At 44.5% G+C, this 70,686-nt stretch overlaps 5 protein-coding genes, 3 non-coding genes and 1 pseudogene across 12 annotated transcripts; 7 read left to right on the plus strand and 2 right to left on the minus strand.

Moving 5' to 3' along the window:
- Positions 1-8,077: 8,077 nt before the first annotated feature.
- On the minus strand, positions 8,078-8,159 carry TRNAS-GCU (transfer RNA serine (anticodon GCU)). The gene has a single exon. It is a non-coding gene; the product is annotated as a tRNA-Ser (tRNA).
- Positions 8,160-10,579: 2,420 nt separating this feature from the next.
- LOC109763304 (uncharacterized) lies at positions 10,580-13,573 on the plus strand. Of its 3 annotated transcripts, none has more exons than XM_020322145.4 (5): positions 10,580-10,730; positions 10,890-10,951; positions 11,054-11,131; positions 13,001-13,105; positions 13,203-13,573. In XM_020322145.4, the coding sequence occupies exons 2-5, from the start codon at positions 10,928-10,930 to the stop codon at positions 13,317-13,319; spliced, it is 324 nt and encodes a 107-aa protein (XP_020177734.1). In that variant the 5' UTR covers positions 10,580-10,730; positions 10,890-10,927; the 3' UTR covers positions 13,320-13,573. The 3 variants fall into 3 exon arrangements, with proteins under 3 accessions (XP_020177734.1, XP_020177735.1, XP_020177733.1); XM_020322146.4 differs by having other exon boundaries at positions 10,599-10,730; positions 11,057-11,131; XM_020322144.4 differs by having other exon boundaries at positions 10,599-10,730; positions 10,890-11,131.
- A 565-nt stretch (positions 13,574-14,138) lies between these two features.
- Positions 14,139-14,210, plus strand: TRNAC-GCA (transfer RNA cysteine (anticodon GCA)). The gene has a single exon. It is a non-coding gene; the product is annotated as a tRNA-Cys (tRNA).
- A 3,139-nt stretch (positions 14,211-17,349) lies between these two features.
- On the plus strand, positions 17,350-17,421 carry TRNAC-GCA (transfer RNA cysteine (anticodon GCA)). Its single transcript has one exon. It is a non-coding gene; the product is annotated as a tRNA-Cys (tRNA).
- A 6,030-nt stretch (positions 17,422-23,451) lies between these two features.
- Positions 23,452-25,944, plus strand: LOC109763301 (silicon efflux transporter LSI2). The gene is made up of 2 exons (XM_020322142.4): positions 23,452-24,714; positions 25,239-25,944. The coding sequence occupies exons 1-2, from the start codon at positions 23,559-23,561 to the stop codon at positions 25,505-25,507; spliced, it is 1,425 nt and encodes a 474-aa protein (XP_020177731.1). The 5' UTR covers positions 23,452-23,558; the 3' UTR covers positions 25,508-25,944.
- Positions 25,945-28,500: 2,556 nt separating this feature from the next.
- LOC109763294 (ATPase 9, plasma membrane-type-like) lies at positions 28,501-34,035 on the minus strand (annotated as a pseudogene).
- Positions 34,036-34,210: 175 nt separating this feature from the next.
- LOC109763298 (SKP1-like protein 21) lies at positions 34,211-39,089 on the plus strand. Of its 3 annotated transcripts, none has more exons than XM_020322139.4 (10): positions 34,211-34,446; positions 35,465-35,611; positions 35,694-35,918; positions 36,233-36,424; positions 36,512-36,622; positions 36,753-36,828; positions 37,519-37,616; positions 37,701-37,861; positions 38,295-38,416; positions 38,682-39,089. In XM_020322139.4, the coding sequence occupies exons 2-10, from the start codon at positions 35,576-35,578 to the stop codon at positions 38,696-38,698; spliced, it is 1,038 nt and encodes a 345-aa protein (XP_020177728.1). In that variant the 5' UTR covers positions 34,211-34,446; positions 35,465-35,575; the 3' UTR covers positions 38,699-39,089. The 3 variants fall into 3 exon arrangements, with proteins under 3 accessions (XP_020177728.1, XP_073353294.1, XP_073353293.1); XM_073497193.1 differs by having other exon boundaries at positions 34,213-34,446; positions 38,295-38,389; XM_073497192.1 differs by lacking the exon at positions 38,682-39,089 and having other exon boundaries at positions 34,213-34,446; positions 38,295-38,450.
- Positions 39,090-39,592: 503 nt separating this feature from the next.
- On the plus strand, positions 39,593-40,714 carry LOC109763300 (pollen allergen Phl p 1-like). The gene has a single exon (XM_020322141.4). It carries the CDS (start codon positions 39,657-39,659, stop codon positions 40,464-40,466), a length of 810 nt encoding a protein of 269 aa, XP_020177730.3. The 5' UTR covers positions 39,593-39,656; the 3' UTR covers positions 40,467-40,714.
- Positions 40,715-64,360: 23,646 nt separating this feature from the next.
- On the plus strand, positions 64,361-66,402 carry LOC109763296 (protein FAR1-RELATED SEQUENCE 5-like). The gene is made up of 3 exons (XM_020322137.3): positions 64,361-65,228; positions 65,272-65,278; positions 65,790-66,402. The coding sequence occupies exons 1-3, from the start codon at positions 64,361-64,363 to the stop codon at positions 66,400-66,402; spliced, it is 1,488 nt and encodes a 495-aa protein (XP_020177726.3).
- Positions 66,403-70,686: the final 4,284 nt, after the last annotated feature.

Here is a 70,686-nt window from a genome sequence, read left to right on the forward strand (position 1 = left end):
AAATGCAAAAGGAATCAACTAAAAAGCTTATATAAACCTCTAGTATTTTTGAAACTAAAATTATATAAAATTTATGCAACTTATATTAACAAAGTATTTTTTGTTCAAAACATTAATAGCAAAAAAGAATTTAATAGCAAAAAAAACTAACAAAATCTGGTTTTGATTAAAACAGATAATTAAAACAGATACACTTTAATAAAATATATAAGTAGAAACCAAATAAAAAAATAAAATAAACTTTAATAACATAAAGCAAAAGGAATTATCATAAAGTGAAATAAATAAGTAATTAGAAACAAAATAAAATAAAATAAATAAGATTTTGTTGTAAGTACAAACAAAATAAAATAAATAAAGCAAAAAAACAGGGAAAAATAAAAAATATGCCACCTACTGGGCCACCACTGCCTGAATACGACTAGAAACCAACCCATGGGCCAGGATTCAGGCCAGCAGAAGGCCCAGTAGGCCCATCAGGCATAGAAGTGTCAATTAGGCCCGTAAGCCTGCAATGGAGAGGAGTTCGAGAGGGGAGCGGCAGTGGGGCTTATAAACCACTGCGCGCCCGGCCCTCTCGACTAGCGAGGTGGGACTAAACTTTCGACGCGGGCGCAGCAGGACAAGGCCTTTGGTCCCGGTTGGTGGCACCAACCGGTACTAAAGGGGTGCATTGGTACCGGTTCGTAGCACCAACCGGTACCAATGCCACCCCTTTAGTACCGGTTGGAGCCACCAACCGGGACCAAAGGCCGCCGCTTCCCGCCCTTTGGGCTGCTGAAAAGAGGCCTTTGGTCCTGGTTGGTGGCACCAACCGGGACTAAAGGTCGCATTCGTCCCGGTTTCTCTCACGAACCGGAACCAATGCTTCGTCTATATAACTAGCACTTGTGAAAATTTTCATTCCGTTCGTCTTCCCCGCCCGACGACGCCGCCAGGCTGCCCCTCTGCGCCTCGCCGTCGCCGTCGTCGCCCTGCCTCCGACGCCGTCCCGCGCCGCCCCGCGCCCCTGCCTCCTCGCTGCCCGTCGCCGTGCCCCTCACCGTCGCCGTCGCCGCCCCCTGCCTCCTCATCGCCCGTCGCCGCGCCCCTCACCGTCGCCCCCGTGTCCTGCCTCCTCGTCGATCGCCGCCCCGTTGCGAAGTGAGCTCCATATATGAATTTCCTAATTTAGATGTGTAGTTAATTTAGATGCGTAGTTTAGATGTGTAGTTAATTGAGTTATTGTAATTTGTTCATAAATGAATTATATGCAAAAGTTAGATTTTTTTTCTGTTCATACATTTTTTTGGTGATATTATTGTTGAATATGCAAATGTTTGTGTGTTCATATATATGCAAAGAATATGTCAATTTTTTTCATAGAATTTTTATGATTTTTTCTGTTGTAATTTTGTTCATATAATTTTTATTTTGTTCATAGAATTTTTATGATTTTTCTGTTGTAATTTTGTTCATAGAATAAGAAGAGAAAGTGTTTAATATAATTAGTTACAAAAATAATAGAACTAGTTAAACTAGTTTATTTTTAATTAGTAAGTACTACTTTATTCTATTTATAGTAAGTGCTTAGTAGTTGAACTAGTTGATTTAACAAAACTAGTTTATTTTACTATAGAAGTAGTTTATTTTTAGCAAAGAAATTAATAGAACTAGTTTATTTTTTTAGTTAAAGCAATTATTCCCGCATCAACGTCGACGATGCCTATCCCGCATCCTCGTTGTCGACTCGGCGGAGGAGGCCGGCTTGATCAGAGGGGCCATGTCCGGGACTGGGCTCCGCCGGGCTGGTTTTGGGAGGTGCTACCTTCCGGGGGGCGTAGGTTGGTGAGGAGCCAGCCTGTCGTTGACCCGATCCTTGTTTGGTGGCGGTCGCGTGGGCCAGTGACGGTGCCGAGGCTTCCGGACACCGCGGAGGTGGTACGTCACCGTGTCAGCGAGGAGGACGAGCACGTCTGTCGCTACATGGTTGCGTTGGAGGGCAGGTTCGACAATACCTGGCAGGTTCTTCAGGGATCTCACTGGAGCGATCCTGTGATGGTTCCTTCTCTTTGGGTATCCATCGCCCGCGCCGATACCCGTCGGGCGCTACGGTTCTAGCTGTACTGGCGATGCTATATGTATAATAGTATTCGAGGTGTATTAGTGATAATATTCGACGATGTACGGACGCATGAAGATGATGTAGTTTTGCTTATAATTGAATGCATCCTAATTTGAATACTACTTTATTTTGCGATTTAATTTTGCTTATTGAATGCTCAAATTGGAAAACTACTCCTACTTCGAATGCTAAAATTGGAGAGCACTATGCAAGGCGTATGCATATGATTAGTTGATAGCTTATAGGGTTTTTGTTTTCGCAGAAATCTAGGAGCCCCCGGCCCATCCATCATCCCCGCCGTCGTCCCCGTCACCGACCCCCTCCGACCTCGAGGTGAGACCAGCCAAATCCTCTTTTAGAAAGATAATTAAACGATATTTCGGGTTGACTTTAAGTCTGTCGAGTCTCCACCATATATGAGAGGACGAAGAATCCCGACTGTTGTCGTGGGGGTAGCTTCTACTTCGTTCCCGTGTGCTAGACAATTTGGTGTAATGCACTCGGGAACAAAAGGAGGAGCTAACATCACCGACGGTCGCAAATGTCAGAGAGGAATCAGTGAGGGGGAGTTCCACCATATATATATGAAAGGACGAAGAATCCCGACTGTTGTCGTGGGGGTCGCTTCTCCTTCATTCCCGTGCGCTAGACATTTTGGTGTAATGCACTCGGGGATGAAAGGAGGAGCGACCATCACCAACGGTCGAATGTATACACCACGTGAGCTGAGAGTTTTCAACAAAAGACTCGACAGACCGATAGTCAACCCGTGATGAATAATAATGATCTAACTTAGGTTTTTTAGTACATATATTTAATTGTAGATGTTTAATATTTGAATTATGAACATAGGAAATGTCGTACTCGGACGACGAAAGTCTCTCGGGGGAGTGCGACTGGTTCCATGACGACCGAGGTCAGTGCGACAGGCCTCACCTGGACGAAGATCGGCGCTTCAGCATTAAGCCGGAGGAAACCTTCGATGTTGAAACCGTACGCAACGACGACAAGTGTTATTTTTTCGTAATTAAGCACGACTTCAAATATTTCAACGTGTACTTTTCATCTTTTACAATTCGACTAGCTTATCCCATGACATGCAAGGCGCTATGTCTTGGAGAGGATGGGTTTTGAAACAAAGAAAGTTTCGAAACAAAGAAAATTCACCTAAGGACCCATCATGGTGTGGATTTTGAAGTAAAGTTGTACAATTCTGAGAGCATAACCCATTTTGGTTGCAAAAAATGGGAAGCACTTTGCAAGATGTATGGTTTTGATGAGGGTATGCTTGTCACCATGGATCTTGGTGATCCTGAAATCGAGCAAGACAATATGGACATTTGGGTCCTGAGTTTCTCAAACATAGTTATTAGCTAATTTATATTGTTTATTTCAAAATAGTTGACAGCTTATTTCCATTGACAACTTATTTTGATTGTTCAAACAATGTGCGGAACATGGTAGACAAAACCCACTACACCGATGGCTCCGAATTAACTTATCAGGAGAAAAATCATCTGGTCAGATTTTGTACTGATATTGAGAATTACAATATCTACAATCAAACTCCTCGACATTATGGTCAATACGTGCCACTAGTGCACGTGTTGAACTACGGTAACTACCATGGAGATACCCTGGTAAGATTTTTTACTATTACGACATCCGTGCATCTTTTGCATACTTCTAAAACTAGTACATCATTGCTAACTATGAAGTTATTAATATGTTTTTCAACAGAGAATCCCAGAGGATTGTGTGCCTCATTTGATGTATCAGAATGGCAGCCTTCGTGTTTTGAACATATATCCAGGTCATCCTACGAATCTCAACTGCCCATACCGGATTTCTCAAAGAAGTGGAGGCATGCTAATCCAAAAATGAAAAAAATGTATGGACAGTCGTAAGGAGGTTCTTGGAAGCAAAAGGAAGCGAAGCGCAAGAATTGGAGACAGGATGATCTCCATTCTCCATAATGGAGAGTCAGGGTCTATATTGTTTTATGCTATTTTACCTTAAAGAGGGTATTTAGGTCCTACCTAATACTAATGATCATGTGCTGAGAACAAAGTAGGGTTGGTTCGATGACTATCAGGATGATGATCGTATGACTTGTTATTAATAGCGAGTAGAAGTTGTATGATGATGATTAGTAGGACTTGTTATTATGATGATGCATGATGTGAGCATGAAGAGTTATTATATATCTGTGGGTGAAATGAACATGGATTGGATTGAAGTGAAGGCAACATGCATGTGGTGCATGTCGAAAGTAGTACAATCCAAACTTGATCAAGTTAGGATTAGTATTACTTTCGACATGCACCACATGTTGCCTCACTTCAATCTAAGTCATATTTAGGCATAGCAGTAGCAGTAGCACGGAGATAAGAGAGGACACATCTCTCTATTAGCTACCTATACCAACCTAAATTAACCCCCAAAACCCCTAAACCACCTCCTTTCAAAAAAAACCCAGCTCCTGAAATGCTGACGCGTGGAAGCTTATTGGTCCCGCTTGGTGCTACCAACCGGGACCAAAGGCCCTCGTGCCTGGGCTCGCCGGAGCGGCCACGTGGAGGCCCATCTGTCCCGGTTAGTATAAGAACCGGGACTAAAGGCCTAGGGCACTAGTAACGACCCTTTAGTCCCGGTTCCCCAACCGGGACAGATGGGCCTTATGAACCGGGACAAATGGCCCTTTTTCTACTAGTGCATGGTTGCTTGTAAATTGCTAGGGCTCAAACATCTTCCTTTCATGGAATGTTTTGTGAACTCTTGTCCAAAAAACAAGGCCCTTTTGTTGCGCGCCGGTCCTCGGGTCTTGGCTAATCTCCATCCAAGCTTGGCAAATCAACTTGTCATCATCTTGTGTATATGAACCCGTGCTAATGCTCTTCCTCTTCATGCCACAAGTCACCATGGTCGTAGTCAGCACGGTCGTCAGCCTCTTCTTCATCGGGGACGTACTGGGCGCGTCCATCCTGACTTTGGGTCTCGTCGGGGTTGTAGGCATGGCCCTGCCCACCCTCGAAGATCACGTCCTCCATGTACTGGTTGTAGAAGGGGTCGTCGACCGTTGGCGTTGGTGGTGGCATTCCGTCAAACAAGACGCGGGGGGCTGGCATGGTGCTCGTGAACGGTGCCCGTGCTTGCTTTCTTTGCATCTTGACGGACGGCCGGCCGCCGCTGCTTGACCCAGGCGTGACGTTGAGGTCGATGACGGCCGCGGGGCGCGGTGTGGACGGCGCGAACAAGCCAACGTTCGGCGACCCCGAGAAACGGGTCTGGCCGTCGTGCCTTGGCGGAGGAAAGCCGGGCGACATGGGTGCGGTCCGCGATGTCGGCGACTGGCAGTGCGGAGGCCGGGTGACTGACGAGCCTGTGCTCGCCGGGCCGACGGCCGCTGCAGGGAAACCGGCCGGCCGGACCATGCCAAGCATGAGGAGGGCGTGCGCTTTGTTGACGATGTCCTCCTTCTCGTCGACCGCGGCCTTGCGCCGCGCGGCCTCCATCGCATCGCGCTCGGCGGCGAACTTGGCCGCGGCGGCATTGACCTTGACGGCTGCTCTCCGGCCCCTCCTCTTCACCGATTCCGCATCCAACTTGGCGATCTCCTCCGGCGTGCACTCCGACCACGGCTTCCTTGGCGCCTTAGCCGCCTTCTTCTTCACCTTTCTTGGCGAGTCGTCGGCCAGGCCGCCGGAATTCGGCTGGGCGTCGGCCATGGACGGGGGAGAGAGGGGGCGGCGGGAGGGACGTGGAAGGGTTTGGGGGAAATGGCGCCAAATGGGGCGTGTGGGGGGGGGGGTTGGTTTCTCCCACCGACAGGCGGGCCAGGGGAGGACAAGCGCGCATCCTGCCCGTCCGCATGCTGTCCGTTTCATCCTAAAACCGGCGCAAACATGGGCCGGGGATGGGTCGAAGACAGACACAAAACGGACAAAAGTCCGTTTTCGCCCCCGCGCTGGGCCGTCTGGTTTGTCTGTTTTACCCCAAACAGACGGGGGCGGACAGGATGGGGTCGCGCGGTGGAGTTGGCCTTAGGAGGTTGTCGTTTGTGCTGTGTGTCTGGCTCTACCGTCCACACCACACACCACCACCGCCTGCCGGCGCTTGTTAATTCTCTAATTAGGAGTACAAATTAACAACAACAAAATTAGCATGCGCGAGTAATAACCTCAGCACATACTGCCAAGTGTGGCACCCCTTTTCTCGCTGTCGCGTGATTCTCCTCCATCTCCTCGGTGCGTCGCAGCTGCCCGCTTAGCCTAGTACAGTAGTACTCCTACGTAGTAAGAATAAGAAGTCTCTTCCTTTTCATTTCCTTTCTTCTTTTGTCCCGGCCCCGTCAACATTTTTTTTTTCAGGCTCCTATTCCAGTTTCCACAGCAAAGAACGGCTGTCGTGGCGGATCAAACCGCAGGCGCATGCACGTGTACGAAGCATGCATGCAGCCAAGTGCACGTGTACCTACTCGTTTTCTGTTGTTGGGGGAAAAGACAATGTGTACTGGCACACGGGCGGACCACTGAGTACTTACATACGTACATAAAAGTACGTGCGCATGCTGTAGAAATACCGGTATCTACTACAAAGACGCTTTGCTAATACTTACGTACTTTCTTTATGGTCCATCGGTTGGGTTGGAGCCTTTTGCAAAAGGCTACTAGCTTCTTTATTTCTTTCCTGTACGATGAATGAAATTCTGGGCCTGCCTGCCTGCCTGCCTGCCTCGGTCGCTTTTCATCGCACACAGGAGGCAGGACCGTGTACGTGCAACATATAATTAAGCTAGCTGCTTGCATGGCTTTGATTGATCAGTTAGGTTAGGTGCGTCCCTTCCTTTTGGCGTCAGGTTAATTACTTACTGCATGGTCTTTTGAAGATGAGTGATAATTTGTGAGATGATGATTGTATGATGATCAGGACGATCAGCTGACAAGCAAGTCGTCGTTAGCGGGCGGGCGGGCGAGGTCTATAATGCATGGCTGAGGTGGCGCGCGCGAAGACACGCAAGCAAGTTGTTGAGCGAGGGATGCCCCGTCCGTCCGTCCACATGCGTTTGCCGCTTAGTTTCCTCTTGTGCTGTTGGAGTGTCCCCGTCAGCCAACACAAGCGTGCGCCCGTCAACCGATCAATGATATGTATATGTCCGGATGGAGTTGGTGTGGTTTCGGTATGTATGATCCACGTGCCCGACTCAACGTGCATGCATGCACCCAGCTCGATCCACCGCTTGACACCATCCATCCACTACGATCCATCCAGCAGGAAAGATCGGTCGAGAGTGCAGCGAATTACTTACACAGCTTGAGTTCAGTCGGTCTGTATAAAAACAAATGCATACGTGTAGGTACGTATATGATTGATTAGCTTAGGCATCGCCATCCAAGTTGCCATGATAATGTATACTCCTATTTGTGTCAAGTTGTAGGTGTGTAGCGGCGGGCGAGGCTTGCTTGGCTGGGTTGCCATGTGGCATCGTCAAGTCACAGATTAATAGACAGACAGATTGCGCATGAGGCGTACAGCTGACCCATGCACGATGCGTCGCGTACAATGATAGTGCTAGCTGCCACTCGATTATGGTCATGCAAGTACGCAATACTGTAAACCAAACAGTACGCCAAAAGCAATAACAAAGTGTTGATCCCAGAACAAAGAGGAAAAAATCCCATAAACACACACACACACACACACACACACACACACACACACACAGAGAGCACCCCCGTGCTCAAAAACACCCAAAGGACACCCGTTATGGATCACTTCTTCTGAGAAAGAAATGTTGCTGATTTGCTTTTTAAAATTTTTATTTTGAGGCAAGATTTGCTTTTTTTAGAGAGAGAAAGAAATGTTGCTGCTGATGGTCCAAGACTGTCATTCGGTAGGCCCAAGGGCAACCAGAGAGACACGTTAGTAATTGTGGCCCATCAAGAAAAAAAGGAGGGGAAACGAAAAAAGAAACGACGCCTGAGAGATTCGAACTCTCGCGGGGAAACCCCATGTACTTAGCAGGCACACGCCTTAACCACTCGGCCAAAGCGTCGCTTGGTGACCATTCTTCGAATGGAACACTGTCATACACAGGGGACGACGCAAAGCACTTGAGAGAGACTAATAGTTGGAGGAAGCATGCACCCATGTAAGCATACAAGTTGTCAACATCTGAAACCAAATGTACTCCTTACTTTCCTAACAACCTGTTACCTTTGGGCTTTGGGCAGTACTGTCCCATAAAGGCATGCATAACCAAGTCTCTCTCAGGTCACATGTACAAGGAAATTGCTGTGCGGACGATCTTTCATGCACGATTTTGTGCATAACATGTTTCTGAAGCCACACAATTTTTTCTTCAAAAAAGGCAATCCAATGGTGTATGTGACTTATCATGTGTGGATCGTCCATGAATTCATCGTCTGCCTAGCAGTGCTCCTTGTACAAACCATGGATTCCGAGCACTAGTGCACTTTCCAAGCATCCAAGCATGGATTCCAACCATTGTTAATAAAAATCGAAAAGCTTTTTACTACGCCATCGGTCCATGTTAGCTTTGGTCCATAATCTGAAATATATCTGTCATTGTAACTGTTTGGAAGAGCACAACCATGAGGGAGTCAAATATCTACAAGTACTTTAATCTGTACACTATATTCAAAAGGTCCACATATTTTTTTAGTGTAGTGCAATTAGTGTTGAAGAGGACATAAGAGCATCTCCGATAGCTGGGAAATGCCCTTTGGTTACTGGGTGGATATATACACCCGATATAATTAAAAAGTCGAAGAAGTTCATAAGTTTTTTAAACAAGGCTGACTTTTTTTTGCACTAGTATATAACTTTTTTTGAATAAAAAAATTCCGTGACTTCATGGAAAAAAATAGTAATTTATTGCTATATACAAGCCACTATTCACACTTTTTACCTATTTTTTCTTAAGTCAACGGGCTTTTTTTTTCTTTCGTGGGATATTTTTACGAGTACAATGAAAGGTCAAGTTTATTTCAAAAATATTTTCAGATAATTGACCTTTTTTTCATGTAGGGTGTATATACACCCAAGAACCAAACTTTACTGTCCTCCAATAGCTGCCCTATTTTAGCGCACTTGGAGGCAAAAAAAACCCTCTCCAACAGCAGCCCGACCATAATTTTTTTGGGCAACCCTAAAATGGGCACCAATTGCTGCAAATATACATCACTTAGGCGGCTGTCGCAAACTGACGCGACGCCCAATCGCAGCACTTTCGCTCCCGTGTGTGACCGGTTGCGGCACCTCCGCCCGCCCGCCGGCTACTGAATCCAGCAGTGAAGTTCAACTCAACAAAATTCATGCTTTGATTTTTGTTTCCTTGCAAGATGGCCGTTGCATGTTTGGTTCCGCACGCATCTCAACGAACCTCCTCTCGAGTGAACGTAGTTCTTGTCGGACCTAGCTCGCCAGCCGGTCTAGCTTTGCTTTCATCAAAGCAACCAAGCTGGCCACCTCCCTGCTGTTCCATGTACGCTCGACCATCGTACAAAGTCATGATGGGTTCCCCACATCTCTTCAAAACAAAATGGCTTGTCCTCAACTATCCTCTTGTTTGAAGCTTCAACTTCATTACATAACACAATAGGGCAGTCGTCCTATTTTGCAGCCACCAAGTGACGCAGTGACGCAAAGGGAAACATAGAATTCAAGCTGGCTGTCACCAAAGCCCTGTCAAGTCCAACTTGACAGAATTGTCGTCCACTAAATCTTTTTTGAAAGCTTATTCGAGATCATCGAGTCCACGTAGATCCACCGCCTCCCTAAATCCTACCATCTGAGCCATATCTCTCGAATTAGGTCCCATTTGTTCCTCTCTCCGACACCTCATTGAAATCTCCAACCCAAAGCCACGAAAGTGTAGATTCACCCGGTAGTCAAGCCATCGTGTCCCAAATCTGCTGGCAAGGCTTTTGTTAGCCCCGCCATAGAAGCATGTTAACCTCCATTCTCCCTTCCTACTTCTGACACAACCGCATTAGTATGGTATTTTGAAAAACTCTTGACCCGTAAATTAACTCCATCCCGTCAAAACACACCAATACCATCACTTCTACTCCCACTACCCACAGCAAAACCATCATCAGAACCCAACTTCGTCGTCAAGCCTTCCACTCTCTGTTTTGACAATTGAGCCGGCCCACAAATACTTTTTTTGAGGGGATAGTCCCCAAATAACTAAGAAGCGGCTTTGGACCGTGATCTCGCAGCTGAATTTTTTTCTTGAGGCATGACTCGCAGCTGATTTTATTTTTGAGGGAACGTCGCAGCTAATTAAAAAACGTGCTTCGTTCGGCTTCGGCCTTTTGTTCCCGTGGAAAAACTGTCCAGAGAGCCCAGATAAACAAAAAAGGCCTACTTTTTTCTACCCGTGTCTTCGAAACGCCTTCCGGGCCGCTCGGTTCGCGCTGGCGCCGACAATGGAACGAAGCCCACAGGCCCGCGAGAACCCTAGCAAAGAAGCCCCTCCTCCTCTCTCTATCCGGCCGCACCCTCGCCACCGCGCCTCCCCTCCCCAAAACTTGGCCCCGCCTCCTGCCGCCACCCTCCGTCCTCGCCGCGCCTCCGCCGTTCCGCCCCGGGTTTTCAGGTACGAGGTCCTCTCCACCCATCTCCTAGCCCGGTCCCGCCTCCTCCATCCCGAGGGACGACGCGCCGCCCCTGACGAGCAGCAGCCGCCGAAACCTAGGGTTTACTCGCCGTGCGGATCTCTCACTGCCGCCGCTGATTCGGGTTGTTCCGTGCGCAGGTCGCCGGCCTTCGCCCCGTCAGCCAGCCGTCGCGTCCATGGCGGAGGTAGCGCCCGTCGATGTAAGAATCCAGCAGCTCTCGCAACTTATTAGAGCCACAGGCCTTCCCATGCATCGCAGCTTACTGACACGGTCGTTGGTTCTGTCTTTGTTTTGCTTGCAGCAGGGGAAGAAGGAGGAGGAGGAGTTCAGCACGGGGCCCCTCTCCATTCTCATGCTCAGCGTCAAGAACAACACTCAGGTTGGTTTGGTCTGGTTGACTTCTTGCCTCTGTTGGTTGAGATCCCAGCTTAGCAAGGACCAATTTTCTGTACTACTCCGTATTTACTGTCTGTCTGCATATCTGTTTGTATTGAACACCTGACCTTCTGGAGAGCTGGTGTTCACCGTTGTGCGTGTACTTGCTAAAGAAATCAATCGACTTAGTTGCCTGTGATCCCGTCGTGCAAGCGAACACTAGTTTCCCTTTCCCTCCTAGTGCTACAAAGCTAAGCGCACCATCGCGTAAATGTGTGAGTAATTAACCATTGTGGTGCGGCCTTTTGTCAAATGCCTTTGGTAATAGTGTGGCACTGCAAAGTTAAATGTACCATCATGTACATGAGAATTTAACTACTGCAAAACTAAATTCACAATCGTGTAATAATTAGTAAATACAATGGTTTCTCTGCACCCTTTTGTCAATCAATTGCCCTTTGTAACAGTATTGTCCTCTTTGTACTGCAAAGTTAAACGCAATAACGTGTAATATGTGAGTAATTAACCATCTCGTTGTCACAGATTTTAGCTCGCTTGATGTGACTATGATTGCAAGTAAACTGGTTATTTTCTTCTACTCTGTAACAAATATGGAAAAACTAGATTTCTAGGCGATTGCACTTGCACTGACCTTAGTCTGTTTGCAGACTTCCATCAATTGCCTTTGGTAATAGTGCTGTTCTCTTAGTACTGCAAAGTTCAATGCATCTTCGTGTAATATATGAGTAAATACTATAGTTTCCCTGCACCCTTTCCTCAACCAAACCACCTTTGGTAATAGTGTTCCCTTCTCAGTGCTGCAAAGTTAAATGCATCAACACATATATGATTATTTAGATTTTAGCTTGCCCGATGTGATTATGATGTAAACTGCAAGTGCACTTATTATTTTTTCTACTCGGCAACAAATACGGGAAAAGTAGACCTCTAGGTGACTGCACTTGCACTGACCATAGATGAGTAAGGGAGTGTTTGGATCCAAGGCAAAAGCCAAACTAGCCTTGCTAGGCAAGGCTGGGCATTTGGTATGGGCAACTAAATCTGGCTTTTGATGGCAATTTAGCCCATAACTGCCGCTAAATCCTTGCCTGTGAAGGAGGGCCGATTTGGCTCCCTCACCCGGCAAACGAACAAGCACAGAAAAAACAACGTGAAACGTGTGTGCACCCATAACGTAACTTCCATGTGATGGGTCGTGGTCCACGATGCACCGCTCCCATGGTTCCCTTTCACGATATACTCTCGGACAAGTTGCACGCTGCAACCAAACACCCAGCTTTGCTCCTATGAGCCCTTGCTCAAATCGGCTAGTAAAATCTTACCTAGCTAAGCAAGGCTAGCTAATGAACCAAACATACCCTAATTAACCATAGTTTTGGTGCAGCCTTTCGTGAGATGCCTTTGGTAATGTGTAGCACTGCAAAGTTAAATGCACCATCGTTTATATAAGTAGTTACTAAGTATGAACCGTAGTTTCTGTGCAGCCTCTCATCAGGTGCCCTTGTGATAGTGCTGCTATCTTAATGCTGAGAAGTTGAATTCAGAATTGTGTAATAATGAGTAAATATGATAGTTTCTCTGCTCCTTTTTGTCAGTCAATTGCCCTCTGTAACAGTGCCGTCCTCTTGGTACTGCAACCTTGAATGCATCAAGGTGAAATGTATCTGTAACCAACCATCTTGTTGTCACAGATTTTAGCTTGCTTATGATGTACTCCTTCCGTCTCATAAAGTCATAATATAAGACGTTTTTTGACACTAATAGGTGACTGCACTTGCACTGACTGTAGCCTGCAGGTGATGTTTTCCATGTTATAAGTTGTTCTAATGATGTATCCTCTCTTCTGCCTTAGGTGCTTATCAACTGCAGGAACAACAAGAAGTTGCTTGGTCGCGTGAGGGCATTTGATCGTCATTGCAACATGGTTCTTGAGAACGTCAGGGAGATGTGGACTGAGGTATGTGGTGGCAACAACATCCGACCCGTTAAATGCACCGTTTCCTTGTCTTGTCTTGTATTGCTGCGTCCACTAACATCCATTCCGCTCGTTACAGGTTCCAAAGACTGGTAAAGGCAAGAAGAAGGCTCTCCCGGTGAACAAGGACAGGTTCATAAGCAAGATGTTCCTCCGTGGGGATTCGGTCATCATCGTCCTCAGGAACCCGAAATGAGTTTGACGACTCGGCGTAAACCAGAAGAGCCTCTTTTCTCTATGCTGCTGTTAGTTTGTATGCCGAATGCTCTGGATCTGGGAGTGTGTAAGACAGTTATCAAGCAAGCATTGCCTGTACTGATTAATGGTTTGGTGCTGTAGTCTGGATGTAATGAATTCACGTCTTTTGTAGTATCTAATCTAACAACGTGCACTGGTAGCCTCTGTTCGGATCATCAATATGTCTGCTGGAGAGAGTTTTCAGTTTCAGAATGTTTTGTTTGCGTTCCATTGAGTTTGTGAATCGGTAGTTGCCCATTCTGTCGTATTGTGATATGATATATTGATTGTTCATATCATATTGTAGTGCAATCCATTTGCCTGGTACCTTTTGGATGTCAAATACCGAGGGCTCCTTCGATTCACAGGATTTGTATCCTTGGGGATATTTTCAGTTTAAATCAGGAGTCATTTGCACTATATTTTGGAGAAGCATTTTCATCCACTCAAACCGTGGAGTTCGTTTGCCTTTGTTGTGCTATCAAACACTCTTCTGCACAAATTTCTCTTACAGGTTACATGAGTAATTTTGTGTTTTACCTTTTTCTATGAATCAAAAGAGGCCATAAGACCCTTTTTCCTGTGAATCAATGAGGCCGTATAGTCTAAGGAGGAGGATTTTTTTTCACATTATCAGATATAAGATGTCCATTGTGTCTTTTTTTCAAAAAAGGAAAAGAAATTGAGGCCATAAAGAACGTGGCTAAACAGTGAAGCAAAGAAATCAATGCCTGGAGTTTACTATGTATAGTCGGGATACATGGAATCTCTCATCCAAGGGTCCATAGCTCAGTGGTAGAGCAATTGACTGCAGATCAATAGGTCACCGGTTCGAACCCGGTTGGGCCCTTCTCTTCATTAAATTTTTTCCTTTTTTTTTTGTGAAATTTGCCACGCTATTACACCTTAGTTAGTCTAACATGTAGGCCCCAATTCCCAATGGATATACAGGGGAATAACATGTGGGTCCCAATTCCCAAAGGCAGATGATGAGACTAATGACCATGCACCGATGAGATAATGGCTTCATTCATTCGTTCGTTCATACATCTGATTCAGCAGCTGGCATGAATGATAACCTTAACAGTAGTACTCCCTCCGTCCGGAAATACTTGTCGGAGGAATGGATGTATGTAGACGTATGTATTTCCGGACGGAGGGAGTAGTACACTGTACCAGCAAAAGAAAGAAAGAAGGAACAATGCAGATTAGGTGAGGAACTAGTGATTGATTGACTCCTTGCATCAAGGGAAGGAGGATGTTGGTGCTGACGCTGCAGGATTTGGATTTCACACAAGACATAGCTTAAGATAAGACATGAACGATGGCTCATGTCGGTCGTGTGTAATGATTCTGCAACTGAAACTAATGCACTCGCAAACTCATGGGTGGGTGGTATCACGTGGGTGAGAGTTAGCCATCGAGTAAAACAAACCCGCTTTCAGTCGTGATGGACGAAAACGATCATATTTTTGATAAAAAGGGAGATTTTGTTGACTCTGTTTACGTTGGACCGATCCGAAACAAACATAACGAGTTCATGCCACACATGAGTAAGCAGTAACAACACGTAGATATGTACGAACACAACAATCAAATACCTAGGTCATTTTTGCCAATATAAGAAAGCACTCCCTTTGTTCCAAAATACTTGTCGTGGTTGAACAAAAACCACAACAAGTATTTTCGAACGGAGAGAGTATAAGCTTTTGAAATCTAACCAACCCAAACTTTTCACCTAACTATCTTTCAAAGACGAGGAATCAAATTGGACTCTTGAAAATTTAGCTTCAATGTAGTTAATGATTGCATTTGGTCCCCTCTAATGCATAGTTTTTCAGTATATCCCACACACCCACCTATATTCTTCGGTTGCATTACATTTGCGAGACATATGCATTCACAGAACTTTTGTTTTTCTACATAGCTAATTAAGTACTTTGAGAAGCAAACATATCAAATTACATATGTTCTTCTTTTTAATGTTGTAACAACAATAATAATTGTATTACTATGAGAAATATGGACAATTTTTGACGTGATTATGTCACTTGCAGTGTCAACATATGCATCGAATTACTGCAACATATAATGGTTTCTCTGTGTAAAATATGATTATTTAAAAGGATGCTAAAAAATGCATCAAATTACTGCAACATATAATGGTTTTTGATTGACTCCTTGCATCAAAGGGAGGAGGATGTTGGTGCTGACGCTGCATGATTTCACACAAGACATAGCTTAAGATAAGACATGAACGATGGCTCATGTCGATCGTGTGTAATCATTCTGCAACTGAAACTAATGCACTCACTCATTGGTGGGTGGTATCACGTGGGTGAGAGTAAACCACCGAGTAAAACAAAACCGCTTTCAGTCGTGATTGACGAAAACAATCATGTTTTTGATAAAAGGGGAAGATTTTATTGACGCTGCTAACGTTGAATCGATCTGAAACGAACATAAAGAGTTCATGCCAGTTGCCGGGCATGTGTTCGTAGGAACAACACGTAGGTATGTATGGACACAATATGACAACAATCAAATATCTAGGTCATTTTCTTTGTATACCAACATAGGAAAGCATAAGCTCCTGGAATCCAACCAATGCAAACTTCATTAGAGTTTGCTTCGGTACACCCTTAAAAAGGTTGTTGCCATATTAGCCTGCAGATCAAACATATTTAATAGATTCATTTGGATACACAAGTCTATATTATCCTTTTTGATTGAAGGGGTACCTTCTAATCTTCATCTTTAATCTGTATTGAATTCTGTAAACATTTCTTGGCGTGGGGGGGGGGGGGGGGGGGGGGTTGTACCAAAGCGAAGTTCATTATTCAAATGGTGAGGAATTAAACTGGACTCTTGAAAATTTAGCTTGAAGATATGTAGTTAATGATCGCATTTGGTCCACTCTAATGCACAACTTTTATTCCTTTGGTTGAATTACATTTGTGAGAAATATGCATACACACAACTTTTTTTTTATACGTAGCTAATTAAGTACTTTGAGAAACAAACATATCAAATTACATATGATCCTTTCTTTTAATGTTGTACAATACTAAGAACAATAATAACTGTATTACTATGAAGAAATATGGACAATTTTTTGATGTGATTATGTCATATGCAATGTCGGTTCTATGGATCGAATTATTGGACCATATAATGATTTCTATGTCTGAAATGTGAGTATTCAAAAGGATACTAACAAAATACATGCATTGCATTTTATGTATCTGATTGGAATGAACTTTTGACCCGTGACCATGTAGAACATGGTCACCTGTTTTCATGGTAAGTTGCAGCCGATTTCCCCCTTCCCTTTCCTAGTATCTTTAGGCATGTATGTAGTATGTACAAGAGAAATGAAAAACACATAAAGCCAATAAAAGCCAGTCTCCTAGTATTTAACCCAAGAATTCACAAAAACATCGCTATTATGCAAAAAATGTGCAATTGCACTATTTAAAAAATGACCAACTAGTTAAATATATCGCAATTGCACAATTTTAAAAACGACCAATTGATTATATGCAAAAGAGTGCAGTTACCACCATTTTTGTGTAATTTTTAAAATACCAACTAGTTGTATACATACTAAAAAACAAATACCCCCTCTGTTCCTAAATATAAGTCTTGTTAGAGATTCCACAACAAACTACATACAGATGTATATAGACATACTTTAGAGTGTAGATTCACTCATTTTGCTCCGTATGTAGTCCATAGTGGAATACATAAAAAGACTTATATGTAGGAACGGAGGGATCGAGTATATATTTTGAATATATGTTTTTTTAATATCAAAACCCTTCCAAGAGTAAAATAAAAACACACGTAACATAGAACAACACTCCACTCTTTTCACAAAAGAAGAAGAAGCAAACATGCCACATTTCCGCACTATCAATCGTTGAATTAAGGATCGTTAATTAATCATCACAAAATAAGATAGTCAATTTCGACTAATTCCCGAAAGAGGGTCCATAGCTCAGTGGTAGAGCAATTGACTGCAGATCAATAGGTCACCGGTTCGAACCCGGTTGGGCCCTTACTTTGTACTCTTTTTCGTGTTCCTTCTTTTTGTTAAGTTTGCCACGGCATCAGCCTACCATTTTTATACTACATGGTAAGATAAGAAGAAAATAACATCATTTCACAGAACATGTGGGTCCGAATTCCCAATGGAGTAGGAGATAACGTTCATGGAGCAAGTAGTTTTGCCAACACAAAACAAAAGGAGATAACCGGCCCAGGACACCTGAAATCAATGGAGCTAAGCAAGGGAAATGAGTGAGATAATGACCATGCATCTGATGGATGAGCATGAATGAGAACCTTAACAGTAGACTGTACACCCAGCAAAAGAAAGAAGAGCCAGATTAGGTGAGGAAGTAGTGACTGACTTCTTGTAGGACTTGGGGAGGATGCTGGTGCTGACGCAGGCCCCACAAGTCGCTGGGTGAAGAAGATTTGTAGCTCAAGACATCACTGATGGCCCATCTCGACCATGTGTAAGTGTAATCATTCTGCAACTGAAACTGATGCACTCCCACATGGTTGGGTGGTATCACGTGGGTAAGAGTACAAACGATCGAGTACAACGAAACTGATTTCAGTCGCAATCGACGAAAACGATCAGATTTTCGATAAATGGGAGAGGATATATCGACTCCCTTAACGTCAGATCGCGAGGCGAAACAAACATAAAGAGTTCATACACACTGATGCCTGTTATATATTGGGAAAGAAAACTGCATTCAAATACCCAAGTCATTTTTCTTCCTTTATTTAGTACTAATTGTATTAGTTTCAGGTTTTGATACTGGGAAACGGTGAGACCCTCTTATTGCTTAATATACTTTCCCCGCTACCTGAAAAACTCCGGACTCGATGAACTTATCCATGTGTAGAAACGGCGAAAGGCGATCATCCTCCTACGTACGATCCTTTCTATATCGTCTCTAGCTACTTTTTGTTTTTGTTTCGAGACAGACAATGCAAGCAAGTGCTAAAGACAGACAGGGAGCCAAGCTGCCAACATCTGCATGCATGCAGCCAAATCGATCGGGAGGTGCAAAACTAAAGGCACCGTGAAATCTGACGCTGCGTGCACTTACGGCAATACTACATGTTAAGTCATCGATGGGACAACACTAGCTAGTACACACGAATTTTCAGAACCTAGCATATATAGGTTATCTATATCGATCGATGTAGCCCGTCAGGTTAAAAGCGTGGGTCAGACAGAAATACAGAATGTATACTAGTAGCTAGCTAGGCTTTAATCAGAAATGACTGTAATTAAGAAAGATGGGCACTGAGAATAAGTTTTGTGAATCGATCTCTCTTTCTTGTCTGTCCAAAGGCCATTAGTGTGGATTTGGGCCACGTGTAGACAGTACGTTGGATCGATCGATATACATATATGCTAGCTAGCTAGCTGCTAATCCCCACGGGAGCGATCGGAGGCTGTGATCGTCCGACATGTTCAGTCGCCGGCCGGTCGAGCTTGCATATGCCTAGCACTAGTACCAGACAGATAACTACTGCAAGTTGTACGCATTTGCTAGCTCACTAGCTGACCCCTTTTTCTCTGGAGATTAATTAGTAAGTAGAAGCATTTCTTCTCCTTCCCAACTGTCTGTCGGAAACTCTCTGTACACAACCATTCTTTTTTTTTTGAACACAGTACAGAAGCAAGCGCTCATATACACGCGCATACACTCACCCCTATGAACGCACACCCTATCCCTGTGAGCACCTCCGAAAGACTGAGCGGGAACGTCTCCTCCCACTGAATGCGCATCGCCGGAAATCCTGAATGCGCATCGCCGGAAATCCTGAAATAAATTCAGGAATAAATGCGAGCACCAGGACTTGAACCTTGGTGGGCTGGGGATACCACAGTTCCTCTAACCATCCAACCACAGGTTGGCATACACAACCATTCTTAGCTGATCGTGCATGTAGATTTCCTAACTCCTTGCTTGTGCTATTTACCAATTGCATACATGCTATTTTCCAAATTTTACAGGCCTTAGACCACTAAAATCTGGACCCTAGCCCGATAAAATCTTGAAATCTCAGAGGCTCATTTGACTTGAATGATTCTATGTGTACAAATTTTGACCCCACATTGCAAGTGGGCCAAGAAAATACCAATGTATAAAACATATGTGCTCTAATCCTTATTTTGCTCGAAAAAAAAGGTGCTCTAATCCTTATAGCACAAGCAAAGAGAGCAAGAGCGCACACACGCTCACCTGACTCACCCTACCAAACACGTGTCACGTAAATCGAGTTCGAGCCAGTGGTACTCTACCTGTTAGAAGAGTTAACATTTGATTGCTAGTGTAAATCTCTAGGTATATGCGTCAATATATGCTCCAACCTGTTGATGAAACTTTCCTTGTGAAAGGATACATAAGGGAGAGCTTATGTAGAGGAAGGGGCATGGTTGTATATGGCAGGGCATACCTCTCAAACCGCGCCTCTTGAGAACCTGCATCTGTGAGAAGAGAAGACTTTGCAACCAACCCATATGGTTCATATGCGAAAATGCTAGACGCAACTAGTTACTAGTCCGTCATATGTGCTATGATCGTGTTACGACTAGTTTGAATACATGATCGAGGAGGACAAATCAAATCACGCTCCCTTCGTCTAGATACATCCATTTGAGCGACAACTAATTCCGGACCGAGAAAATAGTAGTTTGAACACGCAGTCGAGGAGGACAAATCAGATCATGCGTTTGTGTCCACAATAGTAATTAACTAACCACTTGAGGTAATTAGTAGCCGCCTTAAGAACTACTAAATGTAGATATTTCATGCATGTCGATCGTTAGCTAGATAGTGTGCTGGGAGATCCATCCCACTTGGCGTGCTCCTTGCAGGGCACGTATGGCGCGTGGTGTGTGATATTTCCGGTTCCAGCAAGTTGAGCCAGCTTTTCCCCTTAATTGGCAATTTGGTGATTAGGTTCCCTAATTTATATGCTCACTACCTAGACCACTTGGGAAGCAGTGGAGCTAATCAATCAATTAAACAATTAAACAGTGGTTGAACTTTTTAACCTCATACTGCACTTAGCTAGAGTATTGTGGATCTTCCTACATATGTTCAGCCACTGTTTATTAACGGATATGATCAGTGATTGAGCTTTGCAAAAGCACTACGTACTTAGTTAAGGAACTCGTCGAAAAGGGGAGCTTATTTAAGAAATTAGTACCAAACAAAAGTATGCCACAAACAAATTAAAAGATCCACCATGAGATTTAGGTTTCTTTTGTTGTCTTGGCCGCCTCGTGGGAGTGCAACCGTGCATGCATGCTCACACTTTGCAGAGATCTTTTCGATTTCTTGGTGCACCATAAATATGAAAGTAATAATAAATCTTGTTCTAAACTCCCTCCTTCTAGATGTTTATGCCACACCAAAGTAAAAAAAAAAACCTCTATAGCAAGGGAGCACGGATCTTGATGCAAAGCTGAATGGCCTAGATAGAAGGATGCGCCACTCTCGTCGGTTAAGCAGGCCCCTTTCGTTCCGAAAGGCGATAAAAACCCTAGAGTTTGACATGTGGAAGAGATGTGACATGTGGAGTAGTATTCTTTTGTGTCATCCATGGTTGCTTGCATCATGGCAGCACACACTTGGATCGTGCCGTACACATATATGCCACGCCCCACCACGAAATGTTCCACGACGGATGCCAGACCGACACATCATCCTATTTAATCATATCGCGTTAGCTCTCTCGTGCGTCTAATGCTGGCTAGGGCCAATCGCGTGGGAGTACCGGCTGCGCCCCCTTCTAATCAATCGCACGGTTAACTTAATTATACTAGTTAAAAGATTAATCAACATGTTGATGAAAGGCTGAAGCTGACACTTGCCTAAAGTGCATATAATGAAAGAGAGCAGTCGACTAGAGCCTTATTAACATCTGTACTTTAGCTAGCAGCTAGCTCTGAAAGTGGCAGTGTGGGTTGATTAGTCATACTCCCTTCGTTGCAAATTACTCCCGCCGTAAAGAAATATAATAGGGATCGAGTAATTAAAGTCGTAGTTTTGTGATTTTGTCCTAAGTCAAGCTTTTTTATGTTTGATCGAGTTTGTAGAAAACTGTGCTAATATCGACAATAATATCAAGTTAAAACCCGCAAAAAAAGACAATATCAAGTTGGTTTCATTAGGCTCGTCATGATCTCGATATATTTTCATTACTCCCTCCGTTTCATAATGTAGTGCATATAGATTTTTAAAAAAGTCAAACTTCACAAACTTTGACCAAGTTTGTAGAGAAAAACATCTACATCTAGAATGCCAAACATATATCATTAGATTCATCATAAGACTAGTTTCATATTTATACATTTGATATTGTAGATATAAATAATTTTCTCCGTAAACTTGGTCAAAGTTTGTAAAGTTTGACTTAAAAAAAAATCTATACGCATTACATTATAGAACGAAGGTAGTACTATATGCATTTGATGTTGTAGATATTAGCATATTTTTTCTACACACTTGGTCAAAATTAAGGGCATCTTTGATTCACAGGATTTGGAAAAACGCAGAATTAAAGAAAAATCATAGGATTAAATGACGTCATGCCCTTTTGAATCCTACATGATTTTGACTTGTTTCATTGCACCAGGAAAAAATCGAAAAAATTCTTTTCAAGAGTTTTGAGTGCATGCTAACATTCCTATCAAAGGAAATCTTAGAATTTTTTTTCTATAAATGGTTCAATCGCGTGAATGAACAACCAACATAGAAAAAAAAATCATAAGGATGCCAAATTCAAAATTTCTAGGAAAAATCCTTCAAGTCGAACAGGCCTTGAACAGTCGAACTTAAGACAAAGCTAGAAGTTCCAAGTAACATATACGGGGCTCAACTGCTCCATCTGTCAGCTGGTTTAGCTTGAGGCTCGAACGATGGCCTAACTATCCAGCTAATCAGCGTCAGCGCACGATTAGCACCGACGAGCACGCGCTAATCACTGGTGCCTGACCGTGAGTCGTTAATCCCCCCGTCCTAATCGTGCCAGACCAGCTGGAAAATCATCAGGCAGTAACTAATATACTAGTGGTACATATGTGGTTTTGTGGAGACGAGATGGATCGGGGGTTTGTCGATCAGTCTTTTTGACGATGTGAGCAAAGTGCACTACCTTGACACCTTTTGGAAGCACACTCCATATAGTGTTCGGAGATTGAGCGTCGGCAGCTCCGTGGAGACTGAAGGCTCAGGCTGCCTACCTTTGCCCAATGTCAAGGGTTGATCTATCTGACAACACCCTTTTTTGACAGAATTGATCGGCGATATCTGATAGGCTTTTAGCCAAATCATTTCGAAGATTTCTTAGTTTATCATCAGGATGCATGTGAGTGCCTGCATCTTTATCGCGTTTTCTGAATGAGTGACCTAGCTATGAACAACCGCAGACAATGAGGATGCATTTGGATGCTCGATGAGTAATGAGCATCATGATGCTTTAGTGGGTCGCCGCGGCGCCCCTACCTCGGTGGCGGGCGGCGACAAGCAAGCAAGAGGGAAATGGCATGATCAAGAGGACCAGGTGAAGGGGGTGACCGCGAGGAGAAAAGAGAGGGAGGGGCTCGATGAGACCACACCGACAACAAATAGGTTTTCGGAGAAAGTAGAGGCGTGTGTGTTGTGTGTGTGTGTTGGGGGGGGGGGGGGGGGGGGGTACCCTAAGCCTATGATGCGCCGTACATAGTGCTGTCCAAGTGCAAACATACATTGGTTGGTGATACGTACGTTGTCCAAGTTCATCATATGTATGCATTTTCTTACACCTAGCCAGGAGTAGTAGATAGTTTTGGGCCAATAATATCCCAGTGCAGACGTACATTGGGCGGCGACGGCGTGAGCGGCGCCTTTAGTTTACATTACCCTTTTCATCTCACGCCATTTGACTCTTAGCCCCTTGGCCCCTTGCGCCCTACCCTGCTAGCGACAGTGGAGTGCCGCTCCAACCCTCCATGACCTCACCACCCCGCCAAGCCCTACATATACTACCCCCGATCCACGAGCGTCCTCCTCAGTACAACCCAGCCCAGCCACCACCACCGCTGCATGCAGGCGAGGCCTAGCTAGCTAGTGTCACTAACCAAGCAGAGCACTAACCAGTCTCACACCGGCAGCCAGCCATGGCGCTCGCGTCCCTCCCCAAGGTGGTGCTCGGCTCCTTCGCCTTCGCCATCTTCTGGATGATGGCCGTGTTCCCGTCGGTGCCCTTCCTGCCCATCGGCCGGACGGCGGGCTCGCTGCTCTCCGCCGTGCTCATGATCGTCTTCCACGTGATCAGCCCCGACGACGCCTACGCCTCCATCGACCTCCCCATCCTCGGCCTGCTCTTCTCCACCATGGTCGTCGGCGGCTACCTCAAGAACGCCGGCATGTTCAAGCACCTCGGCACGCTCCTCGCCTGGAAGAGCCAGGGCGGCCGCGACCTGCTCTGCCGCGTCTGCGTCGTCACGGCGCTCGCGTCGGCGCTCTTCACCAACGACACCTGCTGCGTCGTGCTCACCGAGTTCGTGCTCGAGCTCGCCGCCGAGCGGAACCTCCCGGCCAAGCCCTTCCTCCTCGCCCTCGCCTCCAGCGCCAACATCGGCTCCAGCGCCACCCCCATCGGCAACCCGCAGAACCTGGTCATCGCCTTCAACAGCAAGATCTCCTTCCCCAGGTTCCTCATCGGCATCCTGCCGGCCATGCTCGCCGGCATGGCCGTCAACATGGTCATGCTGCTCTGCATGTACTGGAAGGACCTGGAGGGCGTGGCCCCCGACGCGGCCGGCAAGCAGATGTCGGTCGTCGAGGAGGGCGGCCGCTCGCCGTCCGTGGCGTCGCTCAAGAGCCCGCACCCGTTCAACGGCACCACCGCCGACGACGGGAACGAGTCGATGATGGAGGAGAACATCTCGACCAAGCACCCGTGGTTCATGCAGTGCACGGAGCACCGGCGCAAGCTGTTCCTCAAGAGCTTCGCCTACATCGTGACGCTGGGCATGGTGGTGGCATACATGGCCGGGCTCAACATGTCGTGGACGGCCATCACCACCGCCATCGCGCTCGTCGTCGTCGACTTCCGGGACGCCGAGCCTTGCCTCGTCAAGGTCTCCTACTCGCTGCTCGTCTTCTTCTCCGGCATGTTCATCACGGTGAGTGGGTTCAACAAGACGGGGCTGCCGGGCGCCATCTGGAACTTCATGGCGCCCTACTCCAAGGTGGACAGCGCCGGCGGCATCTCCGTGCTCTCCGTCATCATCCTCCTCCTCTCCAACCTCGCCTCCAACGTACCAACAGGTTGTTACACATGCATGCATGGATTTTGTGCAGTACAACACTATGAAAATATATTGATCTAAAAAGGGTGACACTGTGACAAGACAAAGCACTCAAAACAGTGGAAAATATTGATCAATTTCTGCACATTCCAAACTAATCAAAGTAATAGTTAATTATGTTGGGGCGGCTGCAGTTAGCACACGCAGGCATGCATGGTGCATGGTTTTTCTTTTCGAATACAGCGGACCCAAATTGCTATCTAGTCATCACTCACTCACTCAGTAGACTCTAGCTAGCTTAAATAGTTAATTTGGTGTTACTTGTGATAAGTGACCAGTGGCCAGCATCAAAAGACACACAAATCTAGTAATTCTAAGAAGAATATTTTTATCTTCAGTCACTTCAATACTCTAACTATATCACTACTAATCTTATACTCCCTCCGTCCCAAAATAAGTGTCTCGAAGTAGATATGTAAATTGTCCCCCTTCCCCAAAGCTTCGGCGGTGTAAGTGACGGTCCTGTGTTTTTGGTATGTGCAGTGCTACTGATGGGGAACGAGGTGGCGACCGCGGCGGCTCTGATCTCCCCGGCGGCAGTGACTCGGTCGTGGCTGCTGTTGGCGTGGGTGAGCACGGTGGCGGGCAACCTGTCGCTGCTGGGGTCGGCGGCGAACCTGATCGTGTGCGAGCAGGCGCGCCGGGCGCCGCGCAACGCCTACGAGCTCACCTTCTGGAACCACCTCATCTTCGGCGTGCCCTCCACCCTCATCGTCACCGCCGTCGGCATCCCCCTCATCGGAAAGATGTAGCCACCCTATCCATCTACCAACATCGCCCTCACCACCGCCGACGGTCCAACTATATGCAATATACACTTTCCTTATATATACCAGCAGCCTGTACATACGTATGTGCATACACAAGCGTATATACGGGCACTTTGTATGTACGTACGTATAGGTCATAGCCTCCGCTTTCGTATGTGTGTTAATTGCTGTGTGCGTTGTTGATTAATTAGTATATGTATGTATGTATGGTGAGAAGAGAAGGAGAGGGAGATGATTATCACGCACGGTGTGCTAATTAATTAAGCAGTGCACTGTGGACTGTACTGGTGATTAATCTGCATGGATGAATGAATTTGGTTCATCAGATCAGAGAACACATATGTATATATGCAAGTGCAACACATGTGGTTGCATGCATTATGCATATATATATGCCAAGATGTAAGGGAATTTAAGTAATGTTATCTTGTCATCTTGTGTGTGTGTATGTGGCAGGTGGTACTTGAAGAAAAAAGAAAAGAAATCTCTTGTTGGTTCCTCTCCTAATTGTTAATCACTACATAATACGAGCATAAAAATTTCATAAGCTTGTTTGCTACTACTAAAATATACCAAAGTATTGTTAGGCAGCTGTTGGGGGCTCCCAGAGACAGGGAATCAGGTCCTCTGTCTCTTTGTTATAAGAATGGTGACAAGCAAGCGTCTCTTTCCAAAATGGCAAATCTCACTGCCTTTAGTTTTGTACTAGTATAAGAGGCAATCATAGTATCTAAGACCTGCTCTACTGGCATAGTATAATAAATTAACCTCATGCTGTTTGTCTTGCTACCAAGATAGCAGCTACCCAACAGAATATACTCATGCACTACATATGAAGAGGGTATTCCCATCTTGCAAACAAAAGCAATTATTCAGCATCAAGTTTTTTATTATTATTCCAGTGATCAAAGGTTGGGACACAGAGGGGTGGTGAATGCACAGAAGAGTTTTTGCCTTCAAGTCTCATTTATGCTGCTAATATCCCGGTGATTACAAATGTAGCATGTCTGCCATGTACTTGTGGATCAAGCCTCTCCTCACAGTTGAAGCTAAATAGAGTAATTATGAGTGAAATAATGCACGTTTACGCAAGTGTTGATGATGGTCAGTTGGAATTAGCAAGGATCTGTTCTCCAAAAGATGATCATCTCCCCTTTGTAGAAAAAAATAACGGTGGCAAGATTTTAAACCTTGAATCCCCAAAACCCAAAGTTACGCGTCCTAAACGGGGCTTCAGGTTAAGAACAACACAGAAGAATCTTCAAACAGAACTATAGTTTGTTCAGACCCTCATGAGCTGGAATTTGATGCCTAGTAATGTATAGAATATTTGGCGCAAGCGTATAGAGTCGGTGATTGACAAATCTTGTAAGATTGAGTCTCAAGTATATATATGCTCTAGTGTCAACACTTAATATTCAAAAGTCTTATCTTTTTCCCCATTACGCATTTCAAAGGAAAATGTGCGGAATACACGAGGAAAATATCGCAAGAGTATATTCTCCTCACTGGCATTAATTAATCCAAGGGAAAAAGGGTCAACAAAAGCTACATTTAATTAACGGCCTCTCTCTGCAGGAAATGGCCAACCAATCCTTAGATAGTTCCTGCTATATAACTTCATATCTTGCTAACCACCCCTCTTCTATAATTCACAGGATGATGCGAGGCTCGCCTGCTCCAATGCCCATCTGACAACACATTTTTAAAATTGGTGGAATACTTTTAAGGATGATGCAACCTTCCTATAGTGCAATGGACTTCCTGTGCATCTGACAACACATTCTCCACTTCATAAATATAAATATCTACATCATAGTTTAAAATTGAAATGGCATTTCAAGAGTGATGCACGCAGGCATGCCACTACGATACTAGCGTTGCGCATCCGACAACACATTTTTCGGTACTGTATAAATATCTGCAATATAGCAATATTTTCTAAGAATGACGCTGGGAACTCACCTGCCAACAGCCACCATCACACATGCCAACTGCACCACCATATAACTATTGCTGAGGCAGGCGCCAATTGGGCATATGCAAATGCAGGCTTGGAGAGTCTCCCCAGTGACCATGGCCACGCATGACCTGCACAAGTGTCACTGCGATAACCAAATTAACTCATAATGTGGTAAGATATGATATCTTTGCGCATCACTTGGAAACGTAGAAAGTATCTACGAAGGACTCCTGAAGTTGTTGCATCGCAGTCGTAATAGTCGATACATTACGCAGTTACTTGAATGACAGGACGCCATCTCCGCCTTCATCGCCGACCTTCGATCGATGGCCGTCCGCCTGTCGCCGCCGCCCCCGCCGCCTCCTCCAGAGCCTGATTAGATGTTTGCCGTCCCCGCGGCGCTGGCCCCGGCTGCGCCTCTTGTGTTCTCTTGTGTGTGTTGTGTTGGGCTTGTTGAGCTGTGCCCTCAGCAGTACCTTTGGACCTCTTGTTGTGTGCGTGGGTGTGTGTGCTCTGTACTAGACCATGTATGTGTGCTCTTGGCGGTTTGCTTTATTTATAAAGCGGGGCGAAAGCCTTTTTCGGTAAAAATATCAATTTACAGGATGGAAATATATTTTTACCATATTCAAGGGTTTTTACAGGACACAGCCTGCATTGATTCTTTCTACACTGTCTTGATGACAGACCAATCAAAAAGAGAAAGTATGCTTATTAGTACAATTTTGATATATCTACAAATCTTCACACTTGAAGATGACCTTTTCAGCGTAGTACCTTCAGTAAAGAGACGTGTTGGCGATGAACCCTTTTCAGCTAGCTGACATCATGGTACAGGACAAATAATAAGACATCAGAAGGGGTTAGAATCCATAAATTGATTTTAAGGAAAACATAATTTAAAAATATAAAAACAACATCTAAAGTGAAGCATAAAATAAAAATGAAATGCACTTTTGTACCATATTGTGAAACCGGAATTGTGTTTTCTGAATAAAGAGGGACCAATGAATAACTATGCAATCAAGATATATTTACTTGAGGCATTTACAGGTTATACAGTGCGAAATGACCACCTACAAAAATATTTCCTATACTTGAGGCATCTAAGCAGAGAGTGGCTGCTGCAGCCTGACATCAAGTATTACATACAGTGACCAGAACAAAGCCATACGCATGATGGCTGAATGTATGCATACTGTCAACAACATCTCAGTAGTCATGTTTGCACGGCTCCATGAGTGACCTGCGGAAGAGCAGAAGATTAATTACTGTTGCAACAGAGGGTTGAAGGAAAGAAAATCAAGTAATTCCATGTCTTAATCTAGCAGTCTCCTTACAAATTATAACAGGGGTCATGAGCACCACAAAGTTATACAGCCATATCAATCCTGCTCTGAGGCAACCAACACCCTTTGGTAGTGCCAAATCCACATCACCATATACGGCTTTATGGGTTGCCACCTGACAGAAAACAGTTGATATAATGAGTATTGAGAAGAAAAATGCCTAGCACTAAGAAACTTTACCATCTCTAACAATACGATCTTCATAGGATGAATACAAATCTGTTTTCTTTTCTTTCAGGGGGTGGGGGACTGATAGGAGGAAAGAATGGCATGAGGAGCCTACTTGAACAATTCCTTAATCGCAGAAGATTTATTCCATACAATGGCTTAACTCTAAACATGGTCAATTGTTAGTCAACCATTCCTTGCCAGACACATTGATCCTGTGCCAAATTATCATGCTAACAAGAACGCCAAAGTTTGATGAAATCATCATGCAACTGATTGAATGGTCTCAGAAAACATAGACATAAGAGGAAATGAGCTCACCATCTGAGTAAAAATAGAAGTACATGCTGCAACAGGTCCAGGACATCTGATAAGGTAGCAATCGTCAAAATGAACAAACAGTACAACAGTCTGATTCACTATGCTCATCTGAAGGAACAAAGCAGCTTTAATTTCTTCATTGGAGCCCATCAGCGATCTACCTTCAAATTTATACTGCCCATGTACTAAAACATCAGCTAACAGCTCCAAAACCAAAATAATGTGTATAAACCGGAAGAAAAAAAGCTCACTGAAAAGAAGCCTGTAAGTGTTGCCGCTCTGAAAAAAGTGGCTGTTCTCAGAATGATGTAGCTACCAGAAGCAACACCGTTTGCAATGATTTTCTTAACTCTCCATCTATCTGGTGAATTACTCGGTTCCACCCTTTCAAATAATATTGCAAAGGTCAAGTAAAAAGGACAATAACAATTGAACACTGAAATGGAGATACAAATAATACAGTCCCACCGATCCATAATGCAAGTATTTTTAGCATTTTCAACTTTAACCGAACTGTAGATCCTACTAAGATCACACTGATCTGTTTCTCATGTTGTTCCTATTTTGCTCCTCATTCATTTCATCAAGAATTGAGCCTGTAATTCAGGAAATTATGGTAGTTGGGAGGAAAGAAAGAAAGTTGTAGAAATAACTGAAGGGTAGTATTGGCATTGCACATACACCCTTAATCCTGTGGTGAAGTCTAAAAGGACCTATATTTTGGATTGGAGGGAGTATAATGTAGAGTAAGGTTGTGGACGTTTTGCAGTTGAAACTCACAATAGCTAAAAGTGGCAATCACCAAAGCCAGGAAACTTGACAAGTTAAAGCTCCACAAGAGTAAAATGACATGGACACCAACCTTCAATAAAATTAATGATCCATGTTAGCATTGCACAATACAGTCAATTATAAAAACTATTAACACAATATATAGTCATAATTGTACTCACAAGATGGACAGTTGATGACACAGTGTAGATCTGCAACAAAAGCAACATATTGCGAGTGATCAGCCATCTATCATGATTTAGACAACAAATACCATGTGAGCAACCAAACCTTTAAATACATTCAAGTGACATACCGTATAACCCCTCATAACCTGACAGATCTCCCTACTGATTTGCACAGCTGATGAAATAGGTAACAGGGAAGGCTGATCAAAACAAGATCAGATTCACTTTTGGTGTAATCAGTGGCCTCAGCTACTGAAATTCCAATATAGCTTTCACCAATGGCATCATGATCAAGAAATTCATACCCAACCATTGCACAAAGACATCCGAAATCTCTTAGCCTTCTCACTATATCACTGTTATCCTCTGCACTAATAAATCAAGATAGCAAAATCATAAGACTAGTTCCTTTGTGCCTTCTACATATCAAAGCCTAAGCGTTATTAAAAATGTGTGCTGTAACTTTCTTGAGAGGATAGAAGTACTACTCAAACTGTCAACATAAACAGAAACTTCTTCCAAAGATACAAAGGAAATGTGAAAAAAGGACATCGCTCCAAAGATAAGAACAGACCTGGCAAGAGATCGGAAATCCCATTGATGTTTAAGTGAGCTTCTCTGTTATTATGAGGTAACTCCAACACCGAGTGGGCAGGTAACACATTGATGCCTAGTTTTCCAAGCTTTCCACATACTTGCTTTGTACAACACCGAGTAGTCAACAATGGGCTTTCTGAGGAGAGAAAATGAACTGTTTGCTGAAGAACTATGTATTACAGGAAATGACAATAGCTGAAACAAGACAGCTGAACGGTTGAATAACCTGTGAGGATTCTAATATCCAAACCGAAATTGATAAGACTATCAATAGCATCTACGCTATCACTTCTAAGGTCATCTCTGAAAGGTAGAAGACCAATGAACTCCCAGCATGAGTCTACCTGGAGGAAAATAATAGAAATTAAATGAAACATGCAATAAATTTGGGCATTGCAGAGTTCTAATGTGAAATTCAGTTGCGCACCTGGTGTCCTACAGCTATGGCTTGATACCATCAAGAGCAAAACTATCCATTACCATGCTTATTTTCTCTTTGACTGCTTTGTTGCAGCCACATTGATGAGCCACCTATAGCATGAAAACAAAAGATGACCAAGGAATGAGCCTGTACTAACCAAAACAAAAGGTGCAAATGCGTGCATGGTGATGGTAGTGGGGCTTTGCTTATCTCTATGCGTTTTTGACACTGTGGCTTGCCTTCGCAGGATCACCTTTGAATACGCAGCACTTGGATCCATTGCTATCGATGTATGTAGTTAGGAACATCAACTTCAGTGCAACAAAGAAGCGGGCATGGTGCTCTAAGACCTCAATACCAGCTCTTGCCTACATTATCAGTATGCTTGTTAAGTTTACCAAACATTAATACACATAGGCGTTAAAAGACAACTTAGTGAGAGAAAATGAACCTGTTCTGGATCATCCAAGAGGCTCAGAATAGCTGCATCAATTGACTCTATACAGAATTCATGTTGAGATCTTGATGCTCGTGCAGCTAATATAATAGCTTGATCTTTGTCAACACTGTTAGCAAACAGCTCAATCTTGTCCCGGAAAAAACATGGCTTATTACACGTTATAGTACCAGTCAAGTTGAAGAGCATCACATCCGTACTGGCCAGATCTTCAAGGGCAACTGTTCCGCGGCTAGCAATTCTCAGAAAACAAAGCCTTAGAGATCCCAATGCTGATGCCAGGTAGAGGACAACAGGCATTGCCATTGGAATCTCACCAATCAATGGCATAAAGTGGCAATTGTGCAGCATGTACTCAAGGTTGTGTTTACGGAAGAGCAATATTAAGAATAGCTCAGCAACGGTACCAGCAAGTATAAGGGAAAAGCAGAAGCAGCCAGCAACCATGATTCCCTCTTTAAGTTGCCCTGGCTGAGCATAACGCTGTGGGTAGAGTCGCAGTGTGCATCTAGTTCCTTGGCCACATGACACCGTCCAAGCATAATATATGAGGAAGCCATGCACACAATCAACAGACCTTTTAGCCCAGCAAGTCATCGTGGCAATTTTCTGAAACCGGAGGACACGAGCATTGGAAGGGACAATGTCCCCAAACCTTGAGAAATATGATATCACCAGGGACCAGATTTGCTGCGTGCACATCTATCCAACTCCCGTCTCTCAGCACCTTGGCCCTTGGTGCGTATGCTTTGGCCTCCAGTGGTGTCTTAGCATACTCCACAACAAGCTTTGCACTAAAGCATGCTATCAAAGTTGTAGCTAGTAAAAAGATGACGGCAGCCAGCATGTAAGATCTCTGATCAGCTGATGTGATGACGAGAGACACAACTGTAGTTAGTACAGTAACCCATGACATGGAATTAAGTATGACAGAGATCATGGTCTTGTACTCAGGGAGGACATGATGCCATCTCCAGAGTGAGAAGATCATCATCAGGAATTCTCGAAACACGCTTCCATCCTGCAGGAGCAATATATTTGACCTTATGAAGCTGCATTTTTTCATATATAAACCTGTAAAGGAACTGATACTCTACAAGACCTAGCTAACAAATTCAATTATTTCCAAATTAGATACAAACTGTGTATGGTAAACTAGCAACCAATTGTGATGCCTTTCTCTGCATCTCTCATCCAGATCAACTAATAGTGAACCATTGCTTTGATCAAAATGAGTGGAGAGAGGTGAGCTGGGTACTACTGACGAAGGGGAACTCCCTGTGATCTTCGAAACTAGAAAGAGAAATACGATACCTACAATTTAGCATATTGAGTTGGACCAATATTCTTGCGGGCCATCAAGGAACATAGTACAATAGAGCGATAGGTTGACAAACGAACATTCAGTGTGTTCTTTGATCAATATTTAACAGCATGACACTAACTTGTAAAGCAGCAGAGCAGAAAGGCAATTGTACATAAACACAGAGAGCACAAGTGGTGAGATTGGCCCTCAAACTCGGAACATCAAGCCGTGCAATCTGACAATCATAGATGGTGCGTTGAGCACCCTAGCTATGCTGGGAGCGACACGGTACCTCAACTGAATAAAAGGGGGCTACAAGCAAAGTGAGAAGATAGTCGGATGGAGAGACAAACAAGCCATGTAGTACCTGGGAAGCAATGATTGTTAAAGATTTAGAGTAGTGGTGGTTGAACTATGTTGATTCAGCTGAGTAACCCATCATCACAGTTCACAACAAAGGGTGATAGACTGAAATTACAGGGCAGGCCGGCAGGCCAACAATCTAATCGCAATCTGAGCCAACATACTTAGCGCTCGTCTAGTCCATGGACCGAAGGATTGGTAAATCAATGCTGAATTGGTGGTGTACTGAACTGAATCATCCTTCAGTTATTATTAATTAATACAATGGGCGATGAAGGGAGGAAGAAAGGCAGAGTAGTTAGAGGCGAGGACGGTCTCACCTTCCCGTGGTGGGAGCGGACGACGAGGTTGGGCCCGTGGAGGAGGAGCCGCCGCGCTGCCTCGTGGGCGGTGAGCTCGGCCCTCTCCTCCGTGGCCGGCCAGCCGCCGTAGCACCTCCTCCTCCTCCACCATCTCCTGCAGTACCCACCAACGCCCACATCATACGACCCCGAGCGCGCAGGGTTACTCACGGCGGGCCAGCGAGGGAGCTCTCTCTCTCTCTCTCTCTCTCTCTCTCTCTCTCTCACTCACCAGCTCCGCCATTTCCTCCGCCGTCGCCATCCCCGCCGGCCGGTCGCCTCCGCGCTCGATCCTTAAAACGGCGGCCCAGTGGGTCATAAGCGGAGCAAGAGGCAGGCCCAGGCCCAGGCGAACGACTCGCGGGCAGGCCGAGGCCCGGTGGGCCGGATGGGCGAGGCAGATGGATAAGGGGACGGGGGCTGCGCTGCGCCTGCGCACGCACTCCCGTGTCGCTTCGGCTTCCTCCGCTCGCCATTTTCCGTCCCCATTCGCCCGAACCGAACCAAACCGCAGGCAGGCGCACGCCCACCAACCAAATAACACCACACGCCTCCTCCCTCCCTCCCCACCCCGCCCCCCTCGCCGCCGCCACTCGCCACCGCCGCCGCAGCGGCCCTCCCTCCCTCCTCGCCGCCCCCGCCGCCCTCCTCCGCCCGCTCGCTCCGGCCCCCCGAGGTACGCCCGCCGCCGACAGCCGCTCCAGTCCTCCTCGCGTCCCTGCCCGCTCCCGCGCGCCGCCGGGGCCTACTGGCTAGGGTTTTGGGCGGCGGCCCCGGCGACCCGCGGGGTTCTGGGATTGGCGGCCCTCGCAATCCGCCCAGGGCCCGCCGCGCCCTCCGCGGCGGTTTCTCCCCCGCTAGGGTTTAACCCCCATTTCCGGGCGCGGTTGCGTTTCGCGCGCCGCTCGCGCCGTCTAGGGTTCGGCACTCGTTTCCCATCCGTTTAGGGTTCCAGGGTCCGCGCGCCTGGGCTCGCCACGCCTAACGGGCGCCGCAGGGACGAATTTCTTTCTGTTGATTTGATTAGGAGTGACTTTTCCCCATACGACTGTTTCCCATTGCTGGATGCCGGATTCAATTGGAGTCAATTCCTTCCCATGGACGTCTCTAAAATCGAATAAGGTGCATAGATTGGTTTTTCCAATCTGCCCCATCACCACAGAGTCCAGACAATAGTTCACTGAAACCATTAAGCTGATTGCTCTCTCTGCTGTGTAGTTTGCCAAATCATATTTCTGTTGCTTATTGCCATTGAATATCTGAAATCGTCATATCAGAGTAGGCGCACATGTTAGATTTTCCAATATGTCCGCCAGTGCTCTTTGGTCCTATAATACTCTTAAAACAGTAATTAAACTGAGGCTGTGGCTACAGATGAGTTTGTCATGTTTGACATGCTACTCAGCTGTTGAATGTGTGTGTGTAATCCATTTCGTTGGAACTGTATGCTAATATAGTTATGCTGCGCAGAACCGATGCCGTGAGCCCAGCAGTACATTTTCAGGCACAGCAGCTTGTTTCTTTTCTTGTGGCAATTTCGATTATGCACCATCTTGGGTACAAGGGCTTTAGATGTGAAATCTCTCTTCAGATATGGTTATCACTTGCTTTTGCATAATCCAAAGAAAATAAATTAAGTTCATTGTCTGTTCAGAAGAGTGAATAAGGGATACCTGAATTTTGTATTTGCACAGTTAGTTGCTGGCCATTGGAGTACTCGGTGGAGGAATACCTATAAAGGAGTTACTTGTAAATTTTCTGCTGCATCCAGTTTCTCCCATATATTTTTTCTGGCATTGGCAAGAATGTCAGAAAGTGAGTTATCAGTAATAAAACCAGAGGTATGACCCATGCATTTATAAGTTTGGAATTCGTTTGCCTTGGAGGAAAATACTCATTACTAATTTTATTATCAACTTGCAGTCGTTGAAGACTTATATTTGGCTTCAGTGCTTTGATGGATCCATACAGCAAGTGGAGGAAGAGGTTGCCATGTTCTGCCCTATGATATGTCGAGAAATTGTCAAAAATGGAACAGGATCATCCAAAAATCATGCTATTGCTCTCCCAGAAAGAGTTAATCCATCAAGTTTGAGTTTGATTCTTGACTATTGTCGGTTTCATCAAGTCCCAGGGCGCTCCAACAAGGTACCGTATGTTGTAACTTCCTGGCCTCTCCATTCTACCTTATTTTACTGCTTTCCCTTTTTTGCATCTTCGACCCATGGGCATCGTGTAAGTTTAGATTGTTATATACTGTTTTCGTTTCCTTATTAATCACATGATCTTATGGAATTACTTTCTCACCATAAGGATGATTGTCTGAATGTTTCAACTATTTTTCTTGGGAAAAAGGTTCACCGACTTGGATGTTGTATTCTGTTAGGCTTGTACATTTTATCATAGTCGACAAGCTTACCTCTGTTCCAGTTATCTTATTAGGCTTTTCGTTTATTGCGCAGGAGCGGAAATCATTTGATGAGAAGTTTGTTAGGATAGACACCGAAAAACTTTGTGAGCTGACATCTGCAGCTGACAGTCTTCAATTAAAGCCATTGGTTGATCTTACTAGTCGAGCACTTGCTCGAATCATTGAAGGGAAGACACCTGAGGAAATCCGCGATATTTTTCATTTACCAGATGACTTAACGGAGGCATGTAAACTTTTCTTTTTGAGGATCAGCAGGAGTTTGCTTTATTAATTTGAAACAGCACTTACTGTCAGCTTACAATACATGCAGGAAGAAAAATTGGAGCCACTGAAAAATATAAACGATGATCCCAGGATTCGCTTATTGAATCGATTGTATGCAAAGAAACGGAAAGAACTACAGGAGCGCCAGAAACTAAAGGTAATTTTGATAGATTTAACCTATTTTGCATGCTTTTGATATGTTATGTCCTGTGCAATGATGTTTATCTCTTTCGTCTAGTTGTCTTGCTCATGTTTGAATTTTACATGTTATGTTGGGTTTGTTTCAGGATATTCAGGTACAGCAAGAGCAAAAGGATGAGCGGTCTTTGGACGAGTTACTTTGTTTTATAAATGGGGATGGAGGTATGTAACTGCACCGAGTTATATTGGTTATATCTTGTTCTATATAGTAATCGTAAATTGCTAACAAAAGTTGTTGTCCTGAACCAATGCATATGCCTTGGCTATATTTCAAGGATCAAGTTATTACCGCAGTGAATGCATATGCACATAATTCCCTGCCAGTTAGTAGTAATTCTTCATTTGGTCGGTCAGCTTTTCATGAGCTCCCATATTTCAGTAACTCGTTTGTCCACTGGGTCTTACGGATTTTATGTCTGACTGGAATGATGATTGGAATTGGCTTTTGAAAATGGTTAGTGTAGATTGAATTGTTCCAAAATGTGGTGTGGATACCTTGGTACTGTACAGCTTTAGATTATCTGTGATTTGCTGCCTAGTACGAAGAGTAATGAATATATTCTTGTTAATGGGACAATGCGGGAGTAGTGTGATGGTTCTAAGAATAGTCAGCTGCAGGACCAATCTAATTTACGATGGCACATCTATTAGGCACTTCTGATTTGTCAACTAATGTTAAGTATTTTGTTGCTCCCTTGTGATTTTCTTCTGTTATAAGATCGACCTATTGGCTGAGCTTGGTTACCATTTCAAGTTAAACCAATACCTACAATGCAAGCATGCAACATGGAATCATTCTCCATCAGTCTTTCCTCATAACTGCATGTAACCAGCTGTCAACTTGACTGACAGGTTCTGGAGGTGGGAAAGCTGGTAAGAATAAGAAAAAGAACAAGAGAAGGAAGGATCCTAAGAATCTCCCAAAGGCTGACCCTGAACATGTAAATAAGGTTATATTTTGTAACCCTAATTTTTCAGTGTATGCTATGTGAATAATATTTTATTTCTTACATCTTTCTATCTGTTGAGTTCAGGAGGAAGGTGCCTGTGCGGTACCATGCAATGCTGGTGCTGTTAATAATATTTCTAGAGCTCCTTGCCCAAGTTCAGATGTGCAAGATGATAATGAGTACCCCTTTGAAGATGGTGATCTTGATGATGGACTTGATCCTGCAATGCAGGAAGAGCTTGATAGGTAAGGAAACTATCTCTCTTTTGTACATCTATTCAGGCCCTTAGCTTAGTTTCTGATTTTGTACTATGTTGACACATTTTTTTTTCCTGATGGGTTGAAGTGTTATGGGGCGCTTATTGTGCATCTACTATTGTGTTGCTCAGTTACAAATAGATGTTATTTTCCTGAAATAATGAACCCCTTGATGTGTTTGTGCTCACTAGCTGTTCAATAGAAGTCGCCGTGTTTAGAATTCAGAACTGAGGATAGATCAAATGGTTCAGCTGTAATATGGAGCAAGCTAAATGTTTGCTAGTACTTGGGCTCACTGCTGTTTATATTTGATTATTCTATTGTTATGTGTACTGAAAATGCTATAACGAATTTACTGCCCATATTCCTGTACCAAAGCCCTCATGTGAATTAATGTCATGCTTCATTTCTGAACAAACAGGGAAGTTGAAGATTTCGCTAGGAGGCTGAATTCTGTTTGGCCTGAAAGAATGCATTTGGGTCAAGAAAGAAGAATTGAGTCGCAGCTGATTGGTGGTAATGGTTCTCTGCAGAGATTTTCTGGTAATTTTTTCCATATAGAATAGTTGAAACGGTAGTGAGTAAAGGATTTAGCCCACTCTACTGAATCTAGTTTTGGAAGAACAGAAGGTTTTACATACTACTCCCTCCGTCCCATAATATAAGATGTTATTGCAACATCTTATATTATGGGACGGAGGGAGTAAAGGACAGTGTTTGGTTAGTCCAACGTAAAGTAGGAATTACCTCATTCTTGCACCAGCTCATTCCATAACCGGGTCAAGTGATGATTTGTATGTGCCCGCAGGGTTCAATCACAGGTGAATGCCATGCGGCAGGATGAGCAAGCTGAAGCCTAGGAAATTTGTGCACATACAGCTTCGAAGAGAGGTAGAGACCGAAGTGAGCAGCTGCTGCCGAAAAGGCCTTGAAACTCGGAACCGAGCTTGCAGACAATGTGCATCTGTTTCCCTTTGCCATTTTTGGCGCAGGGTCCGGCTCGTCAAAGTTGGGATGAAGCATAGCAAGGTTTTAGATAGATCAAGGGGGGAAATTTTCCGGTCCGGTCGTGTTATTTCTTGGATAGCGTTTGTTCATTCTGGGTCGACTCTGTTTTTTCCGTCGTCGCAATTTTCCAGGACAGAGCAGAGTGTGCAACTGTAAGAAATGATGATGTCGTGACTGCTGTGAAAGAAATTCCGTTGGTTGGTACTTATGCAAAGTCTGCTTGGTTGCTTCCTCCTGATGGGACCAAAAATGTGTGTGTGTGTGTGTGTGTTGCTGACGTTGAAATACAGGAAAATCATGCGTCGCTACGACACCTGTCTAACGGCTGTCTATCTAGTTCAACTATCTTCTGTTGCAACAACGGAATGAGCAATGTGACGGCCGCCATAGTATTATTATTATTACTACATGTCCAAACGTTTGTGTATGACAAGATTCGTGACAGGACACATGCTTAGCTCAAGCCTCTCGCGCTTGTGATTTTGCTGGCATTTTCATGTCCTTTTGATAACTTGCACCTTCACCATGCACAAATGGTTCAGACATTCTAAACATAGGCGGCTTTGGTCAGCAAGAGGATGCACCTCCGACGATGACGGCGAGCCGCATATGCATGCACGGACAAGCTCGCCTCCCCCTCACGGCAGCCAGCCACCGACATCGCCGGAGCATTCTCCCCCCGTTTGCTGCCCCCTCTTGTGGTCTGCCCTATAAATTAAAGCAGGGCAGCAAGCAAGAAGAGGCACAGCGGCAACAAGGAACAGTTGAAGAGAAGATGGCTTCTTCCTCGTCGGTGCTGCTGGTTGCGGCGGTGTTGGCCGCGGTCGTGTGGGGCGCGCACGGCATCCCCAAGGTTCCCCCGGGCCCCAACATCACGGCGTCGCCTGCGAGCTACGGCAACAAGTGGCTGGACGCCAAGACCACGTGGTACGGCAAGCCGACGGGCGCCGGGCCCAAGGACAACGGCGGCGCCTGCGGGTACAAGGAGGTGGACAAGGCCCCCTTCCACGGCATGACCTCCTGCGGCAACATCCCCATCTTCAAGGACGGCCGCGGCTGCGGCTCCTGCTTCGAGCTCAAGTGCACCAAGCCAGAGGCCTGCTCCGGCAAGCCCACCATCGTCACCATCACCGACAAGAACGAGGAGCCCATCGCCCCCTACCACTTCGACCTCTCCGGCCACGCCTTCGGCTCCATGGCCAAGAAGGGCGAGGAGCAGAAGCTGCGCGACGCCGGCGAGGTGGAGATCAAGTTCCGGCGCGTCAAGTGCAAGTACCCGCCGGGCACCAAGGTGAACTTCCACGTGGAGAAGTCCTCCAACGAAAACTACCTGGCGCTGGTGATCAAGTTCCTCCAAGGCGACGGCGACGTGGTGGGCGTGGACATCAAGCAGAAGGGCGAGGACAAGTGGACCGAGCTCAACGAGTCGTGGGGAGCCGTGTGGAGGATCGACACCCCCCACAAGCTCATCGGCCCCTTCTCCGTCCGCTACACCACCGAGGGCGGCACCAAGACGACCGTCGACGACGTCATCCCCAAGGGCTGGAAGCCCGACACCTCCTACGAGGCCAAGGGCGGCTACTGAAGCTGATGATGATGATTCTTCTTCCGGCCAGCTTAATTAATTAACTTCTTTTGGCTCCAGAAGAAGAATAAACCAGCCGCACATATATCATACATATGATGCGATGAGAGCATGAGTATATATACTTATTCATTCTTTTACTATAGGGAAAGAGCGTGGGCAACTAATAATTTCTTGTTTTGATGTATCTAAACTTGCTCATGATTGTAAACATGTCTTATTAATAGAAATTGGTATGCACGCATTAATTATGTTTCCTTTTCTTTCAAAAATCCCATGAAAGATGGTCACAACGGGCTCGAGCTAGCCCGTTATTTTTCTTCTTCTCAAAAACTGAATTGCCACACCTAAACAACAGGGCAGCACTATAGCTCACTTGGAGACCACTTAGTTAGGTCGCTGGATGGTCTCCATTTTCGCCAAAGGGAATTTATTAATATTGCAAAGATACCGATTACACCCAGACTCTGCAACAATGAAATGTTCTACAGACATTACGGATGCACACAACCCTACAACAAAGAAGAAGAAGAAGAAGAAAACAAAAGATCCCGCTACGGTGATCAAAACCATGTAGCTGCAAAACAAACCATCTGGAAGGCAGCATCCGGAGTCCAAATTCTCCAAAAGCGACGCTTCCAAGAAGGAAACAGTGCACAAGTGCTGTCGCCGCCCGATCATAGATCTCAGGTTTTCACCCTGAACAAAGTCCGCGTTCTTAAAACAATGCTTTCAACAAGGCCGTTGCTAGGCACAACCACTTAAGGTCATACCTTGGATTTTCACCTGAAAGATAAGACTATGTACTCCTCCTGTGTTGTCGCCTCCGCTTGCCGATGCCGCTGCTACATGTCAAGAAACACCAAGCAAAGTCCTCATCCCCTCGAAGACACAGTCTGTCGTTACGAGACCTCATAACGCAGTTGCCATGACATCCTCGACCACTATCTTCATCACGGAAATCGAAACACCGACATGTCCCATGATGGCAACAGACAGCGAAGCTTCGCGTCACTCCCTCCTGAAGCCGCATACCCAAAAATATGGGTTCGCACGACCGAATCCCGCCCGATCCAGCAATCTAAAGGCATCGGGTGCCCAATAGAGATCGCCGATGGAGCCTTCGGGAACTTGTCACAAACCAGATCAATGAGGGCGGGCAACAAGCAGAACACCGTCTTGACGCGAGGAGAACCCTAGAACCACCACCTTTATTAGGAAAATCGACAGGGCCCCACGCTGCCACCCACCGGCTCCTGATCAGCAGGCTGGAGAACTCAGCGGGCACCGTCGCCACCGCCCGCACCACGCGGAGATGAGGGGCTGAGCAGCACCGAGACCCCCGAACCAGGCGCCATGCTGCTCACGCGGCCACAGCGGTCGCCCAGGTCGTCGAAGAAGCCCGGGGCTACCGCCCCGGTGTCCAATTTCGCCAGAAGAGCTGCACCGTTCAAGGCCGCCACGAAACTCCAGCCGGAGATCCCGCCACGCAAGAAGGAGGAGGCCCCCGCCGCTGCCAGTCGCGCTCAGGCCCGCCACCACTGTCAGTCGCGCGGCCTTGGACCGGCCGCATCCTTAGGCGGCAGCGGGGGTGGGTCAGGGGCGGATGAGAGGGAGGCGGTGGCTCTAGGGTTCCCCTCATGGGAGTTGGATGATCTCTATCGTGCATCCCCCACGTATCCCGCAAGCTCTTTGAACGGGTGCCCATATTTTTTCTTTTTCTTTTTCCTTTTGTTTATTTTTTCTTTTTTATTCATTAAAACAATTTAGGATTTCAAACAAAAACAAATTCATAAAATCTTCAATAATCCAGAAAATGCGTTTCAATTCAAAAAATGTTCGCAGGTTTGAAATCAAATTCAAAAAACATTCCCAAGTTTGCAAAAAATCACAAATACTAAAAAAATCACAATTTTGAAAATGTCCGTGAATTAAAAAATTAAACAAATTAGGAAAAATTTTTTGAACTAAAAAATAGTTCATGAATTCCGACAAATCTTCGAAAATAAAAAAACATGTTCATGAACTCCAAAAATGTTCATGAATTTTACAAAAAGGTCCATGAATTTCAAACTATGTTCACGAATTAAAAAATATTTTCATAAATTTTATTTATGTTCATAACTTTAAAAACAATTCATGGATTCCAAAAATGATCATGGATTCCAAAAATGTTCATGAAGTTCTAAAAATGTCCGTGAGTTTGAAAAAGGTTTATTAATGTCAAACAAATGTTAACAAATTTCAAAAGAATGTTTGCTAGTTTCAAAAACAATGTTCACGAATTTAAAAATTGATCTCGAACTTGAAAAGTGTTCACAGATGTTTAAAAACATTGAAATTTTCAAAAAGGTAATTTGTTAAAAAAAGGAAAATAGAAAACATAAAGAAATGAAAAAGGATAAAAAGGGAAAAAAGAGACCGCCGTGTCGCCTCAAGGAAGCCCTAGTGTCTGCTTCTTTTTCGGTTTCCTTTTTTTAATCCATAAATAAATGGAAAACATAAAGAAATTGGCCCAGTGGCATGTTTGTCCGTCCATTCACTTGGTTCAATTGTCTGCTTCTTTTTCTTTTTCCTTTTTAGTTTTGTTTATATTTTTAAAGTATTATAAATAACATATTCGAAAATAATTACTTCAATTTTGATAAGTGTACTTCCAAAATTTCAGAAATGCTCGTGCAATCTAAAAAAAATGATAAAACAACTTTTAAAGTACGTTCGAACCCTTCAATGAAATGACCGTGAGATTGAAAAACAATTCACGCGTTTCACAAAATATACGCCTGATATTTTCATGTTTAAGAAATATAAAAATGAACTCATAATATTTTTAAAAGAAATTTGTGCCATTCAAAATACATGTTTCTGAATTTCAAACAAAGTGTTCAGGTGTATGAAAATATATGTTTGGTGCCATTTTTTTAATACAATGTAAAAACAATATTCATGTAATTTGAAAAAATATTTGGTGCCATTCAAAAAAAAAATGTTCAACATGTATTTAAAGTTTTTAACACTTATTCCAAATGTTTGAAACATTTATTTGAAAATTGTTTATGCAATGTAAACAAAATCATGTTATTCGTTTGGTGCCATTCAAAAAAAATGTTAAACATGTATTTTAGTTTTTTAATATTTATTTAAAAAATGAAACATTTATTTGAAAATTGTTTATACAATGTTCTTAGAAAATATTTTGGTTTATTGAAAAAATATTCAACATGTATTAGAAAATGGTAACCTGTATTTGAATAAATTTGTAGAGAAATATATTTTGAAAAAGTTCATCGCCTATTTGAAAATAAATGTACCCGGCGGGCACCAAGGTGAACTTCCACATGGAGAAGGGCTCCAGCCCCAACTACCCGGCGCGGGTGATCAAGTTCCTCCAAGGCAACGGCGACGTGGTGGCCGTGGACATCAAGCAGAAGGGCAAGGATAAGTGGATCGAGCTCAAGGAGTCGTGGGGAGCCGTGTGGAGGATCGACACCCATGACAAGCTCATCGACCCTTCACCGGCCACTACACCACCGAGGGCGGCACCAAGACCGTCGCCGAGGACGTCATCCCCAAGGGCTGGAAGCCTGACACCTCCTACGAGACCAAGTGAAGAAGATGAAGACATGCACTTCTTCCGGCCAACCGCACACCAATATATTTTTGTCCTACCCGCCAACCGCAGAGAATAAAGAATAATCCAGAAGTGATTCTTTTTTTGTTTACATACTTTCAAAATTCATGTAAGAAAAAAAGGTGTTCGATTATTTAAAAAAAACATGGTAATTAATAAAGTGTTGACATATTTTTATCAAATGCTCATGTAACAAAAAGTGTTCAAATATTTAAATAATGTTCATGTATTTGAAACGATTTGAAAAATTTATTCTATAATATTCATGTATTTTTTTAAAAAAATTCACACCTCTTCCAAGAAAATTTCAAATTGTTCACAGATTATAAAAATTGTGAGTACATTTTTAGAAAGTTCATTAAAATTGATTTTTTACATGTTTTCAGAGTGCTTGTAAGTGTATTTTATAAAAATCATGCATTTTTTTAAATTTTCATGTACATAGGAAAATTGTTCACCCGTTATAAAAAGGATGCAAGTGTAATCTTTAGAAAAAGTATCATATCATTTTAGGAAAAGTTATAATAAAAGAGAATGACAAAACACAATACAAGGAAAACTAATAAAATAAAAAGATGAAAGATGAAATAAATTAAATTAAAATAGTAGACCGGAAAACAAAGAAAATATCAGAACAAAACCGGTAAAGCTAGCAATATGCAACAAAAAGAAAGGATGGATGTATTCGGTACACCCACACTTGTGGTGCTACCGATGCAAGGGATGCCATAGAACATTTAAAATATCTGAAAATAATCTAGAACATTGACACAACATCAATGTATTAGCATCCAACATGTCAAATTTTTTTGTATCAAAATCTGAAATATTTCTTGAGATATAAAAATGAAAAATTCGACATCAATTTGATAATGGCCAAATCTAAAGCCCAACTTAGGTTATGTACTATTCAATGTTGAATTTGTCATTTTCGTTCCCTAAGCTATGTTTTGAGTTTTGACTTGAAAATTTTGTGGCAACCTACATTAATGTTGTGTGATTATGCTAATTGGTTTTCAATTTTTTTGAACATTTTAAAATGCCAACGTGAGTTCGGTGCACTGGCAGCACCACAAGTAACGGTGCATGAGAACCTAAATAGGGACGGCCCATGCCACTGTCTTCTCCTATGCCTCGCTCAATGCGAGGAATAGTGGGGACAGCTGGCCTGCATCCGGAGATAAATGGGCTGGAACTTGTGCGGCCCATAGAGGTGCAAATCTTTTCAAAAATACTAACGCCCACACGTGTGGCAGTTTTGCAACTCGCCCACACGCGTGGATCATCGTCCAGTGCAGTTTGCACGAATCTTGACACATTGAGGCAGAATTTGCATGCCACGTAGGACGGGGCTGGTTTGTGGGTGTTGGAGAGTTCGCCCACACGCCCCGCACCATGCTGTTTGCCAGCTGCGCTGTGTGGGCAAACTAGTTTCTGCCCACACAACCACCACCTAGTCCATGCGCGTGTGAGCGAACTGCTTTTCGCCCACACGACACTCCTACGTTGTTGGATGGCAACTGCAGTTACGCGTACGTGACAACTAGGTAAACACACATGGCAACTATGATTCATTGCTAGACGGCAACTGCAGTTGCGCGTATGTGGCAACCAGATAAACACACATGGCAATTGTGATTAACCATACATGGCAACTATGGTTGGACCACACGTGGCAACTAGGTAAACACACATGGCAACTACTGTTTGACCATATGTGGCAAGGAGTTAATCACACATGACAACTACGGTTTGATTACACGCGGCAACTACCATAAATTAGACATGGCAACTATAGTTAACCAAAATAGGTAGAGTTGCCATGCTTTTACAACTACACTTGTCATCCCGGATGACAACTAAATCGTCATCCCGCGGGTACCTAACGTAGCTGCGCCAGGACGTGTGGACATTTTTTGCTTCGTGCCACACACGCGGGATGGAGATGAGTAGTACTTGTTGGGCGTGTGGCACGAAGTAGCTGTGCCCACACGTGTGGACAATTCTAATGTTCGCCCACACACAACCCGTGTGGGCTGCCTCCTGCTCACGCCACACACGGTGTGTGGGCGAATGTCTAATATGCCACACGTGTGGTGAATATCAGCGTCCAATCTTTTTACATCTAGGAAAATAAATACTTTCCTAAGAAAAATATGAATCCTACTAATTATATATAATCAATTTAATTAGGGCAATGCATTATTTAGACCTCAAAATTTCGGTTATCAGAGTAAAGTGGTGCTTTAAAATGGCTTTTTTGAAGAATAATGGTTGTTCGATTTTGTTTTCTTCTCAGAGCACTACGAATGTCATTTCTTTATGAAAATTCGCACATGGGTAGAACACTTGACCATATATTTTAAAAATATTCTGAATAATTTTTTATTTTACTGCTTATAGTGGTGCAAGTGAAACCATGTGCGCCGATATATTTTTGTCGTACCCGCCAATTGCAGATAGTAAAGGAAAATCCATAAGTGATTTTTTGTTTACATAGATTCAAAATTCATCTAAAATAAAGTGTTCAATTAGTTTGGAAGAACATGGTAATTAATAAAGTATTCACTTTTTTTTCAAATGCTCATGTAACAAAAAGTGTTCAAGTATTTGATATAATTTTTGTGTTTCAGACGCGTTGACAGATTTATTCGATAATATTCATGCATTTTTTAATAAGTTTTCACACCTCTTCATGGTGTGTTCAAGCAAATTCCAAATTGTTCACTCATTATAATAGTTGTGAGTACATTTTCTAAAAAAATTCGTTAAAATGTATTTTTTTTTACATATTTTTAGAATGATTGTAATTTTTTTTGAAAAATTCATGCATTTTATAAATATTCATGTACATAGGAAAATTCACCCGTTATAAAAAGAATGCAAGTGTAATTTTTAGAAAACATATTATATCATTTTAGTATAAATAATTGTAAAAGGGAATGACAAAACACAATACAAGGAAAACTATTAAAATAAAAAGATAAGAGACGAAATAAGATAAATTAAGATAGTAAACAGGAAAACAAAGAAAATATAAGAACGAAACCGGGCAAAGCTAACGGTATGCAACAAAAAAAAGAGGGGGGGGGGGATGTATCACCCACACTTGTGGTTCCTACTGGTGCACAGGATGCCATAGGACATTTTAAAAAACCGGGGAAAAAATCTAGCACATTGACACAGCATCAGTGTATGTTTTCACAAAATTTTGTATCAAAATCTGAAATATTTCTTGAGATACAAAAATGAAATATTGGACATCAATGTGATAATGGGTCAAATCTAAAGACCAACCTATGTTATTTACTATTTAATGTTGAATTTATTATTTTTCTGAGCTATGTTTTTAATTTTGAGTTGGAATTTCTTGACAACCTATATTAATGTTGTGTGAATGTGCTAATTTTTTCCGGAATTTCTTCAACATTTTAAAATGTGCAGCATTTGTTCGGTGCGCCAGTAGCACCACAAACACCGGTGGACCAATAATTTTCCTTGGGAACATTAAGGGCCTGTTCTGAAGTCCTCCCAGCTCTCCCAACTCCAAAAATTCAACTTCCCAACCCAGCTTCTCACTCGGCGCAGCGATTCACATCCGTTCGGCAGCGAAAACAGCTTCTCTGTCGCCACTTTGGGCTGGTAGCGGCTGCTCACATGTGTAGCGCCAAATTGGGCTGGGTGGAAATCGTCCCATGGGCCAAGCATGCAGCCCAAAACACAAGGAGAGAGGTGTTTCTGTACGAGGAAGGAGCCATGAGCCAGTTTTCACGAGGAAAGAAGGGAGGAGAGAGATTAAACGAAACGTTTTGTTCACTTGGCGGTGGCAAACCATGTAATTTCAGCCAACTCCACGTTTTGGAGGATTGCTGAAGCTGCGATTTCCTAACTTCTCCAACTCCACGTTTATTACACTAGGATCCATCACAGCTTCTCAAAGGTAGCTTCTGGAGCTAGAATCGTTCGGCTCATGTAGTTTCTGAAGCAGCTTCGCACATGTAGTTTCTAAAGCATGGAGTTGGAGGAGTTCAGAACAGGCCCTAAGGGGCTGCACGGTGCCTCCCATACTGAGCTAGCCCATGAGACTGGGCTGCTCATATGCCTCGCCTATTGCGAGGAATAGTGAGGACGGCTGGCCTGCAGCCGGAGCTAAATGGGCTGGAACTTATGCGGCTCGTAGAGGTACAAATCTTTTTTACATCTGGCAAATATGAATCCTTTCCTAAGAAGAAAAATAAGAATCCTACTAATTTATGTATAATCAATTTAGTAAAAATAATAATTAAAATATTCATATTTTTTGCACTTTAAAAAATATCCATGAAAGTTAATATTTTTAAATATGTTGATTTATTTCTTCAGAAATATTCTTATAATTTTAGAAATCAGGAAACAAAGATAATATCGGAGCAAACCCAGGCAAAGTGAACAATATGCAACAAAAGAAAAATAAGGAAAACTGGGCTCTCCTGCTTGGCTGGCCCCTATGTGTGTGGACTGCTCGCTCGCAGCCCAAGCTAAATGGGCTGGAACTAGTGTGGCCTACAAAAAGGTAATTTTTTTTAAAAAATGCATCTTGCAAATATGAATCCTTTCATGAAAAAAATGTATCCTCCTAATTTATGTATAAGAAATTTAATAATAGAAATAAGTAAAGAATACTCGTAATTTGTTTGCACTTTTTAATAATACCCATGAAGTTAAAAGTGTCTCTGCCTCTAAAGACATATTCTATCATGAACTTAAAAATGTTGGACATTATTTGAATCTTTTAATCGCAGAATTCCCAAAAATATGTGTATTTGTAAAAATGGTCAGCTTACTCGAAGAATGTCCAACATGTACTCCGAAAACGTTAATGCGATCACAAGAAGTGTTCACTTGTTAAAAAAATGTTCTTGTAATATTAAACGAATTTCATGACTAATCTAGAAAGTACTCATGCAATTAATATACTACCTGATATTTTCTGTACATTTACCCAACCTATGAACGCGCGCGTGTATACCCTACCCATATGAGCACCTTCGAGATACTGAACTGGCATCACATCTTGAGATTGACGAAATCACCATAGACACCTCGTAGTCATTGAAAATGTCTCCTCTCACTGAAAATATCGTCGGAAAGGCTGGAATAAATGTAGGAAAATGCAAGACTAGTGAAGTGTAGGACTATTTGAACCATGGTGAGCGTGTTCCACTACAAGTATCGGTAGCTCAATAGTCCTCGCAGTCTAATAAATGCCCAACTATACTGTGGTGTACATACACTACGACTTTTAGTCATAATTTATTGTCGCCAAACAGATACGCACTATGCCACTCTACGCTGGAGCGGCTATTCAACAAAAACACTTAATTTCGTCCAATTACACATTGATCCCTAGACATCAGTGCAGCAGCTGAGATTCCAGTGAGCGTCATCGTCGAGTGCTCCTAGTCCGCGTCCTAGGAACAAGTGCATATTGTACTAAAGAAGAAGGAAAAAATATAACACAATATAGATTAAGTCCGACATTAGACTAAAGTTATTCACAACCCAACTTTTCGGCGCCATGACCGTGCATGTGGTGGAGCTTAGGAGGAGTGGATGTGTGCAGACATTGTCGACCTATCGTCTCTCTACCAGACGTTACCAAGAAGACTCATGATTTTAAGACCCAGTAGCAATTGCTGAATGTTGTACTTACATTCTAGGTTGTAAAAATAGCCCTCCATTTATGACCTCGTGGTACCTAGCCAATCTTTGACTCGAAGTCGTAACTGATTACTTGAGTCTCGACAACCAACTCTAAGGTGTCCTAGTTTGATATAAGATTTGGACTCTCGCCGCCTTTAACCCGACTCTCATGTGGCTATCCATAGCTCCAAGGCACCTTGTGTCACCCGTCTCAGCTTCAGTTGTTATGTCATCTGCATGAATGATGAAGCATTGCATGTTGTTGAATCAAAACTGAATGACACTCACTAGGGTTTTATTCGAAACTCTAGGATTCTAGGGATCCTTGCTATTCCTCACCAGTCTCTTCTCATCAAGCCGGCCTACCTAGTTAATCCGACAGGTCAGAAGACATGATCCATTCATGAGAGCTCCCTCTGACTTGCATGCAATGCCAATCTAACCAATGGTGCTTGCCAATTGGATTGACCTTGGTCCAACAACATCTATTGTGATAGATGTCCAGCCGGTTTTGATTGCCTCTCAGGAGATATTATCGCCTGATCACCTTGCATCATAATTGCTTGTCTGTGATGCTTTGCTGCCAGCAATGGCGGAGGCAACAATCTGCAAGCTTTGGCCTCTGCCACACCTTAATTTTTCCTCCCTTCATGCATATCCATGGTGAGTTTAAGAAAGCTTCACACCCGCTATAATTTTTGATTGTTCCATTCTATTATAGTATCAATCCTGGATGTTTTATATGCAATTATATACTATTTTATATCATTTTCTAGGACTAACCTATTAACCCAGTGCCAGTTGCTTTTTTTTGCCTGTTTTTGATTTTCCAGGAAATCAGTACCAAATGGAGTCCAAACGCTACGAATTTTTTTCTGTACAAGAGAGATCCTAGAAGCTTCGGGAGGAGACCAAAGGGCAACCGAGGAGACGGCAAGGCAACAGGGCGCGCCCAAGGGGGTAGCCGCGCCTTGTTACCTTGCGGGCCCCACGGGGCTCCGTCTGACCTAATTCCGCCTCTATAAATTCTGTAAAATCTGGAAAACAACAGAGCCACCCAAAACACTTTTTTCGCTGCCGCAAGTTTCTATTCTTCCACGATCCCCATCTGGAGGCCTCTTCCGGTACTCTGCCGGAGGGGGAATCGATCACGGAGGGCTTCTATATCTTCCTTACTGCCTTCCGATGATGCATGAGTAGTTCACCACAGACCTACAGGTCCATAGCTAGTAGCTAGATGGCTTCTTCTCTCTCTTTGATCTTCAATACAACGTTCTCCTCGATGTTCTTGGATTTCTATCCGATGTAATCTTCTTTTGCACTGTGTTTGTTGGGATCTGATGAATTGTGGGTTTATGATCAGAGTATTCATGAATATTAATTGACTCTTCTTTGAACTTTATTATGCATGATTGTTATAGCTTTGTATTTCTCTCTGATTTATCCGTTTGGTTTGGCCAACTACATTGATTTATCTTGCAATGGGAGAGGTGCTTTGTGATGGGTTCAATCATGCAGTGCTCTATATCCCAGTGACAGAAAGGGACAAGACACGTATTTGTATTGTTGCCATTAAGGATAAAATGACAAGGTTTATTCATATTGATTGGGTTTACTTTGTTTACATCATGTCATCTTGCTTAAGGCGTTACTCAGTTTTATACTTAATACCATAGATGCATGCTGGATAGCGATCGATTGGTGGAGTAATAGTAGTAGATGCAGGGAGGAGTCGGTCTACTTGTCTCGGATGTGATGCCTATATGCATGATCATTGCCTTGAATATCGTCATAACTATGCGTTTTTATCAATTGCCCAACAGTAATTTGTTCACCCACCGTAGGCTATGTGCTCGAGAGAGAAGCCTCTAGTGAAAACTATGGCCCCTAGGTCTACTTTTATCATATATAAAAACACAAAAATATCTTGCTGCAATTTTATTTCTTTTTTTTTGCAATTTACTTTTTTATCTACCACTACAAGATTTAATCCTTTGCAAGTAACCGCCGAGGGGATTGACAACCCCGTTGTTTGCGTTGGGTGCAAGTATTTGCTTTTGTGTGTGCATGTGCTGTTCACGAGGTTCTGTGTGGTTCTCCTACTGGATTGATAAACTTGGTTCCTAACTGAGGAAAATACTTATCTCTAATGTACTGCTTCATCCTCTCCTCTTCGGGGAAATCCCAACACAGCTCACAAGTAGCAATCCTTCGTTAAAGATAGTTGATCAAGTAGTAAATAAAGGCAATCTTCAATTGTCTAGTTGTGAGAATAAAGAGTCTATTTGTGATGCTTGTCAATGTATCAAGAGTCACCAACTCCCATATCCTAAGTCATATAGTGTGTCCCATGCTCCCTTGGAATTGATATTAAGTGATGTATGGGGTCATGCCAGATATTCCTTTGGAAGAAAGAAATACAATGTTAGTTTCATTGATGATTATAGTAAGTTTACTTGGATATACTTGCTTAAGTTCAAATCTGAAGTTTTTTCTGTCTTTCAAGACTTCCAAAAACTCGTTGAGCGTTAACTTGATAGGAAAACTCTTATAGTCCAGAGTGACTGGGAGGAGAGTATGAAAAACTCAATTCTTTCTTCTGGAGCATAGGCATTGAACATCATGCTTCTTGTTCACGTGCACATCAACAAAACGATTCAGCTGAACGTAAACACCAACATATTGTTGAAGTAGGGCTTTCTCTTCTTGCTCATGCATCTATGCCTCTAAAATATTGGGATGAATCATTCATTGCTGCCACTTATCTTATCAATCGTTTGCCTAGTAAGGTCATTGGGAACACAGCTCCCTTAGAACGATTGTTTCATCAAAAGCCAGATTATAATTTCCTCAAAGTTTTTGGATGTGCGTGTTATCCTAATCCGCATCCATACAATCATCACAAACTTGAGTTCCATTCCACTCAATGTGTTTTTATCGGCTACAATAATCTTCAAAAAGGTTACAAGTGTTTAGAAATCTCAACTGGACGCATTTATATCTCTCAGGATGTCATCTTCGATGAAAATATTTTCCCTTTTGCCAAGCTTCATCCCAATGCGGGAGCCCTTCTTCGTGCAGATATTTCCCTCCTCTCTTATGCTTTGACACATTGTGATCACGGGGGAGAGTTAATAGAAAATGATCAAGTGCCTAGTCCAGAAGAAAATGATACTAATGAAAAAAATGCAGAGTTTGGCTGTGCTTTTATGTGTGCAGAAAATAATAGAAGCAACACTGGATCCCAAGCTGATTTGCTGTAGAACGTCAGTTCCAAAGAGGGCGTGTGATCCCAGGATGATTCCGTCACTGAGCGTGCAGTGGCATCTCCCTCAGCGCCAAGTGGCAGGGCCAGTACGTCTGCGGAGCCCATGGCTGACCGAGGCTCTGGCGTGGAGCCCATAGAGTTGGACGACGCGGGGTGCAGCCCATCTCCACGCGCCAAATGGGAGCAGGCCGAGCTAGCGGCCGACAGCCCGACCGGCGCGGTGTTGGGATGAAGGAAATATGCCCTAGAGGCAATAATAAAGTTATTATTTATTTCCTCATATCATGATAAATGTTTATTATTCATGCTAGAATTGTATTAACCGGAAACATAATACATGTGTGAATACATAGACAAACATAGTGTCACTAGTATGCCTCTACTTGACTAGCTCGTTAATCGAAGATGGTTGAGTTTCCTAGCCATGGACATGAGTTGTCATTTGATTAACGGGATCACATCATTAGGAGAATGATGTGATTGACTTGACCCATTCCGTTAGGTTAGCACTTGATCGTTTAGTATGTTGCTATTGCTTTCTTCATGACTTATACATGTTCCTATGACTATGAGATTATGCAACTCCCGTTTACCGGAGGAACACTTTGTGTGATACCAAACGTCACAACGTAATTGGGTGATTATAAAGGTGCTCTACAGGTGTCTCCGAAGGTACTTGTTGAGTTGGCGTATTTCGAGATTAGGATTTATCACTCCGATTGTCGGAGAGGTATCTCTGGGCCCTCTCGGTAATGCACATCACTATAAGCCTTGCAAGCAATGTGACTAATGAGTTAGTTGCGGGATGATGCATTATGGAATGAGTAAAGAGACTTGCTGAGATTGAACTAGGTATTGAGATACCGACGATCGAATCTCGGGCAAGTAACATACCGATGACAAAGGGAACAACGTATGTTGTTATGCGGTTTGACCGATAAAGATCTTCGTAGAATATGTAGGAGCCAATATGAGCATCCAGGTTCCGCTATTGGTTATTGACCGGAGACGTGTCTCGGTCATGTCTACATAGTTCTCGAACCCGCAGGGTCCGCACGCTTAAAGTTTGGTGACGATCCGTATTATGAGTTTTTTTTTGTTTTGATGTACCGAAGGTAGTTCGGAGTCCCGGATATGATCACGGACATGACGAGGAGTCTCAAAATGGTCGAGACATAAAGATCGATATATTGGACGACTATATTTGGACACCGGAAGTGTTCCGAGTGGTTTTGGAGAAAAACCGGAGTACCGGGGGGTTACCGGAACCCCCCGGGGAGTTAATTAGGCCTTAGTGGGAGAAGAGGAGGGGCGGCCAGGGCAGCCGCGTGCCCCCTCCCCCTCTAGTCCGAATTGGACAAGGAGGGGGGGGGGGCGGCGCCCCCCTTTTTCCTTCTCCTCCTCTCTCCCTTCCTTCCCTCTCCTACTCCAACAAGGAAAAGGAGGAATCCTACTCCCGGTGGGAGTAGGACTCCCCCTTGGTGCGCCCTCCTCCTGGCCGGCCGCCTCCCCCTTGCTCCTTCATATACGGGGGCAGGGGGGAACCTCTAGACACACAAGTTGATCTGTTGATCTATTCCAGCCGTGTGCGGTGCTCCCCTCCACCATATTCCACCTCGGTCATATCGTAGCGGTGCTTAGGCGAAGCCCTGCGTCGGTAGCAACATCATCACCGTCATCACGCCATCGTGCTGATGGAACTCTCCTGTGAAGCTCTGCTGGATCGGAGTTCGCGGGACGTCATCGAGCTGAACGTGTGCTGAACTCAGAGGTGTCGTATGTTTGGTACTTGGATCGGTCGGATCGTGAAGACGTACGACTACATCAACCGCGATGTGCTAACGCTTCCGCTTTCGGTCTACGAGGGTACGTGGACAACACTCTCCCCTCTCGTTGCTATGCATCACCATGATCCTGCATGTGCGTAGGATTTTTTTTGAAATTACTACGTTCCCCATCATGGGAAACGTTGCATGGAAAACAAATTTTTTCTACGCGCACGCAATGATCTATCCATGGAGATGCATAGCAACGAGGGGGAGAGTATGTCTACGTACACTCATAGACCGTAAGCGGAAGCGTTTCACAACGCAGTTGATTTAGTCGAACTTCTTCGCGCTTCAACCGATCAAATATCGAACGCACGGCACCTCCGCGTTCTGCACACGTTCAGCTCGATGACGTCCCTCGCCTTCTTGATCCAGCAAGACACAAGGTAGTAGATGAGTTTCGTCAGCACGACGGTGTGGTGACGGTGATGGTGATGTGATCTCCGCAGGGCTTCACCTAAGTACTACGAAAATATGACCGAGGGAGTAAACGGTGGATGGGGGCACCGCACACGGCTAAGACAATGTTTGTGTCCTTGTGTGGTGCCCCCTCCCCAGATATACATAGGTGGGAGGGGAGGGGAGGCAGCCAGGCGCACCCTAGGGCTGGCCGCCGGCCCCCTAGGTGCCCTGCGCCCGCTGCCATGTTTTCCCAAGGGGGAAGGAAATAGGGGGGGGGGAGAGGGAAGGAAGGGGGAGTCCTACTCCACACTTTCCTTTCCTTCCCCTCTTTCCTTCTCCTCCTAGGCCGGCCTGCTAAGGGGGCGCACCAGCCCCTTGTGACTGGTGCGTTCCCTCTTTTGGCCCATAAGGCCCATATCTTTGCCAGGGGTGTCCGAAACTCCTTTCCGGTGACCCGATAAGTACCCGGTACCCTCTGAAACACTTCTGGTGTCCGAATACCATCGTCCTATATATCAATTGTTGGGGAACGTAGTATTTAAAAAAATTTCCTATGATCACGCAAGATCTATCTAGGAGAAGCATAGCAACGAACGGGGAGAGTGTGTCCACGTACCCTCGTAGACCGAAAGCGGAAGCGTTTAGTAACACGGTTGATGTAGTCGAACGTCTTCGCGATCCAACTGATCCAAGTACCGAATGTACGACACCTCCGCGTTCAGCACACGTTCAGCTCGATGAAGTCCCTCGATCTCTTGATCCAATTGAGGCCGAGGGAAAGTTCTGTCAACACGACGGCGTGGTGACAGTGATGATGAAGTTACCGGCGCAGGGCTTCGCCTAAGCACTATGATGATATGACCGAGGTGTGTAACTGTGGAGGGGGGCACCGCACACAGCTAAAAGATCAACTTGTGTGTTCTAGGGTGCCCCCTCCCCACGTATATAAAGGAGGGAGGGAGGAGGAGGCCGGCCAAGGTTGGCGCGCCCAAAAGGGGGGAGTCCTATTCCAAGTAGGATTCGGCCCCCCCTTTTCCTATTCCCACAAGGAGAAGAGGGGAAGGAGGAGGAGGAGAGAAGAAAAGGGGGGCACCCCCCCAACTCTAGTCCAATTTGGTTTGGGCTAGGGGGGCGCGCGCCACTCCTTGGCCTGCCTCCTATCTTCCACCACTAGACCCATGAGGCCCAATAACTTCCCGGGGGGGGGGGGGGGAGGGGTTCCGGTAACCCCCGGTACTCCGAAACTTATCCGAAACGACTCGAACCATTCCGGTGTCCGAATGTAGCCTTCCAATATATGAATCTTTATGTTTCGACCATTTTGAGGCTCATCGTCATGTCTGTGATCTCATCTGGGACTCCGAACAACCTTCGGTCATCAAATCACATAAACTCATAATACAAATCGTCATCGAACTTTAAGCGTGCGGACCCTACGGGTTTGAGAACTATGTAGACATGACCGAGACACATCTCCGGTCAATAACCAATAGCGGAACCTGGATGCTCATATTGGCTCCTACATATTCTACGAAGATCTTTATCGGTCAAACCGCATAACAACATACGTTGTTCCCTTTGTCATCGGTATGTTACTTGCCCGAGATTCGATCGTCGGTATTACTATACCTAGTTCAATCTCGTTACCGGCAAGTCTCTTTACTCGTTCCGTGATGCATCATCCCGCAACTAACTCATTAGTCACATTGCTTGCAAGGCTTATAGTGATGTGCATTACCGAGAGGGCCCAGAGATACCTCTCCGATACACGGAGTGACAAATCCCAATCTTGATCTATGCCAACCCAACAAACATCTTCGGAGACACCTGTAGAGCATCTTTATAATCACCCAGTTACATTGTGACGTTTGATAGCACACAAGGTGTTCCTCCAGTATTCGGGAGTTGCATAATCTCATAGTCAGAGGAACATGTATAAGTCATGAAGAAAGCAATAGCAATAAAACTAAATGATCATTTATGCTAAGCTAACGGATGGGTCTTGTCCATCACATCATTCTCTAATGATGTGATCCCGTTCATCAAATGACAACACATGTCTGTGGCTAGGAAACTTAACCATCTTTGATTAACGAGCTAGTCAAGTAGAGGCATACTAGGGACACTTTGTCTGTTTATGCATTCACACATGTACTAAGTTTCCGGTTAATACAATTCTAGCATGAATAATAAACATTTATCATGATATAAGGAAATATAAATAACAACTTTATTATTGCCTCTAGGGCATATTTCCTTCAGTCTCCCACTTGCACTAGAGTCAATAATCTAGTTCACATCACCATGTGATTTAACACCAATAGTTCACATCACCATGTGATTAACACCCATAGTTCACATCGCCATGTGACCAACACTCAAAGAGTTTACTAGAGTCAACAATCTAGTTCACATTGCTATGTGATTAACACCCAAAGAGTACTAAGGTGTGATCATGTTTTGCTTGTGAGAGAAGTTTAGTCAACGGATCTGCCACATTCAGAGCCGTATGTATTTTGCAAATTTCTATGTTTACAATGCTCTGCACGGAGCTACTCTAGCTAATTGCTCCCACTTTCAATATGTATCTAGATCGAGACTCAGAGTCATCCAGATCGGTGTTAAAGCTTGCATTGACGTAGCTCTTTATGACAAACTCTTTATCACCTCCATAACCAAGAAATATTTCCTTAGTCCTCTAAGGATAATTTTGACCGCTGTCCAGTGATCTACTCCTGGATTACTATTGTACTCCTTTGCCAAACTCATGGCGAGGTACACAATAGGTCTGGTATTCAGCATGGCATACTTCATAGAACCTATGACTGAGGCATAGGGAATGACTTTCATTCTCTTTCTATTTTCTTCCGTGGTCGTGTTTTGAGTCTTACTCAACTTCACACCTTGCAACACAGGCAAGAACTCCTTCTTTGACTGTTCCATTTTGAACTACTTCAAAATCTTGTCAAGGTATATACTCATTGAAAAAATCTTATCAAGCGTCTTGATCTATCTCTATAGATCTTGATGCTCAATATGTAAGCAGCTTCACCGAGGTCTTTCTTTGAAAAAATCCTTTCAAATATTCCTTTATGCTTTCCAGAAAATTCTACATTATTTTCGATCAACAATATGTCATTCACATATACTTATCAGAAAGGCTGTAGTGCTCCCACTCACTTTTGTAAATACAGGATTCACCGTAAGCCTGTATAAAACTATATACTTTGATCAACTCATCAAAGCGTATATTCCAACTCCGTGATGCTTGCACCAGTCCATAGATGGATCACTGGAGCTTGCACATTTTGTTAGCACCTTTAGGATTGACAAAACCTTCTGGTTGCATCACATACAACTCTTCTTTAATAAATTTGATAAGGAATGCAGTTTTGACATCCATTTGCCAGATTCCATAAAATGTGGCAATTGATAACATGATTCAGACAGACTTTAAGCATCGATACGAGTGAGAAAAACTCATTGTATTCAACACCTTGAACTTGTCGAAAACCTTTTGCGACAATTCGAGCTTTGTAGATAGTAACACTACTATTAATGTCCGTCTTCCTCTTGAAGATCCTCTCAATGGCTCGCCGATTATCGGGCAAGTCAATCAAAGGCCATACTTTGTTTTCATACATGGATCCCATCATTTCATGGCCACAAGCCATTTCGCGGAATCTGGGCTCATCATCGCTTCCTCATAGTTCATAGGTTCGTCATGGTCAAGTAACATGACCTCCAGAACAGGATTACCGTACCACTCTGGTGCGGACCTTACCCTGGTTAACCTATGAGGTTCGATAGTAACTTGATCTGAAGTTTCATGATCATCATCATTACATGCATATTTGGCTGGTGGAGGCTCTAAGTTTAATTTTGCATAAAGCTATTTTTTTCCTACAACAAAGGAATAAATTTTATTTTTCTACCAAGTTGAATTACCCATATTGAGAAGGTAACCCCAACTCAATCCCAAAATCACCAAATCATTAATAACCCAACAATTTCATTAAATAGAGTGATGAGATCAAATCAATAATTCAAGTATCAGATACTCAAGATGTCCATAACCGGGTGTTGAGGACACACATAACAGGTAGGCCCACGAAGGGTCAAAATATCATAAAGCATGGGGTCCACACAACATGTGGGTCCAGATAAATTTCATACAGACATACTATCACTCGGACAAGCAGCATACTATCCACTCGACCAAGCATCATACCATCCACTCGGATAACAGTTCACCACTCGACCGTACGACTCACTCGGGCATACGAAGACCAGCAGGCAGCAAAGCAATCAAAGCATCATTCTCATAGTGAAGGCTTGGTAGTGAGCTGGCATTATGACATTCATGCCCCACTTTGTAACATAGGAGGTGAGGGGGTGGTGCACTCTATATAAGCCACCCCCACCACTAGACAAAGGGCAGGTTCTCATTCTTCTCCCTCTACTCTCTCGCCATTAGTCTCAGGACTTACCTCTGGCATGGGGATCCGTTCCTCTCCCTCTCTCATTGTAATCTCCGGATGCATACTCAGATAAAACAAAGCTTCTCCGGAGCACGATACGTAGGGTTGTTATCTCCACCGTGAGAGGCCCGAACTCGCTAAAACCACCGTGTCACCCGTTTACATCTTGATAGATCATGCTCTTTTATCCTACCCCTCTCTTATTGTCGGAATCGTTCCCACGACAGTTGGCTCCCACCATGGGGCATGGCATCTATCAAACCATGGTGCAAATGGTTTTTCCTTCAATCTTCAACAACGGATGAACTACCATCGCCAGAGAAATTGGCCGCTAGAGCTCTGGTCATCGTGCAATTCGTACAAACAAAAGGATCAGGGAAGTATCCATTCGATCTAGTCTTTTTACAATACATTGTCTAACAATGAGTTTTTTCTTTTCCTCCTGTAGGATCAGACACACCCATGCATGATCGATCATGAAGCAGAGAGGAAGAGAAAAGGGCAAGTCGTTCCTCATCTTTCTTGCCTTCTCACAGGATCGTCATCAATGGCAACCGCCACAAACAGCCATTGGGGTGGGCCGTCCCGTCGTCTCCGGCGTCGGCTACGACACCATCGACGAGCTCGTGCAAACACCCTCCAGCGCCGCGTCTGCTGCATCGTCTCTGGCCTCGTCCATGACGCCGTCGACAAGCTCGTCCAAACGCCCTCCGGCGCAGTCCGCCGCGTTGCTTCCAGCCTCGTCCACGACACCATGGGCGAGCTCATACAAACGCCCTCCGGCGCGGTCCGCCGCTTCGTCTCCGGCCTTGTCTACGATGCCGTCGGCGAGCTCGTCCAAACGCCCTCCGGCCCGGTCCGCCGCGTCGCCTCCGGCCTCGTCCACGACACCATGGGCGAGCTCATACAAACGCCCTCCGGCGCGGTCCGCCGCGTCGTCTCCGGCCTTGTCTACGACGCCGTCGACGAGCTCGTCCAAACGCCCTCCGCCGCGTCACCTCCGGCCTTGTCGACGACGCTGTCGGCGAGCTCGTCCAAACGCCCTCCGGTGCGGTCTGCCACGCGAGCACGTACAAACAGCCACTGCCGCGGTCCGCCGCGTCGTCCCCTGCCTGTCTGCGACGTCCTCACACACGACCACCTCCTCCAGCCGGTGTCAATGGCTCTGCGGCTGGGTTTGCGTTTGTCACGCATGCATGCAGGCTCATGCATATCCCACCTGCATGCACGTTGAGAATGGAAGGAGAAGAAAGGAAATTGCTTTGAATGACGAATCAATGTCGATTAGTGCATGGCCTAAAGAAGGAAAGGAAATTGTTTGGGTCCCGATAACTGCCACACGTGTGGTGTATCGGGTGGTTGTGCCGCATGCCTCGTGTGGCATGGATAAGAACCCGGCCGCACGACCGCGTCCGGGTGCGCAAAGCCACAACCCGCACGTCTAGTGTGTGGCAAACCCGCCCACACGTCCGGGCCAGACGACCACGCTGCCCGCACGACCCAGCCGTCCCGGCCTCCTTTCGATCCCCAGTCCCGACTGCCGCCATCGTCTCCCACCTCTCGATCCCCTACCTCCATCGCCGGCCTTCTCTGGTTGCCATGGCAACCAGAGCAGATCCGTAGGGCCTTCCCACCGCTAACCACACCCCCTCCCCCACCCCCACCCCCACTCCAACCCCGCCCTCCAAAGACAACCAGCTAAAAGCAGGTGAATCTCCGATCTCCTACTGCTTCTCATCCTTCTTCTGGGCAGAAAATTGCAAATTTACCAACGAAGGTGGCGACTGGATCCACGCTACCGGGCGAAACACTACATGGTTTTGTGTGTCTTCGCATTTGCCAAGCAGCATACACCAGATCTGCCATGTACTATGCTAGAGTTAAGCTTAAGTTCTCAGTTCGCTTGGTGCAAGTAATTGGTAATGAATGGATGTGTAGGAATCCCTAAAAAAAGGGAGATAAATGAGAAATTTGGAATAAAGGGGGTAGGAAAATTAGTTGCCACTTGTGTCTAACATCAGTTGCACCTATCGTTGCCGTTAACTGCCACCATGTTAACCTGTTGCTTGCCATCCTATTGTGATGGCTGTTGCCATCGAATCGAAAGGATAGCTGGCACCCAGATTTTAGAAAAGAGAGTGGATGTCCATGTCCTACTTGCCATGATGTGTTGGTTGCCTTCGCATAAAAATGTGATAAGACTGCCGTGTTATCTTGTACGTGCAAGCAGTAGAAGAATACTTTTTTTGCGGATTGTTGATGCGTTCTTGTTCATGAAGTGATTGAGAACACATTGTCAGAAACAAAACGCGGAAAGAATGAATCACGAAGATGGCGCTGATCCTTGGGTTTCTCAAAGGCCAGAAAAGCCCCCTTGGAATGCAACAGAGTACAGTCAACTCATTTCTGCAGGGCCGTTGCTGCCACTACTGGAGCAGTACGCAGGCATTGATATGATGAATGATAACAAAGAAAAGAACATTTGCCATGTTCGCGATGATGAAGATGACATTCTACTTATGTCCTACACTGTCATTTTTCGCAGGTTCTTATGACCAAAACACACTTAGGGGGGCACCATGGCAAGTTCAGTCACAGGGCGCTATCACTGACAAATGTACGGGGAGCCAACTTCAACTAGCTAATGTGGCAAATCAAGGTAACACATACGAAAATGAAACATACTGGTGTGGACATGAAAAATAAACTTGCAAAGGATGGCAAAAGACCCACGAGTTATGTCGGAAAAAATGCAGAACCTTCATGCAGCACGTGGCATTAGGCGGCACCCATGTACCTGCCATCGACGTCATACACAGGTGAGTCCATAAAAAAGTGCAGTTGCAGACGGTGAATTAGCAGAAGGAGCATAGTTGACAACTGCAGTTGCCATGACTAAACAACTGCAGTTGCCATGCCAGGACAAACTGCAGTTGCCATGTATGATCAAAAATGTGATTGTAATGTACAAACAACCGTGGATGGCAAGTGTGAACAAATCTGTGTGGCATGGTTGGACCACTGCATGTTCCATGTTGAAGAAACTACAGTTGCCATGCATTGACCAACTACTACCATGATTACAGGTTATTACGGTGGTGCTACCTCAGCAAACGTCTCATGGCAATCTTCACAGATTGCAGACAGAGCACATCAATTTGGTGTGACAGACCACACAAGATGGGCACATGCGGCACAACAAGGTAAGGAAATTTGAACCACAAAAGCAGAGCTGCATTTGTTTTTGTGGGAATAGCATGTGAGGAAAAGAAGATTTGTAGCAGTGATGGTGGAAAAAATCAAACAGAAAACGCTAACAAGTGGTCGTGTGCAATGACTCATATATTGTCTTCGAGATTTGCCAATTGCTAAAAGCATGTGTGCAGCATTAATGATTGATCGCATTTGCCTAGTGAGCTCAAGCCTAGAATACAAAGTTTTGATGCTAGAATATACTGGTTGCCATGTATTGGCAATAGTATTTGCCATGTACGTAGGACTGCAGCTGCCATTGATATAGAATCCAAGTTTTGGTACTGAAAGGAGCTGGCTGCCATGCATTGGCAACAATAGTTGCCATGTTTGTTGGACTGTAGCTGCCATGACTGGAGAACTACAGTTGCCATGCATGTCCACATGCAGACTCACGGCTTGCTGTTTGAATGATGTCATGCCAAATCACTTGCAGTTTATGTACCCCGTTACGATAAACATGTCATTCAAGCAAAATCTTACGCTCGTACCTGTTTTTTTATTACAGGGCCTTCAACTACAATCAACAGTGGCGCGGGGACATCTACTGCGGGGAGCTCTGAGCGCACGGAAGACGCGTTCCACCAGCCAGCCAACAATCATGCTGCAAACAATGCCGAGTCAGAGTCGGAAATGGCAATCATTCCAGCAATGCCGACAAGCACACCTTTGAACACAAGCACTGGCAACACTCAAGTAGATGAAAGTGCCGCCGATACTGAAGTGAATGATGAAACTGATGACGAAGCACAAGGGGATGAAGATGGTGGGCAATCAGAGATCATGGTACCTCAGCCACCTTACGTTGGGCAGAGATTTGAATCGTTCGCAAAGGCAAAGGAATTCTACCAGACATATGCAAAGTTCCATGGATTTGCGGTCAACACCGAATACCATAGGAAAATTAAGAAAACTAATGAGTACAACAGAGGTGAGATGAGGTGCCACAAGGCACGAAGGAACAAGAAGGGGAAAGGTGTTGCGCTTGTCGTTCCGGAACGAAAGAGAGGTATCATTCTCAAGACGGAATGCCCTGCCCGGTGTAAGCTAAACGTAGATGGAGCACAGTGGGTGGTCACTGAATATTTTGACGAGCACAACCACAAACTCATAAAGAAGTTCGACCTCGTAAAATTTCTGACCGCCCACAGAGGATTCACCCCCCTCGAGAAGAAATCATAAAGCTGCTACATGATTGTAACGTCGGTCCATCAGGAATGGTCCAGATACTATCACTCATCCACAGCAAAAAAGGGACTTTGAGTAGCATGCCCTACATACCAGCTGACGTCACAAACCTAAAGGCAAAGTACCGTAGAGAGAGAAAGTTGGCTGACATAGAGGCCACAATGGCCTACTTCGATGAGAAAGCGAAGGAAGATCCAGATTTCTTCTACCGGATAAGATTGGACCATGAGGACCGTGTCAGGAACATGTATTGGGTGGATGGTGCTGCAAGAAGAGCCTACAAACATTTCCGAGATTGCATTTCATTCGACGCGACATATCTCACTAATATGTACAAGATGCCATGCGCTCCATTCATAGGAATAAATAACCACAATCAGTCGTTGCAGTTCGGATGCAGGCTCGTTCGGAACGAAGATACGGATGGGTACGTTTGGCTGTTCAAGACCTTCTTGGAGTGCATGGGTGGACTTGCTCTGATGAACATAATAACATACCAGGATTTTAGCATGCGTGCAGGCATAGAGGAGGTCTTTCCGTTGGCAGTGCACATGCACTGCAGGTGGCACATTATAAAGAAGGCTGAGGAGACACTAGGACCGTTCTTTGCTGACCGTCCAGACCTGCACAAGGCATTCGAGCTGTGCGTGGACCACAGCTTGACGGTGGAGGAGTTTGAAAGGAGCTGGATGGCTATGATTGAAAGATATCAAGTCCAAGTCCACGAGACGCTTGCTATCTTGTGGGAGAAGCGAATGTACTGGGTGCCGGCCTACTTCATGCAGTGCTTCTTCCCGTTTCTGCAGACTACACAGCGCAGTGAGGGGTTCAATGCTGTTTTGAAGCGGTACGTGAGCCCTGGCAACTCATTACTACAGTTTGCCAAGCAGTACACCGCTTTGCAACAAAAAATACTGGGATCCGAGCTACAGCAAGAAGCAAACACCGCGCTCAAGCAGCCAAAATTGCTAACGTATTTACCAATGGAGAGGCAGATGAGCAAGATATACACCAACACGATTTTAACAAGTAAGTCAGTTGTGTTACAATCTTATTTGCACAAATCATGAAGGTACCAGGTGCCATGTAGAATGCAATGCAGTTGAAATGCTTATTTGAAAATGATGATTGTGTTGAAAAGTAGCCATTAGGTACAGAGTAAACATGATATGTAGTTGCCGTGCTTAATGAACTATAGTTTGCCATGCTTAATGAACTGCAGTTTGCCACGTTCACTCAACTGCAGTTACCATGTTTGCATAACTGCAGTTGCCATGTTTGATGAACTGCAGTTGCCATGTTTAATGAACCGCAGTTGCCATATTTAATGAAATGTAAATTCCAATGGCCATGATGGTATGGTATGCAAATGCCAAATTGAAGTTGTTATGTAGTTGCCATGTTTAAATGAAATGCAGTTGCCATGTTTAATGAACTGCAGCTGCCATGTTTACTCAACTGCAGTTGCCATGTTTAATGAACTGTAGTTGCCATGTTTGAACGAATTGTAATTCCATTGGCCACAACAAACAAAAGGTGCTACAAAAAACTGCACACAAGAGTTTAACAAAAAACACACAAAACTTGCAGATTCCAGGAAGAAATAAAGCGTGCCAGCATGTACACGGCTTTCCAGGTGAACGAACATACGTTCAAGGTGTGTTCTATCATGGGCATGTCGGATTCAGAACCTGAAGACCCAGACAAGGGAAGGAACTACTTTGTGAAGGCATCGATAAGCGAAGGCGAATACTACTGCCAATGCTGCAAATTCGAACGGGACGGGATTGTGTGCTGTCACATTCTAAAAGTAATGGACTTGAATGCGGTGACACGAATGCCCCACCATTTCATAAGGCGGCGATGGACTTGGGACGCTGACGACGCATTGGCGCCGCAAACATCAAACGTAGTTTTGGCCGTGCATGACGAGAGACCAGAGTCAACCATGGAAGCCGTGAGGCACGTTGTGTTGACAAAGAACTATGCTGAACTAATTGATGAAGCGTGCAAGAGTGATGAGACAGCAAAGGTCGCAGAAAAACACAGGAAGGCCCTCAAAAGAGAGCTTGATGAGATCAAGAAGAGGAAAGCTGAGGAAGCCTTACACAGGTTCCCCCGCACATCAAGTGTGCCTTCGTCCACAGGGCCATCATCTGAAAACTCGGAGGTAGGATCTGGAACAGCAAGCACACAAACATAGGTTAGGAACCCGCCCCGTTCCATCACAAAAGGGCATCCAAAAGAGATAAGATACAAATCGGGATTGGAGATTCAAGCAAAACATAAGAAACCAAAGAAAGGGACGGGCAATCCGTAAACAACATTGGAGCACTTTGACTTGGTCCATGGTGACATTTTTTTTGCAATCTAGATGTTCTAAATTTTGTAAAAACTAGAGAATGACTCTTCAGGTGCATCGGAATCTGAAGTAAAAATGCCATGAAGGAATAGCTGCAGTTGCCACGTGTATGGCACTGAATTTGCCATGTTACTTGAACTGAATCTGCCATGCAATTTCTGCTGAATCTGCCATACCATTTCTACTGAATCTGCCATGTCATTTCTACTGAATTTGCCATGTTATTTTTTACTGAATTTGCCATCTTATTTTTTACTGAATCTGCCATGTTAGTTGTACTGAACATGCCATGTTAGTTGTACTGAATCTTCACCGCGTAAATTTCCATGTTCAGTCAGCGCATTTTAGTCACACATATTGTATTCTGGTGCAAACTATGGGAAACAAGCTGAAACGGTCTCGTGCAGCAACCGCACATGATACTGCTCCGTGATCAAACTACCATGCTAGCCGGTACAGTTAGCAGTGCAAAAAACCCAAAAAGCCAAACAAGAAAGAACGATAACTTTCACTAACCATGACTGATCAACTACATTTGCCATGTTTTCAGACATCAAGGACGCATTCAAAACACCATGCTGGTACTACCAACCCACAAGCACATAATAATACTGAAAACACATAAACGTATCTGCTGTCAAACCTAAGTAGGTTCACATCCACACATATATTACAAACTATTCAAATGTCACTCACACGCCACCACTGTATACTAGGCTACGGGGAGATGCAGTCATAGCATATTACAAAGGACATAGTTTTGAAAAAACAAGGTAATACCTTACATTCCTCGGCAACAGAATGTAAGGTAGGTGTTCGGTCAGGAGCACCACATGATCACTTGTACTTCTTGGTGGCTTTCTTCACAGCTTCCTCTATGAACTCACGTGCGTTGGACCGCGTGTTGAAATCTTCATTCATCAACCAGTTCCATGTGTAAATTTCGCGGAGCTCGACGACCATTCCAGCTGTGACGACAGGAACCCGTCGACCTTCCCACTTTGCAAGGTATTCCAACATGTGGAAGCCGCAGTCGTGCCTAAATAAGAAAAGAGTCAGGTTAACTCACAAGAACATATAGAAAAAAATCATAAACTTCAATTCAGAGGTGACAAAAAAGAGAGGGTGAGCACTGGTTTGGAGGACACATGAGGAAAAGATGGGAAAATACCGGTTTCCTTACTTCGTAGTCGCCACATACTCAATTGGAAAATGTCTGATCTGGACCTTTGAGTTTTCATAGTGACGGTTCCATGTCTCTTTGAGGTTGTTGATGAAGTATTCAGCATGCGTAGTAAGGTCTGCATCAGCTTCTGAACGCATTGAATCAAGCACCTCAAAACGTTGGTTCTTCAGGTCAAGGCAGATCGCATAGTGGTGACCACACTTGTCGTGTGGGTCGTGTGGTGCAAGCTCCTGGAACATGGGGAACAAGACCTGCAAACAAAAATGAAGGAAAGAAAAGAAGCAGAGCTCACATTAAGAACAGAAATGATGTAGTTGGGAAAATGACATGTAAACATATCACCGGTTACACTAACAGGCACATGAGTGACTACGAAAGCATCAAGGGTCCAAGAAAAGTGGACAAACGTATAATGTTTAGTTGTAGTGGGTAATTAAAAGAAGTTGCCGTCCATGTATGAGCAAAGTTGCCATGTATTTTAGTTTGAAGTTGCCACATAGGTTGTATTAGGAAAGCAAATCAGAAGTCATTTTACATGGCAGCTGTTGCCACATGAAACAGCTGTCACAAAACAGGGTGTAGCCCACATCTGAAGCATAGCTACTGGCAAAAAATTAACATGGGGGGAAAAATGTGCAAAAAAGGAAGGAGTACTCACACATTTCTTCATTGTGAGCTTGAAATCACCATGCGCAGCAAAATGCTTCCTCAGGATTTTGTGGTGGAAGTCACCATCCCATATTTTGCACGTCATAGTGTACTGCATGATTGTTTTGTCGGGAGACATATCCATATGCCTGTTGATGAAGTCAATCCCACATGCAACTACATTCTTCAACATTTTACCGAGTGGCCTCACAGACTCGGCAAGATCACCCAGGTCAACGTACGTCGCATCACATTGTATGATCTTGGTTCTGTCCAAACATGAGCTGTATGAAAATGATATAACATGAAAGAATCATGTCTACTAAGTGAAAAAAAGAAATAAAATGTAAACGGAGCATATCTAGAAATATCAAAAAGGATGAATAGTAAACAGAGCAAAGCAAATGAGAGGTTTATGTGGGTGTGGTCATTACGCTTTCAGCTCCTTCTTGTGATTGCTATTGGACCTCGCATTTCCAAAGCGCTTGACAATATCGTACAGCTGGTTCTGATCCTTTGTGGCCTTGACTTCCGGCTCATAATCATCCGCGGGTGGCGCGTGAACTACCCTACGCTGCCTCACAGAACCAGGGGTGGCACTTCTAATGGTATCCTCAGATACCGACTCAGCAGGCGCGTTGGAACTTGATTGGCCCTGACCTCGTGAGGACCTCCTCTATAATGCTGCCCCCTCAATCCTGCGGTAAGCTTCATCAAGTGACGGCGTAATCTCCTCTGGGGTGGCTGCAAGGATCAAAAAAGTGGGTTAGGATACCTGGAAAACAAAATAAATTTAGTGTGAAAGAAAGGTTGCAGAATATGAAATGTAGGCACAGAAAGTAGGGAGTTGCCATGTGCAGGCAACTCCAGTTGCCATGTGCAATGCATTGTAGTTGCCATGTGACAACAACTACAGTTGCCATGATCTATCAACTGCAGTTGCCATGTGCTTGCAGAATGGAAAATGCAACATGGCGACAGAAAAATGTAGGTGACAGCATGCAAGCAAATCCAGTTGCCATGTCCATCAGATAACATTTGCCATCACAAAAGTGAGAACCCAAAAAAATGCTTGGGACAAAAGTCATACTAAAACGATGTATACACGAATATGATAAACGCATAAGAAATGTACCTTGCACAACCGGCTCTGCAAACTTCACAGCCTTCTTGCCCTTGACCATTGGCCGCGCCACCATTGGGGCCATGCCTGCCGGGAAAGCAAAGGCAACTGGTGAAGGATCTTGCACCACTGGTTCATCTTGACTGCGATCGATGCCAAGGCTACAGCTCGGTGGGGTGAAGGCCATTGGGTGCCTCTCCTGCCTACTGGCCGGACCGCGAACAACTTGCTGGGCAGAATCCAAGGGTGAAAGATCAACAAACATTTCTGCATCGGCCGCTGCAGAATCATCGGGCTTATTCGTAGGGCGGGGCGTGCTGTCAGCGGTATCAGTCGCAGCTTTCTTGACAATCTTCTTGTTTGGGCTGTAGGGGACACCGATGTTGACTGGGAGCTTAGAAGTGCGCAAATTTAAGCTGGGGTTATCCACTGCGGGTAAAGACGCAGTCTGCTCCGCACGTTCACCTCCGTCAGTCGTGCCCGGCTTGCCACCTGGGTCGGTTGTACTTCGGTCTTCCATTCTCTCCATAACATTGCTTCTGGCAGGTGGTAGGAATAGTGTGGACGTAGGCACATAACCAGAGTCATCTCTTCTGCTCCTAGCTACAGCAGGTGCGTTGGGTGTGTCTGCAGATTGGTTGCGGGGGCTACGACGCCTAGGTGGAAGACCAGCTCGCGCAACGGTCACCTTGGCAACCTCTGGAGCACTAGAAGCTGGAGCTGTTGTGCCAAGAGTCTCACCTATGGATGGCATATCTTTATGAACTGTCGCCTCAACCCCTTCTTTCGTGGACGAAGAAGTGCCACCACCCACGCGCTTGGAATCCGTGTCAGATGAGCGGGAATCTTCCTTGCTTAGGTTGATCTCGGGGGCGTCCACTTCAATACTTGCTGATCGGGTCGCATGGCTGACAGCAGCATCCTTCATTGCTAGCAAAGTGGGCAATATTTCAGCAGTCCTGGCAGATACCGACTCGTCACTCCCAGATGTATGGATGCATGCTGTCGTAGCCTGCACATCTGCAACCGACGGAGATGTTCGGCCGCTTGCATCAGAGCTAGTGGGAACAGTGGACGGTGCAGCAGCAGGTTTGTGCACTGGCGCCTCGTGAACGTCTGAGTTGCCACCTGTCGACAGCTTTGAGTGTATGCGTTCGAGTGGGTCTCT

The sequence above is a fragment of the Aegilops tauschii genome, chromosome 4 (genome assembly GCF_002575655.3).
Source record: "Aegilops tauschii subsp. strangulata cultivar AL8/78 chromosome 4, Aet v6.0, whole genome shotgun sequence".
Classification (NCBI taxonomy): domain Eukaryota; kingdom Viridiplantae; phylum Streptophyta; class Magnoliopsida; order Poales; family Poaceae; genus Aegilops; species Aegilops tauschii.

Excerpts from the sequence above, each read along its gene's own strand:
- LOC109763298 (XM_073497192.1), top strand. The coding sequence starts at position 35,576 with ATGTCAGAAAGTGAGTTATCAGTAATAAAACCAGAG. Across the intron at positions 36,425-36,511 it reads TACCAGATGACTTAACGGAG|GAAGAAAAATTGGAGCCACT; the intron begins GCATGTAAACTT and ends CAATACATGCAG. Across the intron at positions 36,623-36,752 it reads AGGAGCGCCAGAAACTAAAG|GATATTCAGGTACAGCAAGA; the intron begins GTAATTTTGATA and ends GGTTTGTTTCAG.
- LOC109763301 (XM_020322142.4), top strand. The coding sequence starts at position 23,559 with ATGGCGCTCGCGTCCCTCCCCAAGGTGGTGCTCGGCTCCTTCGCCTTC. Across the intron at positions 24,715-25,238 it reads CGCCTCCAACGTACCAACAG|TGCTACTGATGGGGAACGAG; the intron begins GTTGTTACACAT and ends TGGTATGTGCAG.
- LOC109763296 (XM_020322137.3), top strand. The coding sequence starts at position 64,361 with ATGGCCTACTTCGATGAGAAAGCGAAGGAAGATCCAGATTTCTTCTAC.
- LOC109763304 (XM_020322144.4), top strand. The coding sequence starts at position 10,928 with ATGGCGGAGGTAGCGCCCGTCGATGTAAGAATCCAGCAGCTCTCGCAA. Across the intron at positions 11,132-13,000 it reads GCGTCAAGAACAACACTCAG|GTGCTTATCAACTGCAGGAA; the intron begins GTTGGTTTGGTC and ends CTTCTGCCTTAG. Across the intron at positions 13,106-13,202 it reads TCAGGGAGATGTGGACTGAG|GTTCCAAAGACTGGTAAAGG; the intron begins GTATGTGGTGGC and ends CGCTCGTTACAG.
- LOC109763300 (XM_020322141.4), top strand. The coding sequence starts at position 39,657 with ATGGCTTCTTCCTCGTCGGTGCTGCTGGTTGCGGCGGTGTTGGCCGCG.